At 41.9% G+C, this 72,089-nt stretch overlaps 1 protein-coding gene across 1 annotated transcript; it reads left to right on the top strand.

The window, feature by feature from the left end:
• Window positions 1-63,690: 63,690 nt before the first annotated feature.
• On the top strand, window positions 63,691-67,088 carry TEX37 (testis expressed 37). The gene is made up of 3 exons (XM_049856385.1): window positions 63,691-63,717; window positions 64,463-64,555; window positions 66,666-67,088. Exons 1-3 carry the CDS (start codon window positions 63,691-63,693, stop codon window positions 67,086-67,088), a joined length of 543 nt encoding a protein of 180 aa, XP_049712342.1.
• The last annotated feature ends 5,001 nt before the right edge of the window (window positions 67,089-72,089 follow it).

Here is a 72,089-nt window from a genome sequence, read left to right as displayed (position 1 = left end):
GTGACATGAGGTCCCTCTCCTCTCTGTTTGATTCCACTGTTATACCTCAAAAAAGATTGGCTCAAGATACAGCCTAGTCCTGTAGATTGAGTCCTGCCTTATTAACATAACTGCTTCTAATTCTGCCTCATTAATATCATAGAGTTTAGAATTTACCACACATAGGATAATCACATCAGATCACAAAATGATGGTCAACCACACAATACTGGGAATCACAGCCTAACAAAATTGACACACATTTGGAGGGACACAATTCAATCCATAACATTCCTCCCTTTGCCCCTCCAAAATTCATGTCCTTGCCACATGTAAAACACATTTATCCCACTCGACAGCACTGGGTATCATAGCAAAAGTCTTAAATTCACTGCAAGTCCAAATTGCATCCTGGGGCAAAATTCCTTTTCGTCTATGAAATCTAGAATATAAGTTATCTGCTTCCAAAGTACGATGATGGAACAGGCACAAGCTAGACATTTCCATTACAAATGGGAGAAATTGGCGGGAAAGAAGGGATAACAGACACCACACAAGTCAGCAGAACTCATTACATTAGCTCTCAAGATTTGAAAATAATCCTCTGTTCTTTGAGACCATTTAGGCAATGGCCCTGCCCTCTGGGTGTTAGCCACACTCTCCAGATTCTGGGTGGAGGTGTCTCGACCCTGGGCTTTAGCTTCACCTTCCAGACCCACTGGAATGGCAACTCTGATCTCTCAGAATTGGGTGTCCCCATTCTCTTAGTCCATCTGAGTGGCAACTCCACCACCTTTGCCCTGGCAGGCCCCATTCGTTTTTTTGGCATGGCAGCCCTACCCCCCTCAGCTTTGGGCAGCAGATCTGGCCCCATGCCCCTGGCACACATGAATGGCAGCCCCACACTCCAGAACCAAGTTGGTGAAGATCTGACTCTTTGAAACCTAGAGGGCTGTGACCCCTCCCTTGGAAACCCCAGAGGTTGTGCTCCTACCCTTTGAAAATGAGGCAGCTTTGCTTCCTGTGTTCCTTGTCTCTTCAGCTTCTGCTTCCTGGTTCCTTGGGCTCTCCATCTCTCAGTCCTCTTGGGCAAGCCTGGTGTCTGCCCTGCTCAGGCAAGTGTTCCAAAGCTCTGTAGCCCTACCAATAAGTGCCTGGAGGCACCCCCCTTTGCCAGAAGACCTCATCCAGAAGGCACTCAGCTCTCTTGTTCCATGGGTCGCCAAGCCTTCCTCCACCAGTAAGTGCCACGAGGCAACTCACTCCACCAGGAAGTCTCCTGCACGAAGGCACTCAGCTCTCTTTCTGCATGGGTCAGCTCCCACACTGTCTTGCGCAGTGCTGGTCTACTGGTTCTGCTGCCACCATTTCTCTGCTGCTGCTTCTTGACATCTGCACTGTCTCCAGTGTTACAGCTTTTCTTAGGCTATGTTGTCTAGAGAAGCAAAACCAGTAAAGTGTGTAAATATACACATAGAGATTTATATCAAGGAAATGGCTTGTATGATCGTAGAGGCTGAAAATTGTGGGTCAGGATAGAGGTGTCTTCTGTCATGTAGCCACAGGGGCTAATGAACACAAGATTAGCATGTCAGAGAGCTGGGCTGTTGTTCACAGGCTGCAAAGATTGATGAATCCCAAGAACAGCAGGAAAGACTGTAGGTAAGCTGCTAGCTCAAGTCCTGAGAACCAGAGGAAACTCCCCTTACAACTGATTGACTGATCACATGAGATCACATCATGGAGAATGACCACATCATACATAACAGACGAATTACATCATTACATTACTGCCAAACTACAACTTTACACAACTGCCAAACTGCATAATTGCATAACTGCTAAATCACTGAGAATCATGGCCAAGCCAAATAGACACTCAGTCTTAACCATCACAGTCAACCCCTTGTCAACTTGGCACCTGTACAAATCTCCTTAAACCATACAGAATCTCTAAATACAGACATACTAGCGTGCACCTAACATGATACAACCAAAGTGTGTACAACCAAAAACGCACCAGTCCCATTTACATCTTATAGTTTATAAGAAAAAAAAATATTTGAGGCACACATACAAGGAAGAAATACTCATAAGGATTACAGTCCTTTTTTCTGCAACTGGTCTTGTGGTTATAACTGGTATTTAGAACTATCTTCTTCTACCACCCATTCCTTGCTCCTTTTATCCTCAGCAAGCCCTCAGCTGGTCATGGTTGTTTGTGTGGTGGAGTGACCCAAACCTTCATTCCTGAAGGGTCTGGGCCATTAGTAGACATGTCAGAATTGGGATGCTGTAGTTTTCCTTTGACTTTAATCACAGGGCATGGCAGTACTAAGAGACTCCCTAAGGGATCTCCTATATTCCAGACATAATCTTCTTTACCTCCATTATGCAATACCAATCCAATTTCTCCTTGGTAGTCAGGGTCAATCACACCAATCAATATAATAACTCCCTCCTTCGTCTCTTGATCCAGAGGCATGAAGAGCCCAAAGTGACCAGATGTCATTCTTAACTTCCAGTTCAATGGAATCAGTGATGTATCTCCCGGTGTGAGCATTCCTCCCTTGGAACTAAGGCTTCTAGACCCGAAGAACATAGGGTCACAGGGACAAAAAGCAAAAATTTTATGAGTGGGACACTAGGGGTAATGGTGAGTGGTGCCGCTCCCTTTTCCACCCCTTGATTCCTGGAACTGTGAATCCTGGCTATGGGAGAAACAGCACCATACGTTGAACCCTAGTTTAGAGCATATACAGCCTCCAGGAGAACATAACCCTAACCCTACAAAGTATTGCCACCTAGCTGACACTGTAATTGTGTTTTAAGAAGGCCATTCCATCATTCTCTCAAGCCAGCTGCTTCAGGATGATGGGGAACATGGTAAGACCAGTGAATTCCATGAGACTGGGCCCATTGCTGCACTTTATTTGCGTGAAGTGAGTCCCTTGATTTGAGGCAATGCTGTGTGGGATACCATGATAGTGGATAAGGCATTCTGTGAGTCCACGGGTAGTAGTCTTGCAAGAATCTTTGGATGCAGGGAAGGCAAACCCATATTCAGAGTAAGTTTCTATCCCGGTATTATGGACTGAATTGTGTCCCACAAAAATGTGTGTCAACTTGGCTAGGCCATGATTCACAATATTGTGTGTGATTGTCTATCATTTTGTCATCTGATGTGATTTTTCTTTGTGTTGTGAATCCTATCTCCATGATGTTAATGAAGCAGGATTAGAGGCAGTTATATTAATGAAGCAGGACTCAATGTACAAGATTAGGTTCTGTCTTAAATCAATCTCTTTTGAGATATAAAAAAGAGAAGCTGGAAGAAAGACAAGGGGGAACTCATTACCACCAAACTAGAAGAGCCAGGAGTGTGTGTTCTTTGGTCCCAGGGCTCCTGAGCTGAAAAGTTCCTAGACCAGGGAAAGATTGATGACAAGGACCTTCCTTCAGAGCCCACAGAGAGAGAAAGCCTTCACTTGGAGCTGGTGCCCTGAATTCTGGCTTCTAGCCTTCTAAACTGTGAGAGAATAAATTTCTGTTTGTTAAAGCCATCCCCTGTGGTATTTCTGTTATAGGAGCACTAGATAACCAAGATGGGTGTTGACTGTGGGTCCAAGTAAAATGAAATCCTTGACAACTTCAATATAGTCTCCGTTTATCATGATGTTGTTTATCAGTCCAGTTGTAAGGATTTTTGTTTTCTTTATGTTGAAGTGTAATCAATACTGAAGGCTGTAGTCTTTGGTCTTCATCAGTAAGTGCTTCAAGTCCTCTTCACTTTCAGCAAGGTAGGTTGTGTCACCTGCATATCACAGGTTGTTAATGAGTCTTCCTCCAATCCTGATACCCTATTCTTCTTCATATAGTCCAGCTTCTCAAATTATTTGCTCAGCACACAGATTGAATAAGTATGGTGAAAAGATACAACCCTGACACACCTTTCCTGATTTTAAACCATGCGGTAACCCCTTGTTCTGTTTGAATGACCACCGCTTGGTCTACATATATAGATCCTGCATGAGCACAATTAAGTGTTCTGGAATTCCCATTCTTTGCAATGTTATCTGTAATTTGTTCAGATCCACACAGTTGAATGCCTTTGCATAGTCAATAAGGCACCGTGAGGAATATTTTATAGAAAACAGGCACATGTCAGCATTCCGATGTTTCAGATGTTCAAAACATGATATAAACAGGAAGCCTGGCCTTTCTATTTCAATATCCACAAATCTAAAAAAGTAGTAACTTTTTATTCCTTGCCACAAATATTTTTGAACCCTTGTATGGATTAAAAAAAAAAAGCACTTTTCAGGGAATTTATGAAAATGAAAGCCTGAATAAGGCATGATAATATCCTCTCTGAAAATATTATCTGGTGAAGGTTTTTATATTATTTGTTGTTGCTATTTGTTATGGATTGAATTGCATCCCCCAAAATATGTGTTGTAAATTCTAACCCCAATACCTGAAAAACCCATTGCCATTGAATCAATTCCTACTCATAGCAACCATATAGGTCAGAGTAGAACTGCCCCATAGGGTTTCCAAGGCTTTACGGGAGCAGTCTGCCACATCTTCCTCCTTCGAAGCCGCTTGTGGGTTCAAATCACTGACCTTTCAGTTAGCAGCCAAGTGCCTTAACCACCGCACCCAGGGATGGATTACCCAATAAGCAAAGTAAGCACATGGTTTGGGGCACCAACAAAACAGGGATACCTGTTGTTCAAAGCAAAGATCCACAGATCCCAAGCAGACAGGACACAAGGTAAAGTGAGTGCCACAGTGGAAGGGAACTGTCAGGGCACTAAGTGAAATTGATAGCTAGTCCAGTGCATGAGAATGTGCTGATTGGAAATAAAGTTCACGCAGGATCACGAGGGTGCCCACGGGCAAGGTTAAGCTATGAGGCTCCTACTACTTCAACACCTTTGTTGACATCTGTCTCCTACAGTCCCCTCCCATGTAATTGAAATTCCTTATCTCTGCAGGTCTTTTGGGAATATACTATTTCTTTCTAATAAACAGGAGCGGGCTGTCAAGCCTAACTCTTGTTTTGTTCACCCAATATACAACTGGATCCAACATGAGCAGTTACTGGGCAAGAGCAGATTATACTAATTGAAAATAAGTCTCTGAGCCATTTTGAAAGAACTGTCTTGTACACCCACAACTGCTGATCCAGCAACTCCAGCCAAGAGGGTCAGCAATACTCTTTGCCACGATACAAACATAAGGGTATGCTCTTGTGCACATCCTAGTAAACAACCAATGGGAGCTCCAATTCCAGATGACACAGAAAAGGGAGGGAACTCGAATAAATCAACCTCTGCAATGAATTCAATCAAGTTACTTTCTAACTGTATAGCATTTATGTACAGAATTATGTCCCAAGTTTTGCAAATGATAATACTCATAACGTTAACTTTAAAATATGTTTGGCATACAAGCAGACACAATCTAGCATACATTTAATATAATATTATCATGGGTAATGATTTAATATAATACTCACCTGGCAAACATCTAAAAATACTGGAGATATTAATATTTATCTAACGTGAAAAGTTTTTAATTTATATATCAAGTGAGTTTCATTTTTTACTGTCTATTGCACAGGATACAGTGCTTGATATTACTCTATATATGCTAATAAACAGATATCAGACACCTTCCAAAAAACCTGAAGCCATCGAGTTGATTCCGATTCCAAAAAAAAAAAAAAAAAATCCCAGTGCCGTCGAGTCGATTCCGACTCATAGCGACCCTATGACTCAACGCAACACAAAAGGACAGAGTAGAACTGCCCCATAGGATTTCCAAGAAGCAGCTGGTGGATTCAAACTACTGACCTTTTGGTTAGCAGCCGAGCTGTTAACTACTGCACCACCAGGGCTTCATTAAGAGGATGCAAAATTCAATTTTTTATTTATGGGGCAAAATATGTTTTTGTTTTGCAACGAGTGTGTTTCTAAATTTGTCTTCCAAGTAAACAACAAAGGGCATATATCAGAACATTACATTTATATTTCATCAGACTACGTATCTCCATGTAAGGAAATTGGATAATTCCTTGAGGAAAAAAAATGAACGTTTAGATAATAAAAATCATATAAACGTATTTTATTTTCCATTTTCCTTCAAACTGGCTTTCTTTTAAGGAATTAATATTTGTATGACTCACAAAACAAACTTGCTTGTCGAGAAGTGGTGATATGCTCACATCAATTACGTATGTATCTCCAAATATGGGAGTTGAACAATTTCACAAAGACACAAATTGTACATTTTATAACTTTTGTGTACGATCACAATTATATTTTCCTTTTCCTTTTGGACCGACTGGGTATAACCTCACATTCAGTTCTCTCTCATTGACCCCATACATGCCCGTGGCACTATAATCGCATGACTCATGACGTATCTGGTCCTGTCCTGTGCAAAGCGAACCAAATAGCACCTTTAGATTGAGCATACCTTATATTTGTATCATGCTCTTTGCAATCACTCTTGTCCCTGTTGGGTATCAGCATTCGTCTAATGAACTGTGAAGATGCAGCACCAAAGGACAGAAAGTGAGTGCTGAAGTTTTTAAGTATTATTTCAAGCCAAAAAACACTCGTGGAGCTCTGCGAAGGGCCTGCCAACAAACTTAATACGACAATAAATGAAGTTATCTCCAGCTGCCTTCTAAGTACTATTTCTTTTGACTGTCTTCGATCTGAAGAACAAAATTCCATGTTCCAAATCAAGTTTTTTTACTTACTAATTTCCAAATATAAATTTTTGTGTTAATGTCCAAATTTGAATGTAAATTTTATTTTATAAATGTTATTTTCAATTATTCAAATTTATTTGCTGCTGTAGAACCAAATTTAAAAAGGGACATAATTTTATACCCAAGTAAATAAAACAGCAACAACTAAGTGGAGCACAAAAGCAAAAGCTCGCAGAAAATTAAAAAAAAAAAAAAATTGTGAATCCTAAAGACAATTCCAAAGTTAACTTCCTTTTCAAAACGTAATGAATCAGAAGAGACCTCTTCCATTGAACAGTTGAGTTTAATGGGTGCAAACTGTTGTACAAGTGCTGCTGGTGCCTTATTACTAATAGCAATATGAATACAACAGAATTTGTTCCAATTCTGCAACCATTCTTGCTATAGTAAAAATCTTAATAATGGTGTAGAAAGTGAAACTATTTTAGAGTCTGAAATTGTCACATCTGCAGACCCCATAAATAACAGAAATACAGATTCTGCTTTGTGGAATAATTTTTCTTCTAATGATGTAAACTATTGGATCGAAAGACGGCCAAGTGATTATCAACATCACAGTGGACCATTTGAAAATTTGTGCCCAAAATTTCTGTATAGTAAACAAATAAGGTTCTGTAGCCAGAATATATTTCCAGGGTGCAAAGCTAATGGTGAAAACTATAAGAAGGAGTGGTTACTATACTCTCCATTAATCAGCTCCGTACATTGTTTTGTTTGCAAACCATTGAGTCCTAAATCATTTAATTCTTGATTTGCTGTGGATGGATTTAGCAATTGGCAGAACTCAAATGTGATTGATAAACTTAAAAATAGTTCAATTCACAGAGATTGTATGTTGTCATATTTAAACTGAAGACATGATTTTGGCTTAATTCATGAACTGGAAACAAAATTAATGAAAAACGGCAGTACTGGAAAGCCATTTTGCAATGTGTTATTGCTATCATTGTAACAATCACTGAACTAGGATTATCTTTTCCAGGAAGAAATGACCGTGCTTGAGTCCCCACAGAATGGAAATTTTGGGGTTTTATTTAAACTTGTTGCTCAGTCTGATCCATTTTTAGCAGGTCACATCTCAAAATATGATAACAGGAAAGGGCAACCATTCTATGTGTCTAAAACAATGTGTGAAGACCTAATAACCTTAATAAATGCTAAAGCTCCACCAACTATTTTCAGTGAAATAAATATAGCTTGATATTTCAGTTTGTCTGTAGATTCCACTCTTGGTCTTTCTTATACAGATCAGCTAAGTATCGTTTTAAGATATGTATCTCAAACAGATGGAAAACCTGTCGATAGATTTATCACATTTACTAGCTTAAAAAGTCATACTGGTAAAGAAATTGCAAATCAAGTATTTGGCTATTTACGTGAAGTTCGCAAAATTGATTTTTTTAGTGTAGAGGCTAGTCCTATGAAAATGCTGCCAATATGTCAGGGCATTATAAAGGCATGTGAAGAAAATTTTAGAACGTAATGAATATGCCATTTTCATACCATGTGCTGCACATTCACTTAATCTCGTAGGATGCAGTGCAATAGATTGCTGTCTGGAAGCAATTGGTTTTTTTTTCTACTGTTCAGTCACACTACACATTTTTTGCTGCCTCTATTGACCAATGGGCTGTTCTTAAAACTTATGTAGGCAATGATCGAGTATTAAAATATCTTTCTAATACTCATTGGTAAGCACATACTGTAGCAACAAGTGCAATCCTGGGATTGAACACTCAGATTCTAGGTGCCTTAGAGAATACTGCTGAAGACCAGACACAAAAAGGAGATACCAAAAAAGAAGCTGAAAACACTGCCAACAAAATGCAAACGCTAGAGTACATATTTATGTTGGTTATGTGGAATAATATATTGCAGCATTTTCTTCGGGCGAGTCAAGCTCTCCAAGATTCAGAAGTAAATTTAAAGACATACACAGATGTCTACCAGTCATTAAGGGGGTATTTACATAATTTACTCATAGCTATGAGTCAGAATCGACTTGACGGCACTGGGTTTGGTTTTTGGTTTTGGTTACATAAATTAAAGAGAAGATTTTGAAAACACAACAAAACAAATACTGCCAAATGCTGATTATCAAGCAGTTCACTGTTGCTGAAGCATTAGAAAGAAGCAAGTAAATTACTGAGGTGCTCCAGAAATATCGAGTGCCAGAGATCAATTTCACGTAACCATATACCATCATTGACACACTTGAATCTTGCATGAAAAGGAAAGTGAAAGTGTATGAAGTTCTTTCGAATAGATTTTCCTTCTTAATCAATGTGGATGTACCTGATGAAGTACGAGTGAAGGTGTACAAGGAATTAGTGCAGGATTATCTGGATGACTTGCATACAAACCTTTACAGAGAAGTACAACAATTTCATTCTTACGAGAGAACTAAGACAAATTTTATTCATGTAAGCACGTATTATTCCATAATAGAACATAAAGTACAATGTGTATTTCCCAACGTTCAAATTGCTTTGTGCCTATTCCTAACTTTAATGATCATAAACTGCAGAACAGAGCATTCATTTTTGTCCCTAAAGAGACTCAAAAACCTTCAGCATACAACAATGATTCAAGAAAGACTCGATTCATTATCCTTATTATGCGTCCAAGTAGATATTGTTTGGCAGCTTAGCTGTTACGAAATTGTTGAAGAATTTGTTAGTGCAAAGAATAGAAAGAAATGTTTTTAATTATAACACATTATAGATGAAAGATCTATCTAAAAATATAGTATTCACTGTAATTTTTGTTTTCTGACCATTAATTTTTCTTTTATGACATCTTTCATTTACTTATTTATAATTATAGCGTTTGTTATGAAACAAGCATCAAAATGGAAGTATAAGCCATTTAAAGCAAAATTGTTGAAAGTCAGTTTTTTGTTGTGGGAGATCAACAGAATCTTACATTGCTGAAACAACTAAGCCCACTGACTAAATTTCTTTGTTGTAGGATATGCGGAATATTCTTTTTGTAGAAAATGTGATATATGGTAAAAATCTTAGTACCTTGCACCCACTAAAAATTTTATAATCCAGTTCATCTCATTCTGCTAAAGTGGCATACAGCATTTTTTAGATCAATCGCTAATTATTACAGTCACATTTAAAAAAAGTTACATCATAGATAGATAAGACACACACATATATACATAAATACATGTATGTATATATATAACTCACATATCCCATTCGAATGAGTGAGTAAGCAGAGGAGGGGGCACCACAGATTATCAATGCTTAGAGCCCTCACGTGTGTTAATTCAGCCCTGACTGTGCCATCAGGGTTCCTTCTAACCTCTATACCTGTGGTTATAATCCTGTTTGGAAATCGATTTTCTTTGTTATGTTAACAAGGAAGTATTAATGTAGGGTGTGTCTTAAATCAATCACTTTTGAGATATAAAAGAACAGATTAAAAAGCAAGCAGAGATGGGGAAAGATAGGTGTCATAACACACGAAGATCACCAAGGAGCCAAGGAACAGATGCTGAAAAGAGACAAGGACCTTCCTCCAGAGCCGACAGAGAGAGAAAGCCTTCCCCTATAGCCAATGCCCTGAATTTGGACTTCTAGCCTATTACGAGAAAATAAATTTCTACTCATTAAAGTCACCCACTTGTGGTATATCTGTTATAGCAGCGCTAGATAACTAAGATACTGCTTTAAAAGTTAAAAAGAACTCAGCAATAAAGAGAAATGAAGTCCTGACACAAGCTACAACATGGATGAACCTTGAAAACACCATGCTGAATGAAATAAGTCAGTCATAAAAGGACAAATATCATATGATCCCCTTATATGAAATATCTAGAATAGGCAAGTATATAGAAACCAAAATTTATTAGTGGTCACCTGAGGCAGGTGGAAGGCCTGGTGGTACAGTGGTTAAGAGCTCAGCTGCTAACCATAGCAGCTGCTCCTCGGAAGCCCTGTGGGGCAGATCTACTCCGTCCTATAGGATTGCTGTGAGTGGGAATCAACTCGATAGACGGCAACGGGTTTGCTTTTCTTTGGTGGGGGGGGGGATGAGAGGGAGGGAGGAAAGGGAAGTCATTGATTAGGAGGCCCTGAAGTTCTGTTAAATGTGATGGAAAAATTTGGAAATGGCGATGGTTACACACCATGATGAACACAATTGATGTAACTGAATTGTACACGGGAAGAATGTTGAAATGGCAAATGTCCTCCTACATATATTTTTACCAAAATTAAAAAACAAAACAAAACTGAAAAGGAACGTCTGCCTGCTTTCTGTTAAACCAGGTGCATGTTGAAGGCACGCCCTGTTGCTATCCAAGTGCAGTTCTCAGGGAGCTGGTGGCAGGGGGTTCCCACATCTGTCTACAGCCTCCTGAGGGGGTGGTGGCCTTAAAAAGCTAGAAATAGAACTACCATACGATCCAGCAATCCCACTCCTTGGGATATATCCTAGAGAAATACAAGCCATCATATGAATAGATATATGCACACTCACGTTCATTGCAGTACTGTTCACAATAGCAAAAAGATGGAAGCAACTTAGATGCCCATCAACAAGTGAATGGATAAACCAATTATGGTACATACACACAATGGAATACTACACAATGATAAAGAACAATCAGGGATCCATAAAATATTTCACAACATGGATGAATCTGGAGGGCATTATGCTGAGTGAAATTAGTCAGTCACTAAGGGACAAATATTGTATGAGACCACTATTCTAAGAACTCAAGAAAAGGTTTAAACAAAGAAGAAAACATTATTTGATGGTTACAAGGGTGGGGAGGGAGGGAGAGGGGTATTCACTAACTAGATAGTAGACAGGAATCATCTTAGGTGAAGGGAAGGACAGCACACAATACAGGGGAAGTTAGCACAACTGGACTAAACCAAAAGCTAAGAAGTTTCCTGAACACAACCAAATACTTCGAGGGACAGAGTAGCAGGGGCAAGGGTCTGGGGACCACAATTTCAGGGAAAATCTAGGTCAATTGACATAACGAAGTTTATTAAGAAAATGTTCTGCATTCCACTTTGGAGAGTGGCGTCTGGGGTCTTAAAAGGGCACTAACAGCCATCTAAGATGCAGCAATTGGTCCCAAACCATCTGGAGCAAAGGGGAATGAAGAACATCAAAGACTCAAGGAAAATATTAGCCCAAGAGACAAAAGGGCCACATAAACCAGAGACTCCATCAGCCTGAGACAAGAAGAACTAGATGGTGCCTGGCTACCACCAAAGGCTGCCCTGACAGGGCACACAACAGACAGTCCCTGATGGAGCAGGAGAAAAGTATAGTGCAGAACTCAAATTCACATAAAAAGACCAGACTTAAAGGTTTGACTGAGGCTAGAGGAACCCCAGAAGACATGGCCCCCAGACTCGTTGTTAACCCAGAACTATAAACTCCTGGAGCCAACTCTTCAGACAAAGATTAGACTGGGCTATACAACATAAAATAATTCCCATTGAAGTGTGTACTTCTTAGATCAAGTAGATACATGAGACTAAATGGGCAGCTCCTGTCTAAAGGCAGGATGAGAAGGCACAAAAGGATAGGAGTTGGCTGAATGGACACAGGAAACCTGGAGTGGAAAGGGGGAGTATGCTGTCACATTATAGGGATTGCAACTCAGTCACATAACAATATGTGTATAAATTTGTGTATGAGAAATTAACTTGAGCTATAAACTTTCACTTAAAGCACAATTTAAAAAAATATTTTTTTTCAGCTAACTAAAGAGAGTGCTTACTCACCTGGTAGATTTATATTCTGGTTCAAGCTTCTGGGTTTTACTCTTTCAGACTATTAAGAACAGGATGAAGAAGGCACTGGCCGGCACAGCTCTAGAGAGGTACAAGCAACTTTCAGTGTGAGTACACAAGGGAGAGGGATTAGCTCTGAACATCATGGTTCAATTTCTGGCTGTTACAATTGTTATTTGGCTTCAGGGCAAGCCAGTATATTTCTGGAATTTGCCAAGACCAAAGCACTTTAAAATTATACATTAATTTTTTAATTAAAATAAATTTATTAAAATTAACTGTGCACTGCGTGTTTTAAGAAGCTCTGGTGGCAACCCTGGAAACCCTGGTGGCGTAGTGGTTAAGTGCTATGGCTGCTAACCAAAGGGACAGCAGTTCAGATCCACCAGGCGCTCCTTGGAAACTCTATGGAGCAGTTCTATTCTGTCCTATAGGGTCTCTATGAGTCAGAATTGACTTGGTGGCAATGGGTTTGGTTTTTTTGTTTTTGGTGGCATAGTGGTTAAGAGCTCGGCTACTAACGAAAAGGCCAGCTGTTTGAATCCACCAGCCAGTCCTTGGAAACCCTATAGGGCAGCTCTACTATGTCCTATAGGATAGTTATGAGTCAGAATCAACTCAACAGCAAGGGGTTTGGGTTTCGTTTGGCGTGCTGTAAACAATAAAGAATTAATTCTTTGTCAAATCAAATAAGCGTATAATAATCATAATAGTATTTTTTATTGTCAACCTTTGAGGACTTAATAAAATTCTAACCAGCATGATTTATTTAAATGGGTTATATCAATGAAGACATTTTTGCCATCATCTTTCTGTCAATGTGTATACTGTATTTACCAAGCACTACTTTAAAAAAAAAAAAAAATTTTTTTTTTTTTTTTTTTTTAAAGTACCATCAGCATAGTACAGAACACAGAGGGACACTATTCCCACTGACCTGGCAAGAGAGGTGTGGTAGGTGGGATAATAGCCCCCCAAAGATGTCCATGTCCTAATCCCTGAAACCTGCAAATATGTTACTTTACTTGATAAAAGGTACTTTGCACATGTGCAAAAATTAAGGATCTTGAGATGGGGAGATTATCCTGGATTATCTGAGTGGGCCAGATGTAATTACAAAAGTCCTTATAAGAGGGAGGTGAAAAAGTCAAAGTCAGAAGGAGGTGGGCCAATGGAAGACAAGCTTAGAATGATGTGCTTTCAAGATGGAGCAAAGTGTGGTAAGGCACAGAATGCAGGTGGCCTCTAGAAGACGGAAACAGCAAGTAAACAGATTTCCCCCTGAAACCCCCAGGAGGAGCTTGATCCTGCCAATACTTTTGACCTCCAGAATGGTAAGATAATAAATTTATGTTTTTTTAAGCCACTAAATTTATGGAGGAAAGCCTGGTGGTATAGTGGTTAAGAGCTATGGCTGCTAACCAGAAGGTTGGCAGTTCAAATCCACGAGGCACTCCTTTGAAACTCTGTGGGGCAGTTTTGCTCTGTCCTATAGGGTTGCCGTGCGTCGGAATCGACTCAACAGCCATGGTTTTTTTTTTTTAAGTTTATGGAAATTTGTTACAGCAGCAACAGGAAAGTAATACAAGAGAATAGGGTATAACAGCCATGCTATCGATGCTTGACTAAGCACTGCGCTTTCTGCATATTAAGACATCTAGCTCTCACTGTCACAGCATGAGTGCTTTCTATTATTAATAGCATTTTACAGATGAGGAAACTGAGGCGGAGAGAAGTTAAGAACCAAGGTCCTACAGTTTGCAAGGGCAGAGCAAGGATTTGAAGCGAGGTCCTCTGGTTTCAGAGTGTACATTAAACCACCTCACACTACTGCTTCCCCAATAAAGTGAGAGGTTTCAGGAATGGTCAGCAACAGGAAGAGTTACAAGCCACATGTCACTCCTAAAGGGCATTTTGCTCCATAGCTTTGCCATCATCTTCCACAAAGTATTGTATTAACAACACAAAATTGTCAGCAACTCTCTCACAGTGTGTTTCCGCTCTCTGCATAAGGAGCTAATTTACCCCTAGTTTTTTGTTTTTTTTTTTTTTACCCAGGTAACATAGTGGCCAGTGGTGAAAGAACAAGCACATTAGGCACTGATAAATTAAAAAAAAAAATTATGAGCTATTATTTACAGAAGATACCTACAATTTCACCTGCACTAAGATATTCTTTAGATGTGAAAATTAGCTTTTAACTATCCTTTTAAAATTTATTTAAAACTTGCTTAGTGAGTAATAATCACAATACACTGTTAGAACAAAACACTCAGACAAGCCACTTAGAATATTGGTGACCATTTTAAGGTGAAAAAATACCAAAAGCTTAACAGACAGGTTAAAAAGTAAAGTCGAGAAGATTTTCCAGAAAGTAGAACACAATTATAAAGAGATGTAAAATAGGAAGGAATGAATAGGAAAATTAGAGCATCAAGCCATAAGGTCCAACATAAAAAAGGATGAATTCCAGAAATAGCCAAGAAAATAGAAAGAAAGTATACAGGCTAAGCCAACATGGCACCATAGACAGACTCACCATGCTGACTCTCTGCAGCAAAGATTTGAAAAACTGAGTAAGACAGATACAAACGTCAATCCTAGAACCCTAAGCATCAAATGAAGGGATAAAATACTAGATCAAACACTGAATGGAGAAAAAAACTAATGGAAAACAGAGAACAAAGAGAGATATGAAGTGGAGGTCCCCTGCCAATAATACGGCACAGCGTTGCCATCTTGGAACACAGCCAGCAAGGACCCCAGACAGGGAGTATAGGGAGGCAACTTCATGGAGCTCCCAATGGGAGACAGAGCACCTGGTAACAAGATAAACATGTTTTCCCACCCCTCGCCCTTCTGCCCTGGATGCCACCTTTATCCTTGCAAATACCATCCGCATTCTTAAATGAGATGGAAAAACTAATCAACAACTTTATAATGGATAGGAAATAGGCCCCGGATAAGCAAAGCATTATTGAAGAAAAAGAACAAAGTAGGAGGCCTCACACTACCTGATCTCAGAACCTATTATACAGCAACAGTTGTCAAAACAGCCTGGTACCAGTACAATGACAGTACAGGTACATAGAACAATGAAACAGAATCGAGAACCCGGATGTAAATCCATCCACCTATGGTCAGCTGATCTTTGGCAAAGGACCAAAGTCCTTTAAATGGGGAAAAGATAGTCTTTTTAACAATGTTGCTGACAAATACGGATGTCCATCTGTAAAAAAAAAAAAATGAAACAAGACCCATACCTGATACCTAACACAGAATGGATCAAAGACATAAATATAAAACCTAAAATGATAAAGATCATGGAAAAAAAAAAAAAGGGACAATGCAACGGGTCCTAATACATGGCATAAAATCAATACAAACCATAACTAACAATGCACAAACACCAGATGATAAACTAGATAAGAGAGATCTCCTAAAAATTAAACACTTATGCTCCTCAAAAGACTTCACCGAAAGAGGAAAAAGAGAACCTACAGACTGGGGAAAAAAAAAATTGGCTCTGACATATCTGACAAGGATCTAATCTCCAAAGAATCCAATTAAACAATGGGCAAAGGATAGGAACAGACACTTCACCAAAGAAGGCACTGAGACAGCTAACACACATGAAGAAATGCTCTTGATCATTAACCATTAGAGAATCGCAGAATGAAAACTACAATGAGATACCATCTGTCATGGATTGAATTGTGTTCCCCCAAAATATGTGTCAAGTTGGTTAGGCCATAATTCCCAATACTGTGTGGTTGTCCTCCATTTTATGATTATAATTTTATGTTAAAGACGATTAGGGTGGGATGGTAACACGCTTACTAAGGCCACGGCCCTGATCCTATGTAAAGGGAGTTTCCCTGCAGTGTGGCCTGCACCACCTTTTATCTTACAAGAGATAAAAGGAAAGGTAAGCAAGCAGAGAGTGGGGACCTCATACCACCAAGAAAGAATAACCGGGAGCTGAGTGTATCCTTTGGATCCGGGGCTCCTGTGGGGAGAAGCTCCTAGTCCAGGGGAAGATTGATGAGAAGGACCTTTCTCCAGAGTCCACAGAGAGAGAAAGGCTTCCCCTGGAGCTGGCACCCTGAATTTGGACTTCTAGCCTACTAGACTGTAAGAAAATAAACTTCTCTTTGTTAAAGCCATCCACTTGCGGTATTTCTATTATAACAGCACTAAATGACTAAGACACCATCTCGCCCCAACATTACTTGGACAAATTAAAAAAAAATAAATAAATAACAAATGTTGTAGAGTCTACGGGAGATTGGAACTCTTATGTACTGCTGGTGGGAATGTAAAATGGTACAACCACTATGGAAAATGATACGGCACCTCCTTAAAAAGCTAGAAATAGAAATACCATATGATCCAAGAATACCACTCTTGGGAATATATCCTAGAGAAATAAGAGCTGTCACACGAATAGACATATTCATTGCACTATTGACAATAGCGAATAGATGGAAATAACCTAAGTGCCTACCAAGAGATGAATAGATAAAGAAATTGTGGTACATACACACAATGGAATACAACAGTAAAGAACCATGATGAATCTGTGAAACATCTCATATCATGAATGAATCTGGAGGCATTATGCTGAGTGAAATAAGCCAGTCATAAAAGGACAAGTATTGTATGAGATCACTATTATAAAAACCCAAGAATAGGTTTACATACAGAAAAAAAAAACTATGATGGTTACTAGGGAATGGAGGGGTAGGGAGGGGAAATCATTAACTAGATAATAGACAAGTGTTAACTTTGGGGAAAGGAAAGACAACACACAATATAGGGGAAGTCAGCATACCTTGAACAAGGCAAATCCATAGAAGCTTCCTAGACAAGTCCAAGCACCTTGAAGATCTGAGTTCCTGGGGCTGGTGCTGGGGACCATGGTCTTGGGGGACATTTAGGTGAATTGGCATAACATAGTTCACAAAGAAAATGTTCTGCTCCTGCTTTGGTGAGTAGAGTCTGGGGTCTTAAAAACTTGCAAGTGGCCATCTAAGATGCGTCTGTTGGTCCCAGCACATTCAGAGCAAGGGAGAATGAAGAAAACCAAAGACACAAGGAAAATATCAGCCCAAAGGATTAATGGACCACATGAAGCACAGCCACCACTAGCCTGAGCCCAGAAGAATTAGATGGTGCCTGGCTACCACTACCCACCGCTCTGATAGGGATCACAATAGAGGGTTCCAGACAGTGCAGGAGAAAAATGTAGAACAAAATTGAAATTCACACACACACACACACAAAAAAACAGACTTACTGGTCTGACAGAGAGGAAGTCCTGAGACTATGGGTCTGGACACTCTGCTAACTCAAAACTTCAGGTCACTCCCGAAGTATACCTTACAGCCAAAGATTAAACCCATTGACCCATTGCCATCAAGTTGATTCCGACTCATAGCGACCCTATAGGACAGGGTGGAATGGCCCCATAGGGCTTCCAAGGAGCAGCTGGTGGAGTTGAACTGCCAACCTTTTGGTTAGCAGCCTGAGCTCTTAACCACTTTACCACCAGGGCTCCAAGCCAAAGATTAGACAGGCCTAAAAAACAAACAATAACACAGGTGAGGAAAGTTCTTCTTAGTTCAGTCAAGTATATGAGACCAAATGGGCAACACCTGCCCAAAAGCAAACACAAGAAAGCAGGAAGTGACAGGAAAACTGGACAAATGGACGTGGGGAGTCCAGGATGTAAAGGGAAAGAGGGAGAGTGCTGACAGTTTGGGGGCTTGCAACCAATGTCCCAAAGCAATTTATGTATAAATTTTTGAATAAGAAACTGATTTTTGCTATAAACTTTCACCTAAAACAAAATAATTTTTTTTAAAAAAAGAGGAAAGTATAAAGAATTAAAATAAGAAAACTTCCCAGTTTTGAAGCCTTAGATATCTAAATTATACTAGTCCATTGATAGCTAACACATTGAATGGTAAACAACCACCAAAGTACATCATCATGAAATTCAGCCCTAGGAATGGAGAGAATAGTTTAAAAAGACAACAGAGAGAGCAATTCAAAGGTCACACACCAAGGATTGCATCATCCCCAGTAACAACTCTGGATCCTAGGGGGAGAAATCACAGAAGCATCTTGAAAATTCAGAGGAATAGCCAAAAAGGGGAAACAACCCGAATGTTCATCAGCGGATGAATGGATACATAAAAGTTATATACCCACGCAATGAAATATTATTTGGCAATAAGAAGGAGTAAAGTACTGATGCATGCTACAACATGGATAAACCTTGAAAACATTATGCTGAAAAGTCAGTCACAAAAAACCACATACGGAATGTCCAGAATAGGCAAGTCTATAGACAAGAGGCAGTAGATAAGTGGTTGCTAGAAACTGGGGGCTGGGGAGGATGAGGAGTGATGGCCAGTAGGTAGAATTTCTTTTGGGGGTGATAAAAATGTTCTCACCTGAATTCTCAGGGTTCTTCACTGTTTCAAAATAACACTTCTATTCATTTGACCATTATCATTTCATTGTTTTGGGTGCTAAAAACTCTTGTTTTTGAGAATCACCAGATTAAACAGAAATGTCTTTTGGAATGGATACACTTTATTATCAACTAACGTGTCATTTATCAGGTAATACCTTACTAAGAATTAGCTGCGTGATAGTATGTGAGAATCTCCCCGGCCCAAGCCTATCAATCAGAGATGCACGTAGTTCCTCACCTGTCCTTCAATGGCTGAGGAAGGGTGGTGGAAACAAGTCTTTCCAGAAGATGAAGGAGTGAAATGGGAGGGAAAACACACATCTCTCCCTGCACGGGGGTGGGGGTGATGGAGAGGACAGCATTTCTTTTATTTACTTGGTACAACCATCTACCTATTATTTTGCCTAGCACCAACTGGGTGCAAGCACTCTGCTAGATACAGCAATACAGACTTGAACACGCCATCATATTGTCTCTGGGGGCTCTCAGTTTCTCGAGAAAAGTAGGAGAATGCCTAAGACACGCTTCCTGTTTCTCAGATTTTTGCCCAACTTACCTGTTCCAGTAAGAGCAGATAATCCTACCCCAACTCCATCACTCTAGTGCCATTAATGGAATATTGAGGCAACTTCCCTTGACGTAGTAAGTATGTTGGATGTGAGGGTTACACAGCTGTGACGTGTGCCCCACACAATACCTGGGATGGCAGTCCATCTGTCTGGCTAAGCATGAACCATTCAACAAATATTTACCAAACTTCTTCTGTGAGCCAGTTTCCTGGAACAATACAGAAGTCCTTTCACTTGGACTGGGGTACAGGGGGAGGTGAAGAAAGGGTACCATGGATGGGTAGGCAGGGCAGGCATCTCTGAAGGATGAGGATGAGGCCACCATAAAAGGAGTGGGGGTGTCATGGGTTGAATTGTGTCCTCCAAAAATTTGTGTCAACTTGTTTAAGCCATGATTCCCAGTATTGGTTGTCCTCCATTTTGTGATTGATGTGACTTTCCTAAAAAAAAAAAAAAAACTATGTGTTGTAAATCCTAATCCCTGCCTGTGGTTAATGAGGCAAGATTGGATTATGTTGAAGAGGATCAGGGTGGGATGTAACACCGTTGCTCGGTTCACATCCCTGATCCAATGTAAAGGGAGTTTCCCTGGGGTGTGGCCTGCACCACCTTTTATCCTCCAAAAAAAAAAACCAAACTCACTGCCCTCAAGTCGATTCTGACTCATAGCAGCCCTATAACAACCCTATAGGACAGGGTAGAACTACCCCATAGAGTTTCCAAGGATCACCTGGCGGATTTGAACTGCTGACCTCTCAGTTAACAGCCATAGCACTTAACCACTACACCACCAGGGTTTCCCCTTTTATCTTACAAGAGATAAAAGCAAAAGGGAAGCAAGCAGAGAGTGGGGTCCTCATACCACCAAGAAAGCAGTGCCAGGAGCCGAGTGCGTCCTTTGGATCTGGGGTTCCTGCACTGAGAAGCTCCTAGTCCAAGGAAAGATTGATAAGGACTTTCCTCCAGAGCCGACAGAAAACCATCCCCTGGAGCTGACACCCTGAATTCAGACTTCCAGCCTCCTAGACTGTGAGAGAATAAATTTCTCTTTGTTAAAGCCATCCACTTGTGGTATTTCTGTTATAGCAGCACTAGATGACTAAGACAGGGGTGAGGGTGCGGGGGGAGGAAGACTCTCTAGCCACACTGCACTGAAGAGAGACATTTCAGTCCCACTCCCCAGAGAAGGAATGCAGATTCAAGGGGTTAAGGGGCTCTTCTCCGGTCATGCAGCCTCCAGTTGGTAGAGTGGCCATCCACGTTCCCTCACATCCCCTCCATTAATCATTCTCTGTGTGCCTCCCCAGTGCAGAGGGAGAGGGAGCCCAGTGGAGAAGGGTGGGGACTCCAGACAGGGGTCTCCTTCCTTCTCTGCTGCTCAGGGAAAGATAACCTCCCCAGAGGCTGGAGGCCTATCCTTGAACCAAGAGAAGACGTGAATAAAATGCCTGTGGTGATTTTTGCCACTGCTTCTCTGTCCTTTTGTCATTCTGTGGTGGCTTACGTGTTGCTGTGATGCTGGGAGCTATATCACCAGTATTTCAAATACCAGCAGGGTCACCCATGATGGACATGTTTCAGCGGAGCTTCCAGACTAAGACAGACTAGGAAGAAAGGCCTAGCGATCTATTTCTAAAAGCTCTACAGATCACAGAACATTGTCCAAGACTTCGACTCCCTTACTTTGGACGCATCATCAGGAAGGACCCATCACTGGAGAGGGACGTCATGTTTAGAAAAATGCAGGGCCAGCAAAGGTGACACAAAAGCTACGACAATGGCCTCAAACATACCAACAATCCTGAAGATGGTGCAGGACCGCCGTCTTATACCAGGGTCACCCTGTGTCAGAGCTGACTCAACGGCAGCTGACAACAGCAGCAATGATTCTGGGTATGGGGGAGAGCGTGTAGGAATCTCCCCAACCCAAGCTAGCCAGCCAGGGATGTGTGTAGCTCTTCAGCTGTCCTTTAAAGGTGATGGAAACGAGTCTTTTCAGGTGACCAAGGAGTGAGGGGGCAGGAAAACACATGGCTCTCCCTGCATGGAGGTGATGGAGGATGAGCTCTCGTGCAGTGTCTGCAAACATTAATGCGCATTATTGAAATGCTGGCCTTCCACGAAGTGCCAGGCCCTCAGTCTGTCAGCAGCCAGGTGGGGAGACTGGGGTCCCACCTGAGTCATCCTTCTTCCTCTCGACGCTTCACCAACCAGGCCTCTGGGAACCATAAATAAAGACCACTGGGAATGGTCTTTCTGTCTGACCTTTAACCTGAAATAAAAATAAAGCTTGGAGAATTTAATCCCAACTCAAGGCTCGTTCATGGGCTTCTCCTTCCCTTACCTGTTGACAGGTGCCTGCCAGACCTCACAGTTACCTTTGATTTAGCTGTAATGGCATCTCCACACTTAGAGAAGTCCTGCCCTGTAATCCTTTCCAAAGCTTAAGTCAATTTATACAGTAACTTGAGAGCCATTTCTTGCTTCCAGATGATGTCACTGTCTGTTAACACATACTGGGATGAGAATGAAATTTACACCCAGGGCGGCGGAGCTGCAGATCGCTCTCGAAACGAGAGCTGGGTGAAAACCTCAAATGAACTTTCCAAATTAAAAAGAAGCTCTTTCCCATATACTATTTTATAAACTCCTAAAACATTTTAGTGCTTGTTTTCAGAGAACCAAGAATGGATTTTCTAAATCAAAAATCTGCATCTGAGAAGACCAAGTGTATTAATGGAGATGAGGTGGCAACTTTGAAATTGGGGCAGAAAATCATGGCCGTCACCATCCCAACCTCCAAATGAATTTTAAGTCATGTAATTTTCTCAATGGAATAAATTCTCCCCTAAAATGAGTTTGCATTAATAGAAGTTACCCTCAGCAATTTGCTTGAGGACAGTTCTGGGTAAAACAGGATTATAAATTTCTTTCTTCCCAATTTCTTTGGGATTTTGGAGTGAATAGTGTAATAATTTCTTTGGGTTAAACAATATCTCCTAAATACAGCCAAATAATTATCATTTTGTTATAGGACAGGTGGACTGTGTGGATTACGCCACATACAGAAGTGTGTGTGTGTGTATGTGTGTGTATTTTGCTTTCTTCTAAATGTGGGGAAATGATTCAAATAAAGAATCTTTAGCTATGAATTCTCTGCATATACCGAGTTCCAAAATGTCCACGTTCTCATTCCCTACTGCACCGATTTCTTGTCGCTACAGTCCAAACACTCCTTGGAAACTCTATGGGGCAGTTCTACTCTGTCCTATAGGGTCGCTATGAGTCGGAATCGACTCGACGGCACTGGGTTGGGTTTTTTTTACTGTCACAAATTACCACAGATTTACTGGCTTAAAGAAACATATATTTATTCTCTTACAGCTCTGGCGGGGCTGTGTTCCTTCTGAAGTCTTCGGGAGAGAATTCATTGCCTTGCCTTTCCCAGTTTCTTCAGGCCACCTGCATTCCTTGGCTCCTAGCTTCTTCCTCACATCCCTGCAACCAGCATCATTACATTCGTACTCTGTCTCTGAACCTCCTGCCTCCCATTTTTAAGGCCCTTGTGATTACGTTGGTCTCACCGGATAATCCAGCATAATCCCCCCATCTCAAGATCCTTAACTTAATCACGCCTACACAGTCCACTTTACCAGGTAAGGTAACATAGTCACAGGTTCCAGTGATTAGGATATGGGCATCTTCTGGCGGATATCATTCAGCCTGTCATGCCTATTACCACGAATATTTTCAAGCCTGTGAACTGGAAGTGGGGCTTCCATAAGCAATAGTTGAGAAGCAGAGAAAGAGGTGTTTGCACACCAGGGCAGCTCTCTTCACTGCAGCTCACTCAAGAAAAGAACTTTTCTGTCTGACCTTGGGCCCAACAACTTCTCCCCAGTGGGTCATCCTGAAAAGCCTAGTCATAGAAAATACAGGCGCTGCTCTGTCCATTGCTGTGGGATGGCCAAAAGGGCACTGGACTCCAAGTGACTTAAAGCAAGACTGGTTAACCTCTGCGAGGCGCAGTTTCTTCAGATCTATAAAAGGAGAATAACAACACACGCTCCACGCTGCCCTGAAAGGGTGAATGAGGCTGGTGCTAGGAGCGCTTACAAAGACTGTGTAAATGGGTGTTCCAGTGGGACTCACTTTAGGTTATAAATTATGTAGCCAAAGACTGCTAGAGGTAGAGGAGACATGGAGGAGCCCTGGTGGTGTGGTTGAGCGCTCAGCTGCGAACTGAAAGGTCAGCGGTTGGAAGCCCCCACAGCTGGAAAAAGATGTGGCAGTCCGCTTTCATAAAGAGTACAGCCTTGGAAACTCCATGGGGGCAGTCCTACTCTGTCCTATAGGGTCGCTGTGAGTCAGAATCAACTCTATGGCAACAGGCAATGAGTTAGAGAAGACGTGAGACCCCATCATTCCAAACCCTCAGGACAGATGTGGCATTTGAAGCTCATCTGACTTCCACAGGTCACCCAGCTGGTTATTGACTGAGAATTCAGAAAGCCCGATTTCTAGCTCAGTGTTCTTTCCACTATGACCTAACATAATGATAACATACGTGTTCAGCTTACCCAGTGACCCATTCACTGAGCTTCTCTCCTTAGCTCTGCCCTTGGTTCTCGCTAACCATTGCCACAAACCAGGTGCTCTGCAATGAGTAATGAAGGCCAAAGAGTGGCACCCCCACAGCTTACCATCTCCAGTCTGTGCCTCTCTCCTCCCTGTTTCTCACAACCAGGTATTTATTCAAATCTTCTCTTCCCCTGCTTCTACTTTGACTCCTTTAAACTCTTACTTATTTCCTGTTTTTCACCTTTTTTAGCCTTTCCCTAGTTGTCTCTGCCTTCAAACCCACCAGTGTGCCACTTCATTTGTCACCTGCGGGATGATCAGTTCCCAATAAGCTGCGTTTGCACCACTCCAGTAGCTACATGTCAGACATGATTATTATAATTTGCATTAAAAATTTGTAAGTTACAATTTACATACATTAAATTTACCGCTTTTGGTGTGAATTGAATGTATGTAAATTCTGCAAGTTTGACAAGCACAGACAGAAGTGTGTACACTACAATCAAGATACAAAACAGCTCATTCATGGATCGTGCTTTCGGTGTCACAACTAAGTCACAAAGGTTTTCTCCTATATTGTCTCCTGGCAGTTTTGTAGTTTTAGGTTTTACATGCATGTCTATGATTCATTCAGTTGATTTTTGTATAGGGTGTGAGGTATGGATTGAGATTAGGTTTTTTTTTTTTTTCTTAACATAAGCATGTCCAGTTGTTCCAGCACTATTTGTTGAAAAGTCTCTTGTTTCTTTGTTAAATTTCTTTGCACCTTTATAGGAAATCAGTGGACTATCTATGTGTACATCTACTACTGTATTTTCTATTTTGTTCTCTTCGTCTGTCTTCATTATTGTAGCTTTATAGTAGGTCATGAAATCAAGTCATGCAAGTCCTCTAACTTTGTTATTTTTTAAAAAATTGTTTTGGTTATTTTACTTTCTTTGCTTTTCTGTATCAATTTTAGACTCAGCTTGTTGATTTCTAGAAAAACTCTTTCTAAAATTCTGAGTGGAACTGTGCTAAGACTACAGATCGGTTTAGAGAGAGTGGACACCTTAACGATATTGAGTTTTCCAATCCATGAGCATGGTAAATATCTTCATTCATTTAGGTCTTCTTTGACTTCCTTCATTAGTGTTTTGTGGTTTTCAACATAAAGACAGTGCATGTATTTTATCAAATGTAGACCTCATTGTCTGATATTGTTTTGATGCTATCATACATGGTACTTTTTAAAAGTTCAATTTCTAATTTACAAAAATGTGATTTATTTTTGCATATTGACCTTGCACCCTGCAACCTTGCTAAACTAACGTATTAGTTTAGGGAGTTCTATTGTACATTCTTTTGGATTTTCTATGTAAGCAATAATGTTGTTTACAAAGAGCAACAGTTTTATTTCTTCTTCTCCAATATGTATGCATTTATTTTTTCTTGCCTTACTACACTATCTGGGATCTTCAGTATGATGCTGAATGGGAACAGTGAGAGTGGACATCTTTGCCTTGTTTCCAATCTTGGGATGGCATACAGTTTTCACCACTGAGGAGGATTTTAGCTACAGGCTTTTGATGGATTCTCTTTATCACGTTGAGAAGTGCTTTACATTTCTGGTTGGCTGAGAGTTTTCATCATGAGTCCATTTTCATTTTGTCAGATGCTCTTGATGCATCTGCTGAGATGATCATATGGTTTTTCTTCTTTAGTCTGTTGATATGTGAATTATATTGATTGATTTTCAAATATTATACTTTGCATTCCTGGGATAAACTCTACCTAGTCCCAAAATACATATATGATTTGACTTTCAAAAATTTTGTGTCTATGGTTATGAGGTATCCTTTTCTTACAATGTCTTTGGTTTTGATATAAGGGTGATGTTACCTTATTGAATGTGGTAGGATGTATTCCCTCCTCTTCAATTTTCTGGAAGAATTTGTATAGAATTGGTGTTATTTCTTCCTTAAATGTTTGGTAGAATTCACCAGTGAAGGCATCTAAGCCTGAAGTTTTCTTTGAGGTAAAATTTTTCATTATAAATTAAATTTATTTAATATATGTAGAGTTATTCAAGTTATTTATTTCTTCTTGAGTGCATTTTAGTAGTTTGTATCTTTCAGAGAAGTTGTCCATTTTATCTAAGTTGTCAAATTTACTGACATAAAGTTATTCATAATATTTCCTTATTATCCTTATAATATTTCTAAGCTGTATAGTGATGTCTTCTCTTTCATTCCTGCTCTTTTAAATTTATATCTTTTTTTATTTTTTTCCCTGATCACTCTGGCTAGAGCTATATCAATTTTATTTATTTTTCCAAAGAACCAGTTTTTGGTTTCATTGGTTTTCTGTATTGTTTTCCTGTTTTCTATTTCATCGATTTCTGCTTTGATCTTATTCCCCGCCCCCCTTCTTCTGGTTACTTTGATTTTAATTTGATCTTCTTTTTCTAGTTTCTTAAGGTAGAAGCTGAGGTTATTGATTTAAGATAGTTTGCTCAATAGAATACAGGACACCCAGTTAAAATGTGAATGATAAACACATAATTTTTAGTAGAAGTATGTCCCAAATATTGCATATGACATACTCATATTTTTAAAAATTATTCTTTGTTTATCTGAAATTCAAATTCAGCTGGGTATCCTATATTTTCTTAATCTTGCAACCATAATTTAAGACCTTTCTTCTTTTCTAATATAGGCATTCAACACTATAAATTTCCTTCTAAGCATTACCTGTAATCCACAATTTTTGATGTTACATGTTCTTTTTCATTCAGCTCAAAATACTTTCTGATTTCCCTTTTTATTCTTTCTATGGCAGACAAATTATTTTGTTGTTGTTAGGTGCTGTCGAGTTGTTTCCAACTCATAGCAACACTGTGTGCAACAGAACTAACACTGCCTTATCCTGCACCATCCTCACAGTCTTTGTGGGTCTTCCTCTTTTTCACTGACCCATTACTTTACCAAGTATGATGTCCTTTTCCAGGGACCGGTCCCTCCTGATAACATGTCCAAAGTGTGTGAGATGAAGTCTCACCATTCTCGCTTCTAGGAGCATTCTGGTTGTACTTCTTCCAAGACAGATTTGTTCACTCTTCTGGCAGTCCATAGTATACTCAATATTCTTCACTAATACAATAATTCAAAGGCAACATCATGATAAATGAAGAAAATATTGAAGCTGTCAAGGATTTCGTTTTACATAGATCCACAATCAATGCCCATGGAAGCAGCAGTCAAGAAATCAAAAGATGCATTACATTGAATAAATCTTTTGGAAAAGATCTTTTTAAAGTGTTAAAAGCAAACTAAGAACTAAGGTGCACCTGACCCAAGCTGTGGTGTTTTCAATCGCCTTATACGTGTGTGAAAGCTGGACAATGAATATGGAAGACTGAAGAAGAATTGATACATTTGAATTATGATGTTGGTAAAGAATATTGAACATGCCATGTGCCGCCAAAAGAAAGAATAAATCTGTCTGGGAAGAAGTGCAGCCAGAATGCTCCTGAGAAATGAGGACGGTGAGACTGTCTCACATACTTCAGACATATTATCAGGAGGGACAAATCCCTTGAGAAGGACCTCATACTTGGTAAAGTAGAGGGTCAGTAAAAAACAGGAAGACCCTCAATGAGATGGATTAACACAGTGGCTGCAACAAGTGCTCAGACATAGCAATGACTGTTAGAATGGCGTAGGACCAGGCAACATTTCATTCTGTTGTGCGTGGGGTCACTATGAGTCAGAACCCACCTGAAGGCACTCAACAATGACAGCAATACTAACATGTGTAACTATGGAAAAGTATCCTGTATTTGTCAATCACCTATTTTGAAACATTTTTTTTCTTTTGGTTAGAGACTTAAAGCACAGAGAATCTCTTTTTGTTGGTGCTAGTTCTTCTTCTGGAATGTTCCTTTCTGTCTCTCACCTGTCAAAGCTCATTTAATACCTGCCTAAATATCTCCTTTTCCAAAGTGTGCCTCTCTAGACTTACTATTAAGCTAGAATTGATTTGGCAAATTTGTCATTTGGTAAATTGCTTGTCAGCCCATTGGCCTGCTAGACCTATGACATTATAACTAATCTACCTTGAAAGTCAGATATAAAATGAGGAGGAGAAATTGCATCCTGGACCCATAAAAGGAAAGAAATTGTCAAGTATTGATTCGTTAGTGGTCCCTGGGCGGTACAAGTGGTTTGCAATTGGTGGCACAGTGCTTAAGAACTCTGTTGCTAACCAAAAGGTCAGCAGTTTGAATCCATCAGCTGCTCTTTGGAAACCCTGTGGGGCAGTTCTACGCTGTCCTGTAGGGTCACTATGAGTTGGAATCGACTCGATGGCAACAAGTTTGGTTTTTTTGTTAATAACCTAAAGGTTGACAGGTTGAACCCACCCAGCAATGCCATGGAAGGAAGCCCTGGCGATCTGCTCCCTTAAAGATTACAGCCAAAAAAAAAAAAAACCTTACGAAGCAGTTTTACTCTATAACACGGAGTCATCATGAGTTGGAATTGGCTCCACCGTAACAAGTTTGGTTTTGACGTTAGTTCCCTGGGTGCCAAGGTGGTTGGGAAATCCCATTTACCAGAGCAGGCACTGAGAAGGCACAACCAATATGGGGAGAGAGTGCCACCAAATCCAAAAGCTTTAAAGATTTAAAAAATCCCTGTGCTATTAAGTATATATGTAAATAAGCTTCTATTCTACATTCTACCAGCAAGGAACCATTTAGCCTTTCCTGTACCAAGAGGACTGTATATAGTCACCGCCTAGTCAGGATGCAAGTTAGGCACAGAAGGAGACTATGCAGTGAAATCTGAGGTGATCAGAGGCCACGTTAACTGGACAGTGTGTAAAGAAGGAAGGTGGGCCTTTCAGTCATGGAGGTAAAAAGAGTGTGAAAGCTGGTGAAGGAAAAGAATAGTTTTGTGCAAATGAATGGGAGTGGCAGATGAGGCTGGAAAGGTTAGAGGTTGTGTTGGGACCAGAGCAGGATGGGCCCTTGATATCAGAGGTTTAAAAGTCTTAAGAAGTCAGAGTCTTTCCTGCTGGGTGTGGGGTCCCGTCAAATCATCCAGGGCAATGTATTTGGTGTAACAGGGGTCATACAGAGATACAGAGACACCTTGCTATGTACAGCAATTAAGTCAGCATTTGAATTTTTTTTTTTTTAATGTCTGTTGAGGTTTTTAGGCCATTTCCCCAAAGGTGAGCAGTACACAAATCAAACAGGGTGAGAAGATGGATCACTGAGAGAAGGGGCTTTGTTTATACACAAATACCTTGACAACCCACATTGATGGAAAAGGAGACAGGCCAGAATGTCAGGTGGAATACTCAACGGCTAAATGGGCAGTGCTTCTCTTAACTCTCTCAACTTTATTTGTTCTTTTTCTTTCTGTGCTTCTGCAGCCCTGTGAATGCGTGGTTTTCTGCGTGAATGACACTAATGCAGAGACATTCACTTTGGGCAGATGCCTTTCCATTGCCGAATATAATCCAGGCAGTTTCAAATCCAAATAACACAGGGAGAGAAATAGAGATGTCTGAGTTTTCAAACTGCATCCCTAAAACTGATGCCTCTGTGTAGCATCTCCCAGCTCTTGTTCAAAACTATGCCCAAGTCCTTTTTCAGTCCTCATATAACTCAACAGATCTCAAAATAGTACAGACTTCACACTCAATGTTCACTAAAAAATGACTTCTAATGATGGTTATTTGAATCTATACCTGATGTTAGGACACTCATCATGAAAATGTAAAAGGAGGAAGGAAAGGATGCTGGACAGAATGAAAGCTTGTATGTTTAACTGGTTTGTTTTTTTTTTTTTTTGAGTTTATCAAATAAAATATTATAAACCATGGGCCACATGAACCAGAGACCTACATCATCCTGAGACCAGAAGAACTAGTTGGTGCCCGGCCACAATCGATGACTGCCCTGATAGGGAGCACAACAGAGAACCCCTGAGGGAGCAGGAGATCAGTGGGATGCAGACCCCAAATTCTCATAAAAAGACCATACTTAATGGTCTGACTGAGACTAGAGGAATCCCGGTGGCCATGGTCCCCAGACCTTCTGTTGGCACAGGACAGGAACCATCCCCGAAGACAACTCATCACACATGAAAGGGACTGGACAGAGGGTAGGAGAGAGATGCTAAAGAAGAGTGAGCTAATTATATCAGGTGGACACTTGAGACTGTGCTCCTGTCTGGAGGGGGGATGGGAGGATAGAGAAAGTTGGAAGCTGGCAAAATTGTCACGAAAGGAGAGACCGGAAGGGCTGACTCATTAGGGGGAGAACAAGTTGGAGTAAGGAGTAAGATGTATATAAACTCATACGTGACAGTCTGACTTGATTTGTAAACGTTCAGTTGAAGCTCAATAAAAGTTAATATAAATAAATAAATAAATAAATAAATAAAATATTATAAACCAATAAACCGAACCAGTTGCCATTGAGTTGATTCCCACTCGTGGCAACCCATGTGTGTCGCGGTGGAACTGTGCTTCAGAGTTTTCAATGGCTGATTTCTTGGAAGTAGCTTACCAGGGCTTCCTTCCAAGACACTTCTGGGCAAACTATTATGTGCACATTATAGAAAACCTAGAAAATACTCAGATGTTCAAAGGAGGAGAACTACTCACATAGTTCCACCAACCTAATACAATCATTGTTAACACTTTGGTGATTTCCTTTCAGACATTTTTTTCTAAACACAATTTTAAAATTTTTCTTACACAAGAGGAAAACAACCTTTGTCAAATGTGTCAGGAGGAGCAGCTGGAATCTCTGAGGATTACTCTTTAAAAGCGGAAAAGCCTTGTTGACCAGATGTCATACCACTAGAAACAATTTGCCATCTGGAAGTGTTAAAATAACTCTGAACTTGGGCTTTTATTTACTCAGCCACCATGTATTGAGCCCCTCCTCTGTGGACTGCACAGAGCTAGGCACACGCGACCTAACCACCAAGCCCTCAGGTCACTGAGTGTGAAAACAGAGAAAACGTGCTGAGTCAAAGCTTTTAAGCACTAGAACTTAGGGGTGTTCATTAGTCAAAGCCACCAACTGACAGGGGATTTCAGTGAGGACAGGGGCACTGCCAAGTCTGGAAGATAAATGGAAACCATGGAGAGAAAATAAATATTTTTCTCAATCTACCCTCCCCCACCAAAAAAAAATTGTGGTTATAACAATAATACATGTTATAAGGACTCTCAGCACTACTTAAGGGGAGCAAATTTCCTCCAAAGGAATCCTGTTGGTTCTCGCAAATAGGGAACCAAAGGGAGATGGTGGAACCAGACCTGTCAACTCATTACAGCTACCTTGGACATGGATAATATCACTCTCATTCATTCATCCATTTATTTTCTTATTGGATTACATTTCTCACAATGTGTCATCAATCTCATTCATTCCATTCTGGCTATACCATTTCCAGTACTCTAGTTTCCCTGCCCACTTACTTTCTCATCTTTGCTTTAGAGTAATTTTTGACCATTTGCTTTCATAAAGATGATTTTTTAAAGGAGCTCATTACTCACGGGTGATATTCTTTATTTTATGAGCCAACCTGTTATCTAGCTAAAAGGTGTTCTCAAGTGATAATTTCAGTTTAAGGTTTAAAGAATATCACAGGGCAATGGTTTCGAGGAGTTCTCTAGTCTCAACTGGTCCATTAAGTCTGGACTTTTTCAGAATTTGAGTTCTGTTCAATATTTTTTTTCCCATTCTATCAGGATCCATCTACTGTGGCCCTGATCAGAAATGTCAGTAGTGGAAGCTGGGCACCATCTAATTCTGGCCTCAGAGTGGATCAGGCCATGGTACTCTCATTTATTGATGGCATTTGAAGTTCAAAGACATCAAGAAATCTCTGCAAGCCCACACAGCCCAGTAAATGTTGGAGTCAGAATTCCAACATGTCCTTTCTACTCTTGGAAAAAAGGAACGCCTGGTCTCTTTGAACAAAAGCACTGTGCTAATTGGCAGGGCATGAGAAAATATCAGTGGCACTATCTGGTTCTTAAAAAGCCATATCTACAAATCAAAGAGTAATATCTCCATTAATTAGTCAGCTAGATCCATGAATAAGTAGCTAATCTCTGGAATCAGTGTCACCTTCACATTGTAAAGGCAGAGGTCAATGTATTATTTATTTCACAGTTGCTCAAAGTGAGAAAGAGAAGATTTGAGTCTTAGAGGCAAGACTTTTGTCTACAAGCTGCTGCTTCTACAGTGATACTAGCGACATTTCTGCTGTTTTTAGGGTTTCTGATTTATAAAATTAGGGCAAGAATACTTTTGACTTAGCCACTTTAACAAGGGTGGGGTAAGGATTCCTGGGATAGTGGCTCCCGTTCTCCAGTGGCTTATCTCTGCCTGCTATCACTTCAAAGTTACTGGAACCTCAGGGCCCTGCAGTTAAGGAGGGGGGCAGAAAGATGCACAAAGGGAGCTTTCAAAATTTTTCTGCGTTGCCAAGAGTATGATGTCATGGGTAGGAAAAAAAAAAAAGAAAAGAAGGAAGAAGAATTAAGACTAGAAAAAGATTTGGAAATCATCTCCATCAGCCTTTGTGCTCAGCCTCCCGAGTCAGATAAAATCCCCCCCTTTTTTTTTTGCATACGTGTTTCTGCAGAATCTTCAGTTGGTGGCAATATTCATGGAGGAAGGAACAAAGAAGGAAGTTGTATCGAGAGGTTAAACAAAGTGCTGTGACTTTTCGTTGGTGCTATTATGATTATTATTCTCAGTAATATCAAGATGTTGCCTTTAGATTCTGGTATCAAAAGATGAAAACTTTACTGCGTTGCGGGGGGAAAAAAAATCAGAGGGACCTCCAAAAAACCCACAGCATGCATCAGAACACACAGGTTTTGTGGTGTGTATTACCAGGGAGCCGTTTGAAAGCCATGACTTCGTTTTGAACTTCTTATGGTTTGAGAACGACATTCTGAAGAAAGCCAGGGTAGTTTCATTAGGAATACAGAGGGTAGATTTTCACTGGAGCGGAAGCGGGACGAGAAGTCTGGGGAAAAGCAAACACTTCATACTTCAAGGTGGACTGAAATTTCTCTCTTGCCCTACCCCTCTCCTCCCATGACCCCTAAGATCCGTGATACACCTTCACTGAAGTACAGATCAAAGGCACGGGGTGACTTTTGACACAAACTGAAACAGCCCAGTTGTTTAATTGTCTCTTTATGTGAGAGGCCGCGTCTTCCTTTGCTCCGTCTGTCATTGCAGGTGTGTGGTTGCTTAGTACCGGGCTTTTTTTTTTTTCCTGGAACAGGTTTATGTTACCTAACAGAGCAAAATGTCCAATGGTAGAAAATCTTGGATTTAAGTATTCATTTCGGAATGATTCTTAGGAGAGCATATTGAATATAGATAGGCCCAGCACTTTCAACTTGAAGTCTAATGCTAACTATACGCTTAGTTAAAAAAAAAAAAAAGTTTTAGAGAATGTAATCGATGTCACTGAATTGTACATGTAGAAATTGTTGCATGTGTGTATATTCTGTGTATAGTCTCAATAACAACAAAAATAAAATAAATTATATTTTAGAAAGTTTGAGGATTAAGCTGACAAATATTTCAGTCCAGAAATAAGTAGATTATATGAAAACATTAAAGACATCAACTTAAAAAATTCTCTGCTAGATTTGCTTGAACATCCCCTTTGCGGACTTTAAGTTGAAAGGCAGCCTGTTCAAAGATGAAGTGAACTCTTCCATGTACATTGGGGCCCCTTAAAAATACGAGTCTGAGACCAAGTTGAATTCAAAGGCAGGAAGGCGATGTGGTAGCTGAAAAAGAGTGGACTTTTAAGCCAAACAAACCATGGTCCACTCTCAGCCCTTCCACTTTCTGGCTGTGTGGCCCTGGGCAGGGTACTTAAATTCTCTGGTCCTTAGTTTTCTTATCTGTAAAACTGGAGTTTTCATACATAACAAAGGAGCTCTCCTGGCCTAAACAGTTAAGCCATTGGCTGCTAACTCAAAGGTTGTGGTTTTCAATCCACCCAGTGGCCCTGCAGGAGAAAGGCCGGGTGTCCTCCTTCTGTAAAGGTTGTTGTTGTGTGCTGCTGAGTTGCTTGTGACGTATAGCAACCTGGGGGAGTTCTACGCAGTCCTACAGGGCCGCCATGAGTTGGACTCGACAGTAACTGATTTGGTTTGGTTTTGGTTCAGGCAGCACGTGATCGCTTTTTAAGTCATCTCTGGTGACCAAGATTGTAACAGTGGCATAGTCTCATGACTATAAATGCATGAAGCAATTTTAAATCTAAAATTTCCTGCAAATAGTAACCAGAAGACAAGATGACTATATTATCAACAGTTTATATTTCTCCTAGATGAGCAAGTGGACTGCTTTCCTCGCAAGGGCATAACTTGTCCCCACTGCTTCCTGAAATGGATCTAGCGTTACAGCTCTTCAAGTCATTGATATGCAGCATGTTGTCCAGGAATTCTGCAAATCAGTTCAAGGGCAAGTGTAGGCTTGAAAATTGAAGATCTGCACGTGTTTGTGTTTTGTGAGACTGAAGGTTTGTCATGGTGACATTTGTTTTATGCACAGGATATTAAAAAAAAAAAAAGAAAGGAAACTACTCCGATGATAAGTAAAGGTTGTAGATGACAGAGAATAGGATAATATACCAAGATGTGTGTGTGTGCGTGTGTGTGTGACACAGAGTTATAAAATGCAAATCGGAGGAAGAACATTTGTTTCACCAGGATTTCTCCATCTGCAGATACACAGATTTCGTCTTCTCATGGGGTTGGTGGATGGGCCGCAGGGGCCCTGTGAGCCCTTCGAAGGCACAGGTCTGACTCGCATATAAATATCGACAGTTCTAGAGAAAAGCATTGGTGGTTTTCATCAGATTATCAAAAAAAGAAGGGGGGGGCGAAGAGGCAATAATTGTTTGTTTAAATATTGAACTTTTTAAGTGTTTCAAATGAGTTTTTGTTGCCCATAGGTAGAAAATGTTAAAATTTACCTTTAATAGTCGTCATAAGATAATCAGTCAGCACCCTAATTTTTTTTTTTTTTCCTGGATTTCCAGTTTATTTTGAAAATTGGAAAAGCCTGGCAACTCTGAGCCCCTATTGCCTCAGAAAATTATCAGCTTGAGCAGAATAGGAACTGTATGCTGGGCAGACACCCTCCTGATTGCTTGGTAGCACCCCAATTTTAAATGTAATTCCAGTGAATTTGGGGATCAGAAGAGTCGTGCTTTCAGATCAAATTTTGACTCTTCAGCTAGATACTCTGCTGTTAGTGAAAAAAAGAACAAAAGAACCTAGCCTTGGTTTTGCTCATATATAACATATGCCAACCAAGTATACTTCTCTCAGTGAATGGCGCAGCAGAGTTGTCAAGAGCGCTTTTTGGGCCTAGACAGCTGAGTTAAGTCCTGCCTCTGTCACTTACTAGTTGTGGATTTTGGACAATGACTTGACAGTATTAGGCTGACAGTACCTGGCCCTCACGTGAGAATACTGTGAGGCAGAAACGGAGCAGAGCGTGCAGAGCCTCAGAGCTGGTTCTGGCTTACAATGTAAGCTCAGAGGTGTTCGCTGTGCTCCCTGGAAAGCAGGAGACAGGCCAAACTTCCTGCAGGAAGTCCCCGGAGAAACAGCGGGCATTTTCCTCCTAACATCTCCTGTGAGCTTCGGGACCTATTAGCTGGGCGTTATCAGCCGTTTTTTATTTAAATATAAATGTCCTGCTAGAGAGGGCATGACAATCTGCAGCCCACATTGGATTCTGACCACCTGAGCAAAGCAGGTAGACCAGCACAGGTAGCACCCACGGAGGTGGTTATTGACACAAGTTATCGGAATGCAGTAATTGAACTGAGCCCAACAGTGGCGTGGAGACCACAGAGCAGAGTGGCTCCAGCCCGGGTTTAACAGTCACTGCTCAGTTCGTTAGCTTTGTAACCCAGGGCACGGCATTGAACTCTCTGAGCCTCAATGTCCTCAGCTCTAGGTTGGGGTTGGTGATGGGAGCTCCTGTTAGGGCTGTCATGAGGATGAAGGAGGTAATCCTGGCAGAGTGTTTTTCACAGTGTCTGCGCCTAGTATTAAGTGGTGGGTATTAAGTAACTTAATAAAATAAATAAATAAATAATTTTTTTTTTTTTTTTTTTTATTAAGTAGCATAAGCCACTGTTGCTGTTAGCTCCCATCGAGTCATCTCTGACTCATAGCGACACCGTGTGCAACGAAATGAAACATTGCCTGGTCCTAGGCCATCCTCGGAAACCCTGGTGGCATAGTGGTTAAGTGCTACAGCTGCCAAGCAAAGGGTCGGCGGTTCGAATCCACCAGGAGCTCCTCGGAAACTCTATGGGGCAGTTCTACTCTGCCCTACAGGGTCGCTATGAATCGGAATCGACTCGACAGCACAGGGCTGGGTTTTTTATGCCATCCTCACAATCGTAGGTATGTTTGGCCCATTGTTGCAGCCACTGTGTCAGTTCATCTCATTGAGGGTCTTTCTCTTTTTCGCTGACTCATGCTGTCTTTCTCCAGGGACTGGTCCCTCCTGACAACATGTCCAAAGTAAGCAAGACAAAGTTTTGCCATCCTTGTTTCTAAGGAACATTCTGGCTGTACTTCCTCCAAGACAAAGACCTGAGCTGGATTTGTCTGAATTAGCTCTTGCAGAGTACTGAAGTAGGTGCTAGTCACATTCCTATTTTACAAATGAGGTCAGGCAGCAAAGAGTGACAGAGTCAGATTCGGTTCCAAGGGTCATCACATGCCCACTGCACTCCCAGCTGGGGCCTCCTCAGAGCAAAAGAATCCCGTGTGCCCCCTACCATTGGCCTTGGGAGTCCCAAGTCTGTCTATGCTCAGGGCGGGGTAAAGAGGGTAAGGAGCAAATTCCTCGTCCCAGGAGACTGTCCTCAGATCGCTCAGACCCTGCAAAATGCATATGATGCACATAAAAATAGTGATAACATAAGTTCCTCTAGCACTTTCCATGTGGAGACACACAGAATTACGTACATAAGACATACATGCACACATGTGGTAATTAATCTTCACAATAATAGATTGGTCAATGTTTTGCCATCTAGTTACTTTGGGGCTCTCATATTATTGTGCAGGTCCATGCCTATGGACCGTGAGACAGAAACGAAGAGGAATCTGGCAGCTGCAATGTAACCACTGACAAAGGGCTTCCTGGAAGCAGAGCAAGTGGGAGGAACAGGGAGAGGAGTGATGCTCTCAAACCGCGCTGAAGGTGAAAGGGCCAGAGCAGGCACTTGGAGGAAAAAGATAACCTGTGGCATTCAGGTAATGGCCTTGCAAAACTGCTTAAAGGCCGTTTTAAGGAGTAGCCTCAGAATTGTGGGATGGTAACTCTCCACCCTGTCCACAGCCAGATAGGCCCTACTTCCCCTCTTTGACCCAATTGGCGCCCTCTGGGTTAACTACAGAAGCCCTCTCCTTTGTGATACCTTCCACCCAACAATCCTATCTCTATGGTTATTAGTGGCAATATCAGTGTAAATGCCTTACCTTAGCTGGTGCCAGCTGAAATGGAGCCCTTACTTTGGCCACAAGAGTGGTGGGGCTAGTCATTCCAATAAGATCACAGCTGTCAGAACTGGAGGGAGGGCTCTTGCCCCAGGGGCAGTCAGGGTAGAAACAGCATTCGCCTTCAGCCTTTACATCTTCCCGTCCTCAGAAACAAAAGAGCACACACAATTCTGTAGAAATAGATGCTCTGTGCACCCTCTAATCTAATGAATTATATTCCGAATTTATTTTTTCTAAAAAAACAAATAGAAGTAAACTTGACATTTAAGGTTTCACACAATGTTGCCTTGGAAGTCAACAGAAAAAGGCAAAAAAAAAAAAAAAAAGGCATCTTGCAGCAAACCCTAAATCTTCTTCAAACGCTTATAATTTTGAAGTATGTATACACAGTGTTGTCGCGGATGGATTTTCTTCTGAAGGACATGAAGAACTATGAGCATTCAAAAAACTGCAGAGTGTGTTGAAAGATAGTATAGAGAGTTCTTTGAATTCAAACATCCACTTGGTGTCTAATAGCTTCTCACACTGATTGTGGCCAGTGCATTCTTGGGTGGTTCAACTAGAAAGGAAACTAAGGATCTAATTACGGGACTCCAAAAACAGGCCCCCCGACTGCCTCTGCAGGGAGGGAATAGATCAGGAAGAAGACCCTCCGGCGTGAATGGTCTCTGGGATCTCGGTAGGGTTCCATCCCTTGACCTGGGTAGTGACTACATACATACAGTGCATTAGAATAATTCGTTAAGCTGTATGTGTATGTTTCAAGCATTTTCTTCTTTATGTGAACTTTTTCACAGTGCATAAATCAGATTCTCCCACATTCTTCATCATTTCAGTAATTGAGGGCACCATACACCCAGCTACTAAAGTCTAAGACCTGAGAGTCATTCTATTTTTTATTGTTGTTGTAAAAATATCACACATTTGCCAATTCAATTTTGTACAGGTGTACAACTTAGTGACATCGATTATACCAGTCTCCCATGCAACTATCAGCCCTTACCGATGCAAATTTTCCATCACCATAAACAAAACCTCAGTGATCCGGAAGTAGTAGCTCTCCCTGGAAGTTATCTTTGATCCCTTTCCCTCTCCCTCCCCATCAATTCCATCACAACCCACTCATAGTTCACTGCCAAAGAGTGCTTCTGTCCCTCCAGTCCTTGCCACCTCGCCTGCCACCGCTGTATCCAGTTACCGTCATCTCTCGTGTGCGTAGCTGGTCCCCTACAACTGCTCTTCCTCTTCACACAAAGACAAGCTGAATTGTTTATTTTTTTTTTATTTTTATGTGACTATAGAGCCACGGGAAGATGCGAAAATTGTATAGAGAGGTCTCATGTACCCTTCATCCGGTTTCCCCCAATGGTAACATCTTACATAACTATAGTATAATACTACAACCAGGGAATGAATACTGGCACAATCCACAGGGCTTACTCAGATTTCACCAGTGTAACATGCACTCATTTGTGTGTGTGTATAGTCCTATGTCATTTATCATACATAGGCGTAGATTTGTGTAACTACCACCACAATCAAGATACAGAGCTGTTCCATTACCACAAAGATCTCCCTAGTGCTACCCCTTATTTCACACCCACTCTTCCCCGCCACCACTGTCCCCAACCCCTAGCAAACACTAATTTGATTTCCATCTCTGCGACTTTGTCATTTTGAGAATGTTGTATAAATGGAATCATGCAGTGTGTGACCTTTTGAGGTTGTCATTTTTCCACTCAGCATAATGCGTTGAGATCCTTCCAAGCTGTGTGCATCAAGAGGTCGTTCTTTTTAAATTGCTGAGTAGTAGTCCCTGGTGTGGATGTACAGGAGCCTTTTTAAAACATATTAGAACCTGTCACTTGAGGTTCAAATAGGTCTTCCACACCTGTCGCCTGCAGAACCCTGCTTGGCCTGGCTGCTGCATTTCCTCCTGAAGTCTTTGCTTGTCCCCCTCCCCACCCCCACATGGCTTCTGTGTCTCCTAAAACCCACCCAGCTTGTTTCTCTGTACCGCTCATGTGGGATGACCTTCCCTCAACCCTCCTTGTCCTTCAGGTCTCAGCTTAAACTGCAGGTCCTCCGAGAGGCTTGCCTGTGCTATCCTACATCAGTGACGCCCCTGCTGTCTTCCTCTCTCACAGACGCTGCGTGTTTCCCTCCTTGCAGTGATTGTACACGCACCAATTTTCTCCATGTGTTTACTTGTTTTGTGTCTGTTGCCCTCACCCCTAGCAGAATGGTCAGTGAGTAACAGACACTAACAAAGAAACGCGGTGAATAAAGGAGTTCCTTCATCTCTGAAAGAAGACTCTGGCAGTTAAAGATGTACTTGTTTATACCTGGCCTTATTCCAAAAAGGGACCCAGGGTGACTTGCAAAAAATACAGGCAATGCAACAAAATAAAAAATGATCAGTAGGGAAAAATGGTGTGATGGGAAAATGATGCACACAGGAAACGGTGAAACCAGGGTGAAGACAGTATGCATCTGCAGGAAGGGTGCAGAGCTGGGCTGGGCTTCTGGTGGCCAGTGTGAGTGGACAAGGAGACCATTCCTTCCTCAGCTCTGAGCCAGGCACCGGAACACCTCAGGGGCAGCCCAACAAGGGGCCCTGCTTCCCGGAGGCCACAGCCCAGTGCTGGCAGCTGGATGACAGGTACATAAATAGACAGACAAGGTAATTTCAGGTTTGAAGAAGGATATAAAGAAAATAAAGTTAGACACAGTCACATGATTTTCAGTACCCCTGAAATGAAAAACAAGTCCATTTTTTAAAAAAAGTAATTATTCCTGACTCTGAGAATTAAGAGAAAAATTTACCACGTGCCCTAATATGTTTTTTTTTTTCTAATATGTTTATTTTTATGTTAGTTTATTTTGAAGATCTATAATGGCCATATGCTTGGGACAGTGGAGAATAAGACAAGGCCTCTGCTCTCTAAAGTTTACATGTCATGGGGAAGTGGCCCAAACACTGACGATGCCTCCTCTCCCCTCCCCCTTCCACCTACTTCCCACCATCTGAAGGATGCATTGATCTGCCCAGAGCGACACAGCTGGTTGGGGGCAAGCTGGGCCAAGAAAACCAGTGTCTGCATGGTAGGTCCACTTTCTTTCCATAATATCCACCCCTCTGAGTAATCAGGTGTTGAAATCTCAACTGTAAACTGCACTGCCTGGGCCAGCTGTAGGCCCTGTGTGACCCCACAACCTTTGCTTATCAATTAAATCCAGTTCAGATGAATATCAAAGGCAGCCTCAAATGGGGTGGGGGACAGGGTGGAGAGGATGATTCAGCAAAGAACAGCTTGCCTACTGAGAGGCTGTGTGTGTGAAAATGGGGTGGGAGCTCCTGTATCTGAGTGTTGCCCTAATGCTCCTGGCACCGTTGGGTCCCCGACACCACCACCCCCAGAGGGCTCAGCTGCTCTGTAAAGGCTTATTCTGAGTTCTGAGCCCTCCCCTGCATTCCCTCTGGGCTCCGTGCTCAGCCTTATTCCCCTACATTGTGATTGCCTCTTGGAGAGACTCTTCAATGCCACCTCGCTAGGTCCAGTTCAGGAACCACTGCCACAGAATCATCTGGGTGTTTGTTAAGAATGCAGACTCCCTGGTTCTTCTCCATGTCACTGAATCGAAATCTCTGAGGGTGAGGCCCAGGCACCAAAATTTCTAAAAAATCTCACCATCCAGTTCTTAGGGGCTGTGTCTTGATCTCTGTTTTTTTCTCAGAGACCAGCACTCTGTGGTCTCCTTGTGTCTATTTGTGAATGTATTGATTAATGATAAGTAAACGTGTCTGGGCATATACATGGATTGGATGCCTTTGAGTGTCAGACCTTCTTCAGCTCCAGGTAGAGTTCTGGTCCTATTGTGATTTCCTGTTGCCAAGGAAGGTTTGAAAGTTATCCATAGGCCTGTGAAGAGGGGCACCGGAGGATTTTAAGCAGGATTTCTGCACGCAGGTTTAGGCTTCAGGAAGTTCCCTAGGACAGCGGGATAGAGGGTGGGTTGGAATAGTTGGAGACCAGAGGTTTCTTGAGCATTCCAGATGAGAAAAACTAATGATGAGAACCAAGGAGCATTATGAGGATGGAGACAGGTGAGACTTGTGATGCAGGAATGGGGTAGAAACAACAGAATGTAGTGATGTGGGAGAGAGGGAGCAGGAGGCATGGAAACCACCCTGGGGTCAAGAGATACAAGGAGGAAAGAAGGGGGAGTTATTGCTTAAAGGGTACAGAGTTTCTGTTTGGGGAGATGGAAAAGTTTTGGTAATAGATTGCGGTGAAGGTTACATGACATTGTGAATGTCATTAATGCCACTGAACAGGACACTCAAAAATAGTTAAAAATGGCAAATTTTATGTTATATATATTTTACCACAATAAAGTAAAAAAAAGAAAGAAAGACTCTCAGGCTTGTGACTTAGTTGATTGGATGACTAGGGAAACCTTTTGTAGAGATCAGATGAGTCTGGTTTGAGTCCACCTTGAGTCTGGAAAAACCAGAAAAAACAAACCCCGTGCTGTCGAGTTGATCCCGACTCATAGCGACCCTATGGGACAGAGTAGAACTGTCCCATAGAGTTTCCAAGCAGCGCCCAGTGGATTCGAACTACCAACCCTTTGGTTAGTAGCCGTAGCATTTAACCACTACATCACCAGAGTTTCTGAGTCTGGAAAAGTTACATAATTTTTTTGAAGCCTCAGTCACCTCATCTGTAAAATAGGGCTTATTGAAGGTGCCCTTAATAAGGTTAAATGTCCAAGGTAGCATCCAAAAAATGTATAGCTATGACTGTTGTTGCAATGACTACTACTGTTACAACAAGTGTGATACCAGGAATGACTGGGGTTTTGAGGGAGGAATGGTGGGCTTAGTTTGGATATGCTGAATTTGAGATATCCATGGGGCATCCTGATAGACATTTCCAGAAGGACTGGGCGGGGAGCTGAGACAGCAATAGTAGATTGACCTGCATTTGGGATTTCGCAGAGCGGTTGTAACAGATGAGCACTGTGGTAAGTGAGTTTGAGGGTAAGAGAGGGATTGAAGTGATGGGCCGTGGGGTTGACGCTGGGAAGCAGAGTTAGAAAACCTAAGGAGACCGGGAAAATGAAGCAGACAGAGGACTGTAGTGAGATTGTTGAAAAGTGCAGTGCTTTCAAAAGAGTGAGAAAGCTTGAAGGGATTGAGGCTGTGGTTGGTGGGTGTGTGGTAATGGTGTTCAAAGATTAATGGTGATGCGAGATGACAGATGTAGCCTTGAAGTTATGTACAGGGGAGGGGAATTTTACTGGCATCTAGGAGGTGATGGAGCTCTGGGGCTAGGCTATGGGATGAGCCTTGTGGTGGCCTGGAATCATGCCTGAACTGGATGGAGAGCGGTGGCAAGGAAAATTTTGTGCTAAAGTCTGTTAGAAATCAGGAGGTGGGACAATATCTGAAACATGTTGATGTTTTGAGGGGTAGAGCCAGGTGCCCCCCGCCTCAATGAGCAGGGCTTTTCCACAAGAGTGGATAAGCAAGATTTCAGAAGCATTTTTCTGCAGCTGAAAGAAGACCTTCCATGTCTTGGACATTCTGGTATGCGAAGCCTAAAAGAATGAAAGGATGTCACTCAAGGGGCCTGGGGCTCTGCTTAGGGTGACATGAAAGTGCTTGACAGCATCTCTGAAGGCTCTGCCTGCTCTGCCCTTCTGTGATTTGAGCATAGGGACCAAGACAAATAGGATTATGCCACCATTTGCTGATGACGAAGGTAGATGGAAGTTGAGAGTATGAGTGAAAGGACAGGCGATTTAAGGTGCCACCGAGGTGCCTGTTTGCAGCTGGCTGTGCTGGAACAGCTGGGCTCAGAGCTGAGCTGAGGCTGCCAAGCCTTGTTTAATGTTATTGCACAGGACAACAGGGTATGTTCTTTTGGCAAGGCCCCTGATCTATAGGGATTAGTGGGTTGAATAATGTCCCCCAAAAATTCATGTCAACCTGCAATCTTAGAATGTGACCTTATTTGGAAATATGGACTTCGTAGATGTAATTAAGGTAAAGATCTTGATGAGGTCAAATTGGATTAGGGTGGGCCCACAATCCAATGAAAGCGTCCTTATACGAGAGAAAAAGACACGCAGGGGCACAGAGGGAAGACAGTCACATGGCGGCAGAGACTGGAGTCTTGCTGGCACAAGCAAAGGAGCACCTGGGGTCACTAGCAGTTGGAAAGGCGAGGAAGGACTCCAGCCGTAGAGCCTTCACTGAGAGCATAGCCCTGTCAACACCTTGATTTTGTACTTCTAGCCTTCAGAACTGTGAGTGAATACATTTCTGTTGTTTTAAGCAACCAAGTGTGTGGTCATTTATTATGTCAGCACAGGAAACTAACGTGAAGACTTTCCACTGAAGGGAGTCTAACTGCTCAGGCCATCACACAATGCACAGGTAGCCAGTTACAGAAGGAGGGATAAAGTCTTGATAGAGTCTCAGAGAGAGTGAGTGTCCAGATTAGGTGAAGGGCAGAGTATTACAACAGACATCATGCACCCATCCATTAATAGTCAAAGCAGGCAGCCTCATTTTGCAAAACTTATTGGAGGCAAGAAAAGTTTTTTATGGCAATCAGATGATTCAGACTCATTCCTTAAAGTGAACTGGAAGATTTTTTTTGCTTTTCAACACCTTCTTTTTCTTTTTCTTCTGTAGTCTGTGTGTGTGTGTGTGTGTGTGTGCACGCACGCTTTAGGTGAAAGCTTATAGTTCAAGTTAATTTCTCACACAAAAATTCATACACATACTGTTATGCGACATTAATTGCAATTCCTATAATGTGACAGCACACTCCCCGTGTCAACCCTGGGTTTCTTGTGTCCATTCAACCAGTTCCTGTCACTTTCCACCTTCTTATCCTGCCTCCAGACAGGCGTTGTGCATTTGGTCTTGAGTATCTGCTTGAACTAAGAAGCACACTCTTCACAAGTATTATTTTATGTTTTATACTCCAGTCTAATCTTTGTCTGAAGAGTGGGCTTTTAGTGGTTTTAGCTCTGGGTTAACAGAGCATCCAGGGGCCATGGCTTCTGGGGTTCCTCCAATCTTAGTCAGAGGATTAAGTCTGGTCTTTTTATGTAAATTTGAGTTCTGCTCCAGGCCTTCCTCCCACTCTGTCAGGGACTCTCTGTTGTGTTCTCTGTCCGGGAGGTCACTGATGGTAGCCAGGCACCATCTAGCTCTTCTGGTCTCAGACTGATGGAGTCTCTAGTTTATGTGGCCCTTTTGTCTCTTGGGTTAATATTTTCCTTATGTCTTTGGTGTTCTTCATTCTCCTTTGCTCGAAGTGGGATGGGACCAACTGATGCATCTTAGATGGCTGCTTGCAAGCTTTTAAGACCCCAGACGCCACTCACCAAAGTGGGAACCAGAACATTTTCTTAATAAACTTTGTTATGCCAATTGGCCTGTATGTCCCCTGAAACCATGGTCCCCAGACCCTCACCCTTGCTACTCTGTCCCTCAAAGGGTTTGGTTATATTCAGGAAACTTCTTAGCTTTTGGTTTAGTCCAGTTGGGCAGACCTCCGTTGTATTGTGTGTTGTCCTTCCTTTCACCAAAGATGATCCTTGTAATTTATTTTTATAATACACACAGCAGAACATATACCTATTCAACAATTTCTACATGTACAATTCAGTGACATTGATTACATTCTTCGAGTTGTGCAACCCTTCTCACCCTCTTTTTCTGAGGTGTTCCTCCCCCATTAGCATAAACTCATTGACCCTAAGTATCTTGTCTAATCTTTTGAGCTGCTGTTGTCACTTTGATCCAATATAGAAAGATCTTAAAACAGCATAATGCTCAAGGCAGGCCTATTTTACTAGTTTAAGCTAAGACGACTTTAGGGGATTTTTGTTGTTGTTTTTCTTTAGATGAAGGTTTACAGAACAAACTAGCTCCTCATTAAACAATTAATACATATATTGTTTTGTGACATTGGTCACCAACCCCATGACATGTCAACACTCTCCCTTCTTGACCTTGGGTTCCCTAATACTAGCTTTCCTGTCCCCTCCTGCCTTATAGTCCTTGGGCTGGTATGCCCCTTTAGTCTCATTTTGTTTTATGGGCCTATATAATCTTTGGCTGAAGGGCGAACCTCAGGAGTAACTACATTACCAAGCTAAAAGGGTGTCTGGGGGCCACGCTCTCAGGGTTTCTCCAGTCTCTGTCAGGCCAGTAAGTCTGGTCTATTTTTGCAAGCTAGAATTTTCTTCTACATTTTTTTCTAGCTCTCTCTGGGACCCTCTATTGAGATCCCTGTCGCAGCAGTCAGTGGTGGTAGCCAGGCACCATCTGGTTGTGCTGGACTCAGTCTGGCCGATGCTGTGGTAGGTGTGGTCCCTTAGTCACAAGTGAAAAGCTAATAAACTACAATCTCCATGAGGGTAGGGCCATATCGTTTGTTCACTAATATATCCTCAATGCCTGGCATATAGCACGTGCTCAATAAACATTTGTAGGGAGATAGGAAAGAAAGGGAGAAGGGAGGGAGGGAGGGAGGGAGGAGAAAGGGAAGAAAAGACAAAAGCTTCCAGGTGTTGTTACACATTGGAGGTTCGTTGGTTTTAACCAATGAAACAGTTACATTAAAGATTTTGGTAGCAAGAGTAGGGAAAAACAAAAATCTGCCTGTGTGCACTACCTGTCACAGATGAATACAAGTAGGGAGGAAATCTCTGGGAACTGAATACCAGTTCTTGTGTGTATCTCTGAGATATATAATGAATGTTTTTGCTAATTAACTGACTCACTAAATGGCACATATTACACAATTTGTCTTGAAGTTTTATTATTTCTTTTCCTGATACTTTTGTTAATATTGTTTTTGGTGTTTTATTATGTCTGGTAAATAAAGGAGCCCACTTAAATCAAGTTTCATTTATTTCTAGTTATTTTCTACACCAGAATAGCGAATTAGATGGATGGTCATTTGACTGTTTGCAAAAACACTGCACACAAAGGTATAGTCAGACATAATGAGATCATGAAAGACTCGCCCATGGGCAAAATATCACCAAGGTCTTCCTCAGTTGTCCCCAAACTTCAAGGTGCAAATGAACCCCCTTAAGGCTTGTTTTAAGTGCTGACTCACCCCTCACTCCAGCCTTCCCAACAAAATCTGATTTGGAAGATACAGAATGCGGCCTTGAGATTTTGTATCCTTAGCAATCATACTTGGAGGTCCAAGGACCACACTTTAAGATCCACCAACTTATCCTGAAAGTGTTTGTGACCAAAAAAAAAATGAGTCTTTTTCCCAACCTCCCGAGGCTAGGTTTGTCTTATGAGGTATGAGGTGGCTGACCTCAAACTGACTGACCCATCTGTCAACACGAGGCCTTCAAGAAGATGCTCCTCTCTGCACTTCATTCCAATGTGATGGCAAGAAGGGAGATCCTCTCCCAGATTACCACTCCAGTGCCAGGGCAGGCAGGGGGAGGACGGGGTGTTACTTACTGATCACCTTGCCCTTTCAACATCTAAATGGCCTGACCCAGCACTGACCCTGGACTCATGCCCCAAAAAGCATTTGAAAGAATTTAGGAAAGTTGACACAAGTACAAGGAGACAAAGTAAGTACTGCTAATATGCTGCCGTAACTGTTAGCCAAAGCGCAATCTTTTAGGGACAGTGTTCTTCTAATTCTTTTGGGCATAAAATCCTCACCACCACCATCATCAACCAGATCATTTTCACCATCAACAAGTAATCATCAGTAGTTTTTTTTTTTTTAGTTATTATGGGAAAGAGACCTTGTGGGTGGCTATTTTCTGTTCCATTTCTAGGTCTTTGGGCAAAAGGATTTTATCGAGCCATTCCCAAACTTATCGAAATTATTCTTTAGCATCTCCACAGAAATAATTTCTCCTTCTCATCGATCATATTTTTCTTTTAAGCAAAATCTCTCCGTAGTTTTGAACCATGTCTCCTTATTCTGACGAACAATTGAAATGTTTTAAGATAAACGGTGAACAGTGTCATGCATGTAAGTAATCACTTGTATTAAATTTTTAAAAATTACATCCCACGACACAACAGAGTTCTCGGTGGGGCAGGAGAAAAGTGCAGAGCAGAACGCAAATTCATGTAAAAAGACCAGACTTACTGGTCTGGCAGAGACTGGAGGAACCCCAGAAACTACGGCCCTGATGCCCTGTTAGCCTAGAACTGAAACCATTCCCAAAGCCCATTCTTCTGACAAAGATTAGACAGGACTCTGAAACATAAAATAATACTCATGAAGAGCGTGCTTCTTAGTTCAATCAGATACACGAGACCAAATGGGTGGCTCCTGTCCGGAGGCTTATGAGAAGGCAGGAACAGACAAGAACTGGTTGAATGGAAATAGGGAACCTGGGGTGGAAAGGGGGAGTGTGCTGTCACATTGTGGGGATTGCAACTAATGTCACAAAAACAATATGTGTGTAAATTTTAGTATGAGAAATTAACCTGAGCTGTAAATGTTCACCAAAAACACACTTAAAAGAAAAAAATCACACAATACTCTCTCTTCACAACCCTATTCCCTGGAAGGAACCACTGTTGATGGTTTGAGGTATATCCCTTCAAAAGATTTTTCTTTAATGTATTTACAAAACCTTTGTGTGCTTTGATTTACATTAACTGGGGCCAAAGTTGAAAAAAAAAATTTTATTCTACAGTTTATCACGGACATCCTTCCATTCCAGCTCATTCAGGTTTGCTTTTGGCTACTAACCAAAAGCTTGGCAGTTTGAATCCACCCAGTGGCACTGAGGAAGAAAGGCCTGGGGGTCTGCTTCCATAAGATTACAGTCAAGAAAACCCTATAGAGCACAGTTTTACTCTGACATGTGTAGGGTTGCCATGAGTTGAAATCCACTCAACAGCAACAGGTTTAATTTTTTTTTTTAAGTATTTAATAGTGTGGACACACCCACATTTATTTAATCAACTGATGTAGATTTAGGTTGTTGCAGGGTTTTGCTATTTCAAGCAGTGCCACGGTGAACAGTGTCCTATCTATCTGCATGCATGTAAGTGACCACGTGTAGGACGGACATGTGGAAGTGCAATCACTAGGTCAAGGGGCCCAGCCATTCTGAGAGGTGCCTGAGCGGTTCTGAGAGGTACCTCCAGCGGCCTTTGAGAAGGTTATGGAGGTTTCTACCCCCACCAACACTGTATTAGCCAGTGCCTGTTTCCTTTTGCCAGGACTGGAAACGATATTTAAAACATATTGGGCACTCTGATAAGTGGAAAATTGCATCCTATGTTAATTCACATTCCTCTGATTTCCACTGAAATGTTTATCAGTCGTTGGTATTTTTTACTCTGTGAAATGCCTAATCCTTTGCTAAACATATGAGAAGAGCAAATAATTTTAAAGCAGAGGTTAGTTTTTCACTTAATATTTGATCTTTACAATGAAAAGCTACATTTAAGGAGCCCTGGGGGTACAGTGGTTAAGCGTTTGACTGTTAGCCAAAAGGTTGGTGGTTCCAAGCCCTCAGCTGCTGTGCCGGAGAAAGATGTGGCAATCCGCTCCCCTAAAGACTTACAGCCTTGGAAACCCTGTGCGGCAGTTCTAGTCTCTCCTTTAGGGTTGCTATGAGTCAGAATCCACTCCAAGGCAATGGGTTTTCCCAGGGAACTGGAAGCAGACGGTCACAGGACTGCCCTTCAAGGAATCCCCGCACCCAGAGACCCAGGTTCAGCGTTTCCGGAATCTGAAACAGAAAAGGACAGATCCTGTGCTTGAGGCTAGCCAGCACCAGTGTGGGGACAGACCTTTCTGAACCACAAACGAGCCTTAATTTTTAGAGTTGTCCACTTGAAAGCTAATGACCCGGTGTGAGAGTCCACAGGGGAAGCGAGAAGAGCTATGGGGGACACCCAGCGCCCCCACCCCTAGTTAAGACATGGCACTTCCGCAGGACCCCATAAGCCGCTGGCTTCCTCTGACCTGCCCTGCTGTGCAGCAGGGGGTGCTTCTGAATTAACTGCTGGGATTTGTTTTCTGTTTGTTTGTTCTTCACCTGAAGGGTTTTCTGTTTCTGCTAGGGGCCCTTCCCAGTAAGGCACCCTGTTTGGGAAAGGCGGTGTTTGCTAAACCCTCTGGAGGCTCCCGGCTCCTGGAGTGGGATCAATATCCCCGCTGCTTGGGGAGGAGGCTTTGTAGTGTCGACTCGCTGTTTGTGTTTCAGACTCTGAGGGAAGGCTTGCTCCTAATTAAAGGCGTAAATGCTTTAATCCCTGGCCTGAGGGCTTCCCATAGCGCATTAGCCGTATTAGGAAGGAAATGGATTGTAATCCCTTTAATATAAGCCTGGAGGAACTCAAGGGCTTCTCGTTTGGGAGAAGCATTTCCTCCTGCGATTTAACAATATTAACATGCTGAATTTGCATAGACAGAAACTTGGGGCCCAGCTTTCCCTCTCGGGGGGCGATGAAGTCTCTCTCAGACGGGCTGTATTTAGGGGCGCTCAAGCTCTGGTTACCAGCAAATGAATGAAGGTTACAACAATTAGGCTCCTACAACATACCAGACCAGGTGAGGAATAATTAATTGTACGTGATTTTTCCCTTCATTTTCACACCCAACCCTGTGAATATGTTTTGGGCGAACTATTTTATTAACCAGAAAATGAAGATAAAGAGATGAATTTCATCACTGGAGGAAAAAGGAATGATGGTTGTTGGGAGCCTTTGGTGTGGGCCATACTTCACAGGCGCTGTTTTAATGAATGCTGTCCACACGCACTATCTACGTCTATACGTGACGTGACTATAGCTGTCCATCATCCGTACGTGTGTACCTATGTGCTTTTTAATAGGTTTGCGTCCACATAACTAGGCTTCTAGAAATACACTTATACTGGTACTCCAATGTTTATTAGTTTATCTTGCTCTATACAATTTGGACCCAAAACCTATACATGATTTAGGCTTTAAAAAAAACAGGATTTGGTTTCTGGTTTCTCTCTTATCCCTTACAAAGTGACAACACAAACAGCAGACAGCAAGAACCATGAGAAACTTACCTGTGTTTTGTATTTCAGAAAAATGACATATATCACACTATAAAAACTTAAAAATTGGTACGACGTGACCTTTTGCCATGTGTCAGTGCAAGCTTACAAAAAAAGGTTCAATAACCAAGCTATGGTCTAGAATGGAGGCAGTCTATGCGCACACAACACAGGATTTTAATTCCCAGCGTACAATCGAGGAAACTGAGGCTCTGATGTGTGAAGACGCTTGCCCAGGCTGCACAGCCCACCAGTGACTGAGCTGAGAGCCCAGCCTTGCTCCTGTAGATTATTGAATCAACCTTGCTGCATCAACATGGAAGCCAAGAGATTCTACAGAAACTCCATCACAGTGAAGGTGGCAAAAAAAAAAGGGAGGTCAATCCTAAGTGCATGGATTCTGTGGCTTCATCACCCCTCTGGCCTCCTTCCTCCTCCTGCTGCCCACGAGCGTCCCTTAAGGGAGGAAGCCGGATGCCCTTTGGTGCCAGCATAGCCTTATAGCAGAGGGCTCAGAGCTGCTGGAGGTTACAGTACAGACTGATGCCCAAACATCTGAAGCTTGTACTAAAACCCAGCCTGGAGTGAGCATCTTTCTGAAATGCGCTAGATGCCCTCGACTTTGGAATCTGCAGGGAGGCAAGCAGAGCAGATACAGGCCTGAAAAGGTGGCCCAAAGCAAGCAATTAGGATCCAGGAGTGTGACAGGCCTGTGTTCAAAGCTTGGCTCCTGACTGTGGGCAAGTTACTTAACCTCCCTGAGCCTCAGTTTCCTCCTCTGTATAATGGGGTGATAATACTTACCTTATTTGCTTGTTAGGATGATGAGCATTCTTGTAAAGTGGAGATTTGGGCTAGCACAGGGCTGCTTAACATATACAGGACCGTAGTGTTTCAGTGGTAAAATTCTCCTCTTCCATTCTGGAGACCCAGGTTGATTCCCAGCAATGTACCTCATGCACGGCCACCACCTGCCTGTCAGTGGAGGCTTGTAGGTTGCTCTGATGCCTAAATAGGTTTCAGCGGAACTTCCAGACTAAGATGGACTCGGAAGAAAGGCCTGGAGATCTCCTTCAGAAAATCAGTCAGTGAAAGCCCTATGGGTCACAACAGCCTGATCTGCAACCAGTCATGGAGATGGCGTAGGACCAGGCAGCGTTTCACCCTGTTGTGCATAGGTCATCATGAGTCAGAGGACTGGCTCGATGGCAACCAATAACAACTCAAAATACGATCCAGAGCAGGGCTGATTCTCATATTGTTACTGACTGCAGTGACAAAAAATACCAAAAATCCATTGCCAAGAAATCGATTCCAACTCAGAGCAACCCTGTAGGACAGAGTAGAACTGCCCCATAGAGTTTCCAGGGAGTGTCTGGTGGATTCAAACTGCCAACATTTTGGTTAGCAGCTGTAGCTCTTAACTACTATGCCACCAGGGTTTCCATGGTGACAAAAATGCAGATATTTAGAATGCTTAGAAACTTTTATAAGGAACCTTGGTGGTACAACAGTTAAGCTCTCAGCTGCTAACTGGAAGGTTGGTGGTTCAAACCTACCAGCTGCTCTGCTGAAGAAAAAAACCAAGCAAACTGCTCCCGTAAAGATTACAGCCTAGGAAACCCTGTGGGGCAGTTCTGCTCTGTCCTGTAGGGTTGCTGTGAGTCAGAATCGACTCAATGGCATACAGTAACTGAAACTTTCATAACTAGTTAACAGAGTAATTTTATGTCTGTTGAATCTAGTAATAAAAAATTGGAGTTTGTATTTTGTATGTCTTTGTTTTTGTATTTTGTTTTCTAATAATGTGTTTTTATTTTACAAAAGTATTGGTCAGTAATGAATTTGACTATTAAAAAAAAATTGGTTCCTCACCATAGATGGACCCCTGGTGGTGTACTGGTTAAGAGCTCAGCTGCTAACCAAAAGGTTGGCAGTTCAAATCCACAAGCCACTCCTTGGAAGCCCTATGAGGCAGTTCTACTCTGTACAATACGGTCCCTATGAGTCGGAACCAACTCAATGGCACCTAACAAAAACAACAACACTGTCATGGATTGAATTATGTCCCCCCAAGAATGTGTGTATCAACTTGGTTAGGCCGTGATTCCCAGTATTGTATGGTTGTCCTCCATTTTGTGTTTGTAATTTTATGTTGAGAGGAATGGGGTGGGATTATAACACCACCCTCACTCAGGTCACCTCCCTGATCCAAGATAAAGGGAGTTTTCCCTAGGGTGTGACCTGCACCAACTTTTATCTCTCAAGAGATAAAAGGAAAGGGAAGCAAGCAGAGCCTTGGGGACCTCATACCACCAAGAAAGCAGCACCAGGAGCAGAGCATGTCCTTTGGACACTGGGTCCCTGTGCCTGAGAAACTCCATGACCAGGGGAAGATTGAGGACAAAGACCTTCCTCCAGAGCTGACAGAGAAAGCCTCCCTCTGGAACCGATGCCCTGAATTTGGACTTGTAACCTACTACACTGTAAGAAAATAAATTTCACTTTGCTAAAATCATCCACTTGTGATATTTCTGTTATGGCAGCACTAGATTACTAAGACAAACATCATAGATAGTCCAAGAAGCACTGGATTGAATGACTTCTAAGGTTCTTTCCATCTCTAAAGGCCTGCAATGCTATTTCCATCTCTGCCTCCAACTTGCTGAGTGATGATCTTATAAAACAGTCTTCATGCTTTTGTCTGTTTTCTCATCTGTAAAGCAGACCCAATAATAAAAAACATTTTTTTTTCTTTTACCGTCAAAGACCCGGAGAGAAAGAGGGTTGTTCTTGCTCCATGCGCTTTCTCCAAGCCAGAATCCTTGATTCAGTAAAACATCACATTGAGTTAAGTGAACATCTTGGCTAACAGAGCTCTCAAGTCCAGTCCTGGTTTTGCTGCCAAGTGCTGTGTAACCTAGAGCAAGTCTCTTCCCCTCTCTGATCTTTGGTCTCCTTAGCGAAAAGTAAGGACATTGGAGATGACTGCGATATCTGAAGATTCCAGCATTCATTTTCCAAGAGCTGCAGGTGGGTTTGCTCTGTAAGTGAAACAACGTGCTGGCTCTGTGCCTGGCACACAGTGGGTGCTTAATGAACAGCTGTGGACCGTCAGAAGAACGAACGAACGTATGTGATTGGGAAGAAACACTTTCCATTGTGAAAAAAAAAAAAAATAAAACCACCAATTCAAATCAGAGTCCTATGTGCTTCCTAAAAGTTGTAGAGGTTGGGTTAAGGCATGTGTTCAAGCATCCTGCACGAGATCAAGGTGGAGGGTGAAACCCAGGATTTGGGTGGTCCCTGCACTTTGAGCAATGAGGTGGATCTTAAGTACCTGGCATCTGCCATTCTGATACAGGGAAAATGGGTGCAGCTGATCTTTGTGTTCCAGGCCCAGGAAAAGAAGTAATGGATGCCTAACAGAAAAGCCGTCATCAGCCTGGAAAGACTCAGTTCTCAGACCTCGCCCCGCACAGGTAACAACTCACTCCAAGAAAGGCTATCCCTCACGTGCACTTAATGAGATCTGGGCATGACATTCTGGGAGGGCCTTACGTTTAGGCTTTTAATGAGATTATACATACAATTGTTTGTATTTTTGTGTTTGTGGGTGTGTGTTAGGGTGCTGGTTTATTTCAAGTAAATATTAAAAGCACACCGTATTTTAACTCTGCTTTGGTCGTTCTTCAATTTTTAATATATTTCAAAATTTTCAAAATATGAATGTGACCCAGGCTTCTCTTACTCTCTTCAAAGGTTGTTGTGTTGAACAGTTTACAATTTATGAAGCTTTCAAGTGAGATAGGCAACCAGACAGGGACTACTTTTCCTATTTTCCTGATGAAAGAGTTGAGGTCCAAACGGAGCGAGACAGAGTAGCCATAATCTTTAATGGTTTTATGTGGCAGAGTCTGAACCAAAGTTAGGCCCCTGAACAGCTTGATAATTGCTTTTTTCTAGATACAACACTGAGATCTTCTCCTCGATTAACCCAAGCGAGGATACGTGGCAGTTGACTGAATATCTTCAATCATGAGTTATGATCATAAATATAGTTAGAAAAAGACCATTTGTCCTTGTTGTACCAGTATGATCAGAACAGCTTCTCAATCGTAAAGAGGCCAGTCTGATGAAGGAACACTTGTGCATAATGGCTAACTTTTTAGACAGTTTTATCTGAGACTTTGTCATGAAACTTCTTGGAATACCAGAACAAGGATAGATTCCTAGACTGGTAATCTATATATTATAATCTGTTTACCACTTGGACAATCCCAGCTGTATATTCCATAATGAAACCAAGGAATACTCTCATTTCAGGTACTCATGGAGCCTGAGGCTAACTTCTGCCGTGCCTTAAAATACCCAAACGCTCTTAAAATCTTGCTAGAAGCCATCTAACATACAACTATTGGCCTGTACTCATCGGGAGCTAAAGAGAAAGAAAGAAACAAAAGACTCAAAGAAGAAGCTAGTCTACAGAACCAACAGTCTACACGAAGAACGACATCACCTACCTTGACATCAGAAAGAATTAGATGGTGCCCGGCTACCACTACGGACCTTTCCAACCAGGGACCCAGTGGGTAGTCTCAGAGAGAATGGGAGAAAAATGTAAAACAAAATGCAAATTCCTAAAAAAAAAAAAAAAGGCCAGACGTAACGGACTGGTAGAGACAAGATGAACCTCTGAGACTATCTCTCTGAGATACTCTTTAATTCGGAACTCAAACCACTCCCAGAGGTCACCTTTCAGCCAAATGACAGATTGGCTCATAAAACAAATAGTATCACCCATGAGTACTGGGCTCCTCAAAGTAACTGTCTGGATAAAACCAAATGACAAACATTTACCCTAGACCAAAAATGAGAAGGCAAGGAGGGACATGGAAGCTAGATTAATGGAAAGAGAACAACCAAAATGGAAATAATGAGAATGCTGATATACCGTGAAGAATGTAACCAATGTCACTGAACAATATGTGAAGAAATTGTTAATGAGAACCTAATTTCCTGTGTAAACTTTCACCAAAGACACACTAAAATACATATATTTTTAAAAGTACCCAAATGAATGATATATAGGAGGGGAGAAGAATAAGAGGAAAGTGGAAGAAAACAATAGTTAGCAAATTGGAACTGGGTAGTCTGAGACAGTGGGGTCACATTACCACAAAGATTAAGGCAAAGTCAAGATGATAACTTGGGGATATTGTAAACAGGTTTGTGTTTCAAGAAGCAAGTTACCTGGACACCCTTGTCAACTTAATTTCAATGATTCTAGAAAATGTACCTTTTACCAAAAAGTAGTCAAAGCTGAGAAAGCATTTTTAGAAACATAGAAACCAAAGAATGGTGGAGTTTATGTTTCTTGTATAGATATTATCTTAATAGGCTTTGTACTGATTAGAATGCTTTTGGTTACAAATAACAACTGAAACCCAATTGGCTTATGATAAAAAAAAAAAGAGAGAGAGAGAATTTATTGCCTTTCAGGGTGGTGCTGTTTAAGGGTAGGCTGGCTTCAGGCTGGGCTCTATTCCAGGGCTCAAACAAGGCGACCAGAACCCAGGTCTTCTCTGTTTCTCAGCACTGCATCCTTGGTGTTGGCTCAATTCTCAGGCAGACTTTTTACTCCTGATCCCAAGGTGGCTACCAGCAGCAATACAGGGGCTACATGTGTCCTCTTCAAATCAACCTGAAAGTTTGCTCTCCTGAGGATTTATCCACAGTCCCAGAATTAAGACTTATTGGCTGTGATTGGTTCAACCCTACCTTTGACAAGTGAATGGCACCTGCTGAATGGCTCCAGCCTGTCAAAGCCTATCCCTGAAGCTAAGGTTAGGTGAGCTCTCCAGGTCACATGGCTGAGAAATTCAGTATAACCTTAGGAAGGGGAAGGGGAAGAGGGTTGCCGAGAAAACATAAATGCCAACTGCAATTTTAAGTGAAACTGCACTTTCTGCCAGAGCCCAGATAAGGGGTACTGTTTGTAGAGCCAAGAACTGCTAAGAAAAGACATCTTGGTCAGAATTAGATAAAGAACATGTGTCCTTTTGAGTATGTCTGGCTTGGAGCAGGTCTCTGTGGCCACAGCACAGCAAACAGTCACTTTCAGGCAAAAGTGGATAAGAGGTCGTTTCTCATTCTGAGGGCAAGGAAAGGCTGGCGGTCTCAGTAGTGATCACTTTATCCATATGTCAGTGGCCTGGCAAATTTCAAGACAAGATTATGGCAACATTTTCTGAGCATCTATTATGTGCCTGGTGCTTGTGTGAAAATGCCAATGCCCTTGGAAGGCACTTGGTGGATTTTTCATTTTTAATAATAGTAACAGCCTGCCTGGTGCACAGTATAGGTTGCCCCATCCTTGGGTGAAGCTAACCATCTGTCTGTACCCATGCATCTGAAGAAACTTATAAAACATCACACACAGTTGAGTGTTGCTATAAATCCATCATCACTAACCTGAGCTGCACACTCCAAACTTCCCAACAACCTGGTAAGCTCTCTCTTCCACTCTGCACAGTGACTACCTCCTACCTTCTCTGGTCTCCTCTGTGGTAGTCAGGATTCTAAAGATGGCCCCTGAGATGCCTGCCCCCTAGTTATTCAATCAAACACTACTCTAGGTACTACTGTGAAGGGACTTTGCAGATGTAATTAAAGTTACTATCAGCTTAATATAGTTAGAATTACCTGGACTGTTCCTGTGGGATATTCTGATGTAACCACAGGAGCCCTTAAAAGCACCAGAGGAAGACAGAGCAACACAGTGAAAAAGGGAGGAGAGGAGAGATGAGGCAGAAGGCGAGATCAGAGAGATCCAAGCTTGAGAAGGACTCCATCTACTGTTGCTGGCTTTGAAGATGGAGGATGGGGCCAGGAGTCAGGGGATGCAGGTGACCTCTAGAGGCTGAGAATGACATCCAGCTGACAGCCGACAAGGAAACTTCAGTCCTTCAACCTAATGGAACTGAATTCGACCAACAACCTGAATGAACCTCCTGAAAGGAACAAAGCTCAGCCAACACTTTGATTTTGAGTTTGTGAGACCTGAAGTGAGAACCAGGCTACGTTCCCACCAGCAACGGATAAGGGCTCCAACTTGTCCACATCTTCACCAACTGTTGTTATTTTCTTTTGTTTTTTTAATGATAGCCATCCCAGTAGGTGTGAAGTGGTATCTCATTGTGATTTCGATGTGTATTTCCCTAATGACTAATGATGTTGAGCATCATTTCATTTGGTTGTTAACTATTTGCATAACTTCTTTGGTGAAATGTCTATTCAAAACCTTTGCTGATTTTTTTAAAAATAATTTTTATTGTGCTTTAAGTGAAAGTTTACAAATCAAGTCAGTCTCTCACATATAAACTTATATACACTTTACTACATACTCCCACTTACTCTCCCCCTAATGAGTCAGCCTGCTCCCTCCTTCCAGTCTCTCCTTTCATGACCATTTTGCCAGTTTCTAATCCTCTCTACCCTCCCATCTCCCCTCTAGACAGGAGATGCCAACATAGTCTCAAGTGTCCACCTGATACAAGTAGCTCACCCCTCATCAGCATCTCTCTCCGGCCCATTGTCCAGTCCAATCCATGTCTGATGAGTTGGCTTTGGGAATGGTTCCTGTCCTGGGCCAACAGAAGGTCTGGGGACCATGACTGCCAGGATTCTTCTAGTCTTAGTCAGACCATTAAGTCTGGTCTTTTTATGAGAATTTGGGGTCTGCAGCCCACTGTTCTGCTCCCTCAGGGGTTCTCTGTTGCACTCCCTGTCAGGGCAGTCATCAGTTGTGGTGGGGCACCATCTAATTCTTCTGGTCTCAGGATGATGTAAGTCTCTAGTTCATGTGGCCCTTTCTGTCTCTTGGGCTCACAGTTGTCGTGTGACCTTGGTGTTCTTCATTCTCCTTTGATCCAGGTGGTTTGAGACCAATTGATGCATCTTAGATGGCCGCTTGTTAGCATTTAAGACCCAGACGCCACACTTTGAAGTGGGATGCAGACTATTTTCTTAATAGAATTTATTTCGCCAATTGACTTAGATGTCCCCTGAAGCCACAGTCCCCATACCCCTACCCTTGCTCCTCTGACCTTCGAAGCATTCAGTTTATTCAGGAAACTTCTTCGCTTTTTTTTTTAGCTGATTTTTTAGTTGGGTTGCTTTGTTGTCATCGAGCTGTAAGAGTTCTTTATATATTCTGGATATTAAACCCTTATCAGATATATGGTTCCAAAATATTTTCTCCTCTTCTATAGATTGTCTCTTCACTTTCTTGGTAAAGTCCTTTGACCAGTTGTGCCAGCACTATTTATTGAAGAGATTATTCTTTCCCCATTGAGTGGACTTTTCACCTTTGTCAAAAGTCAACTCACATATGGGTGTATTTCTGGATTTTCAATTCTATTTCATTGGTCTATATGTTTATCCTTATACCAGTACCACACAATTACTGTAGCTTTGTAGTACGTTTTGAATCATGAAGTGTGAATCTTTCTACCTTGTTCTTCTTTTCCAAAATTATTTTGGTTATTTGGAGCCCCTTGCAATTCCATATAAATTTGAGGGTGAGAACTGGCTTTTCCATTTATTCAAAGAAGGTTGTTGGGATTATGATAGGGATTATGTTGAATCTGTAGATTGCTTTAGGTAGTATTGACATCTTAAAATATTAAGTCTTCCGATCCGTGAACATGGCATGCATTTCCATTTATTTAAGTCTTCTTTAACTTTTTTCAACAATTTTAAAAATAATTTTCAGTGTATAAGTCTTTCACCTCCCTGGTTAAATTTATTCCTGAGTGTTTTATTCTTTTTGATGTTATTGTATATAGAATTATTTCTTAATTTTCTTTTTGGTTTGCTCATTACTGGTGCATAGAAATATAACTAATTTTTGAGTGTTGACTTTATATCCTGCAACTTGGCTGAATTTATTAGCTCTAACATATTTTTTGGTGAATTCTTTAGGGTCTTCTACATATCAGATCATGTCATCTGTAAGAAGAGTTTTACTTCTTCCTTTTGGATTACTTTTATTTCTTTTTCTTGTCTAATTGCTCTACCTAGAACTTCCAGTACTATGATGAATAGAAGTGATGAAAGTGGGCATCCTTGTCTTGTTCCTGATCTTAGAGAAAAAGCTTTCACTCTTTCATCATTGAGTGTGATGTTAGGTATGAGCTTTTCATACAGGCCTTTATCATGTTGAGGAATTTTCCTTCTATTCCTAGATGATGAGTGTTTTTATCATGAAATGGAGTTAGTTTTTTATTGTTCTTTTTTAAGGATAACAACCAGATTTTTTGGTAAATTAATACAAGATAGAATGCATGGCCAAATTTGACTGGATGGGCTAGATTATCAAAGATCTTGATATAACGACAAGGCTTATTTTCATTTTCTTAGAAGAAGTCATATTTCAAAACTTTAACATGTTTTTTAAACTTTGCATTTTGATTCCTTTGAAACTGATGAAAATAATGTGCATAAGTATGCACAATCCAGGTTTCTTTTCCATGTATTTTAAGAATTTCATGTACCACACAGCCTTTAATTTTGTTTTTATGAATATTCCAAAAATTTGAGGCCATTTACTGCCCTTGAATAATGAAGAACTTACTTTGAGCATCCAGATACAAGTCAAGCAAGTATGAAAAGTACAAATTGTACTTCTTAATGGTGTGAAAAAATATCTATAAAGCTATTTAAAATGGACTAAAATTAGAGACCCAGATATCTGGCTCACTTCTGTCATTTACAAATGAGTAATTTTTAGGGAATTTCTATTTACATAAAACAATACTTTCCAAAATTTTGCTTATTCTGTTGCCATTGCATCGATTCTGACTCATAGCGACCCTATAGGACAGAGTGGAACTCCCCCATAGGGTTTGCAAGGAGTGCCTGGTGAATTCAAACAGCCAACCTTTTGGTTAGCTGACATAGCTCTTAACCACTAAGCCACCGGGGTTTCCCAAAATTCTGCTTAGAATTCCTAATTAAAAACTATCAGCAGAGGTCTCTGCATTATAAGAAGAGATCTTATCCTTTCAAAATAAAATATTACACAACCTATATGTGAACAACAGGAATAATACTGTGGAGATGTAGATGTCATACTTCTTTTGAGACCTTCAAATGTTAATTATCCTAAAATTTTTCATTTAAAATAAAATATATAACTCTAAGCCCAAATTATTTTTAATAATATTTTATTGCATTTTTGATGGACAGGTACACAGCAAAGCAGGTTCCCATTCAACAATTTCTATACTTATTGTTCAGTGATATTGGTTACATTCTTCACCTTGTTTCAACACTCTCAATATTTCCATTCTAGTTGTTCTGTTCTCATTGACCTAGTCTCACAGCCCTCCAAACTTCTTATCCATGCTTTAAAGCATTTGTTGACCATTTGGTCTCATATAGTTTTTTTTTTTTTTGAAGAGCATAGTACCCAAGGATGATATTTTTATTACTTTATGAGCTAACCTACTATTTAGCTAAAAGGTGACTTGAAGAGATAGTTTTGGTTCAAAGCTTCAAGATGATCTCAAGGGGATTGTCTCAGGGATTCCTCCTGTCTCAGTGGGTCCATCAAGTCTGGATTTTTTGGAAAATTTGAAGTTCCATTCCACATTTTTCTGCCTTTCTATCAGTACCCATCTATTGTGGTCCTGATTAGAGCATTTGGCAGATGGGCACCATCTAGTTCTTCTAGTCTCAGGGTAGAAGATACCATGGTTCACATAGAGTCTTGAGTTCCTGTGATGGTTAAGGTTATGTGTCAATTTGGCTAGGCCACGATTCTCAGTGGTTTGGTAGATATGATGTAATCACCATCCCTGATGTGATCTGTTGTGAGCAGCCAAACAGTTGAAAGAGGAGTTTCCTTGGGACTGTGGCCTTCATCCAATGTATATGGATGTTCTGGCAAAGTTTGCCATCTCTGGATCCTGTATCTGACTTGTCATCCTCTGACCTCTGCTGTCTGACCTGTGATTTGGGTTCTTCAGCCCCTGCAACCACATGAGTCAGGAGAAACCTTCATCATGACGTCTGACCCACAGATTTGGGACTTGACAGGCTCCACAACTATATGAACAATTTCCTTGAAATCTCTCTGTCTCTGTCTCTCTCTCTATATGTATATATATATTTGTTGTTGTTAGGTGCTGTCGAGTAGGTTCTGACTCATAGTGACCCTATGTACAAAAGAACCACTGTCCAGTCCTCTGCCATCCTCACAATCATTGACGTAGCATGTATTGTTTTCTTCATTCTATTAATGTGTGTATTACGTTGCCCAATTTTTGTATGTTGAGCCACCTTCACATTCCTGGGATAAATTGGACTCATGGAGACCCCATATTTTGCTGAATAGAACTGTGTCCCATACGGTAACACAAAATAAGTGCTCAGTACATATTGGTGAGTGATTAAGGAAAGCTTCACGGAGGAGGTGGCCCTTAAGAAAGATGGAATTTTGACAAGTGGAGAAGGGATGAACCAGCCTTTAGGCAACAAAGACATGGAGAGGATACAGCATGAGGTGGTTTCAGTCACATGGTCTGACATCATAATCCACAAGGAATTCTGTTTAACTCTCCTGCAAATAGACTGATTCTGAAGAATGTTAGAAAGCACCTACCTTCCAGGTACCTGCCAATGCTGCCAGAGCTCATGTTGGCTCAGGTGTTGTGAAAGGGTGAGCCAGGGACAGGGAAACAGTCATGCAGGTAGGCCAGCTCTGTGGAGGGCGGGCCAGCACTCATGTCACAATGACCAAGGGCATCATGTACATCTCAGACAGGTGTGGTGGCATGGCAGAGGCCTCGCCATGTGACAGTGGCACGTAGAGCTGAAAGGACAGCAGCACTGTCATCCCTTGGTGAAAGAAGGGTAAGGCCCATCTACATGGCAGCTTGTCCATAGCCCAAGGAGAGTAGACAAAAAAACAAGGGGGTGCAGGGGCCTGGTTGAGGTCTGGCAAACCCCTGCAGGGCCACATCCTGCTGAACAGATTCTGGGCAGTTTCCTAGGAAGGAAATGCAATCCAACCAAGAACCTGGGGCTCTATGCACACCAGATGGGGTCCGCAGCTCAGAGAGTACACTGGTGCCTGGGCAGTAAATCTCCTCCTAGGGCCTCAGGGATGGAGGTAGGGGAGAGGGGCAGTGTTGAGCCTGTTGTTGTTGTTGTTAGCTGCCGTCAGCCCCCGATGTATGGCAACCCTGTGCACAACTGGTGGTAGGACTACAACTGTTACTGTTCAAGTGGGGAATGCAGAGCCCTTCACCTCTCCCACCCTGAATACCCTGTTCCCACTAAAAAATAACTTCTGTGCTTCTGAACCAGGACGCTTCTGACTCCTAGGCTTTAGCCTCACTTCCTCTAGGCAGCTCAGAGCCCTGGCTCAGTGGGTCCTGTGTGTTGGGACCAGCGCATACTGGCTCCTGAAGACCCATTCTGTGCACATCTTCACAACACTTTCTCAGGGACATTATGTTGATAGTTGAAATAAGCCATGGTGGGAGCATTTACACCACAGAAATTGGCGAGCACTACAAACCAGGGTTTATTTTCCCTGAAAGCTGGTTGTTAAACATTTACCAGCATACCACTGGCCTTGCTATCAGATTGGCCTCTGCTCGATAGGTAAATCTGATGCCCTAAGCAGCATCAGAACCTATTACAGCCCCTGAGTGAGTGACTTGCAGGGTGCAAGCCTGGGGAAAGGAGGGAGGAATGGGCTAGGAGGACAGGGCAGCATACTGTGGGTTCTTCTCCTTTCCTGTGGCAGAAATGGGGCTAACCACCTTGTCCGTGTCTAGGTCCTCTGCCATGGCAGGTGTGGTGTACCCTAGACAGGTGAGTGCTGTGGAGGTGTATCCTCGTTGACCATCTCAGGGTCAGACAGCCTCAGCAAGCAGCCACAGGGGAGGGCAGGCTCTTTGGGGCTCCATCAGGCCATTATCATGCAATGATTGTTATTATCATTATTTTTGCAATAAGCAGAGAGGGCTAAATGTTTACAATTTTCCAAGGCTTCATTTATTTCTTCAGCATGATTTATTAGGCAACTATGGTGTGCCAGACACTCTGCTGGGCTTTGGGACTGCAGAGTTACCTAAGATAAGGATCTGCTCTATCGTACCTCATTAAATCAATTGCAATATCCTATGACCAGTGCGGTAGCAGAGAATGTAAAATGTGCTATGAAAGCTCCGAGGGAGACAGTTGCATGCTTAGGAGGGAGAGAATAAAGGGTGATTGGCCTGATCTGGAGAAGTGACGTGTCATTGTGGTCTTAGAGTGCACAGGAGTCAGTAAGGAGCGCAAGCAGCACGTCCAGCAGGAGAGATCACGTGCCGGGCATGCTGGAAGGGTGGAAAGCTGAGCACAGTGCTCAGGAGGGAGTCGCTCAGGAGGGGGGCGTTCAGGAGGGGGCTCCCAGGGGGAGGAGGTGGTAGAAGTGAGTGGAGGCCAGATCATGAAGGGCTCTGAATGCCAGGCCCAAAGACCATCATTGATCTTGCAATGAAATGCCACGAAATGGCTTTAGCGGTAAATAACAAGACAAGCTCTCTGCTATGTATTCTCACCTGTCTTTTAGGCCCCTGTGGATGCAGATATGTACCAAAGCTCCTACATGATCGACTATAAGCCCTATGGGGAGCACAAATACTCCAGGGTCACACCGCAAGAGGTAGGAAGGCCATCAGCCTTCTCGTCCATTCTATCCCCACTGAAACCCTATTTATGTTCTTCTTATTATGAGTGTGGGTATTGGAGACACTTATTTAGAACAATATTCAATGTCATAAAACCTGATTTAGAGTTATTTTACATACATGTGTGTGTGTGAGTGTGTGTGTGTGCAGGTGCGTGTATGTTTTAAAAGGTACATCAAATATGTCGTGCATATAAAAGATTATAAGTAATATATATTTACAGTTTAAATAACATTGATAAAGCAAGCACCAACGTACCTATTATCAGCCAGCTTTCAAAATACCACATTAACAGTATCTTAGAGCCTACTGCTTGTAACTTCCTGATCATACCCCCAGTACTTCCAGAGGGAGCTATTGTCCCGAGTTGGGGGTTAATCGTTCCCTTGCTATTTATAGCCTTAGCATGTATGCGTGTGTCTTACTTACCTAGTGCTGCTGTAACAGAAATACCACAAGTGGGTAGCTTTAACAAACAGAAATCTGTTTTCTCACAGTTTTAGGAGCCTAGAAGTCCAAATTCAGGATGTCAGCTCTAGGGGAAGGCTTTCTCCCTGTTGCCCTAGAGGAAGATCCTTGTCTCTTTGATCTTCTGCTTCTGGATGATCTTCATGTGGCTTGGCATGTCCCTTCCCCCATCCCTCCTTGCTAGGTTGACCTTTTAATCTCTTTTATATCTCAAAAGATACTGGCTCAAAATGTACCCCACACCAATCCTGCCTTACTAACATGACAAAGACAACCCATTCCCAAATGGGATTATAGCCACAGGCATAGAGGTTAGGGTTTACCACACATATTTTGGGCGGGCACAATTCAATGCATACAGCGTGTATCCCTTAAAACAAATTGTTTAGTTTTACTTTTGTTGGACTTTCTTGGAAATGGGATCATACTATTTATATGCTTCAGTGACTTTCAGATTTTGCTGAACATTATGGCACATTCATTCTTCTGTTGTGTGGTATTACATTGCATGTATATGCCTCAATATATTCAGTCCTTCTCCTGTTGATGGACATTTGTTTTATTTGCTTTTCTTCCTACTCCCCCTCCCCCAAAGGCTGTAATGAACATGAGGTACATCCTAGCGTGCAAGAGTTATCCATCTCAGGGATGGAGTGGAATCACTTGTCATAGCGTATTAGGTAACACTTATTTTCCAAAGTGGTTGCACCAATTTACATTATCACCTGCACTAGGTGGGCACCCCTGTCACTCTGCAATTTTGACATTACTTGGTATTATCAGACTTTCTAATAGTCAATTTAGTGGGTTTGAAATAATATCTTCTTGTGGTCATAATTTTCAATTTACTGATAAGAGCTTGAGCATATTTTTAGGTTTATGGAGATGTGTTATTCTGTGAAATGACCGTTCATGTCTTTTGCCCATTTTTCTTTTGCGTTGTCTTTTCCTTATTTGTGGAATTTCTTTTAATATTCTGACCATCTCTCATTTGTCAGTTATATATGTGGGCAAAACTCTTCTCTGGTTTGTGGTTTGTCTTTTCTCTCTGTCTTTTGGCGAATAGAAATTCTTATTTTCAATATAATCAGATTTATCAGTTTTTCATCAAACAGTATCATTACCGTTTGCTCATTTTTAGTCTTGGTTAAGAGATACTTTTCTATTCTATAGAAAATCCTTTTCTATCCTGAGGCATCCCCACTGAAGATAAGAAATCTACACAAAAAATGATGGCACAATTTCCAAGACACGTTATCTGATGAAAGCTGAGTGCAGAATTATAACATGCACCATTCATGTGCAAGTAGGGGTGGGGAGGATTACACATATGTGTTTATATGCCCATAAAATATTTGTACAGACACACAAAACACCTACAGCAGTGGTTGCCCCTGGAGATGGGAACTGAGAGAGGAGGAGGGTGGGAAAGAGAATTACTTTACACTATAAACACTTTTGTATTGTATCAAATACAAAATTGTATATATTACCATTTAAAAATTAATTCAAATTAAAAAAAAATTCAAGTGTGCCCTGTCTTAGGTAGTTCCGAGGAGAACTGCATTGTCTTTGTCCTCTCTCAGCCCTCTGTTCATGCCTGATTTGGTTCCACAGCAGGTGAAGCTGGATACTCAACTCCGGGCCAAAGAGTTTTACAGGGCCATCCCCAACCCCAACCCCAAGCTGGTGGATGGATACCCTGCCTTCAAAAGACCCCACATGACCGCCAAAGACCTAGGGCAACCTGGCTTCTTCCCACCAGCGGATGGCGTGGCCACAGCGGAGGACCAAGACAAGTTCACCAGTACCCGCCATTCCACGTACCCGGCTTCCCAAGCTCTGTACCTGGCCCAGGGTGATCCCAAACAGGTTCACCAGAGTGCTGACTTCCCGTGCCTCCTGGAGCCCGAGCGCCAACCTGCTGCAGAGGAGGACAAAGGCTACCTCCTACTGCCTGGCTGCGCCTGTCCCCATCACCAGATGCCCAAGCTGCCTGTCTTGTACCGGTGGGGACCCTTGATGCCATTTTACCAGTAGGAAGGTGAGCACGCCCTTCAAGGGATCTGTGGGAATCCCACACCTACTGCCCTGCCCTTTGAGACCAGAGAGAGGAACTGAAAATAAAACGCTGGAAGGATGCTATAGCACCTAGCCCTGGGGCTGTTCTTGTCCTTCTTTCCTCCCTGGATTCCCTGGGACACAGCTTCCCACTGCAGAGGAGGGAGAGAGGGAGGAAAAAACCTTCCATGTGGAAGGCTGACATTTGTGTGATGTTTCACCGTCGTTAAGAGTCCTCTGTGAAGATTCTTATTGTGTTAGGGGCTCACTTACAGAGTGGGAGTCCTTTGTGAAGATTCTTACTGTTAGGGGTTCACTCACAGAGTGGCAGTCATCTGTGAAGGTTCTTACTGTATTAGGGGCTCACTCACAGAGTGGGAGTCCTCTGTGAAGATTCTTATTGTATTAGGTGCTCACTCACAGCGGAAGTCCTCTGTGAGGGTTCGTACTGTGTTAAGGGATCACTTACAGAGTGGGAGTTCCCTGTGGAGATCCTTTCTGTTAGGGGTTCACTTACAGAGTGAGAGTCCTCTACGAAGGTTCTTACTATTAGGGACTTACTCATAGAGTGGGAATCCTCTGTGGAGATTCTTACTGTGTTAGGGGTTCACTCACAGAGTGGGAGTCCTCTGTGAAGATTCTTACCTTGTTAGGGGTTCACTCACAGAGTGGGGGTAATCCTGTTTCCCAGAATTATCTGAATGTTCAGTGAGATTGTAAAACCTGACGTGCCGTTTGATAGCTTTTCCCCTCAATACTCCTATTTCAATTTACCCACCACCCCACCCCATGTAGGAATCTATGGTAACAGTTTAGAGGACATAGTTTCTTCTCTGTTTCAGTTGCATTAACTACAAATATTGCCACTCACCTTTAAAACTTAATAAATGACATTTCATACTTTTCTTCTTGCTCCTTGGAGCATATGTAAAAGTATACATGGATATGTATGTGTCAGGAAACAGGCCAAGCTGCTGTCACAAAGAGAACCAAAATACAGTGGCCTGAACAACATCCTAGTTTAGCTCTTCCTCATCTAACAGCTCAGAGGTCTGGGAAGGTGGGGCATCTTCGCTGTGGCTCCCATCTCTGGGTCCAAGGTGGCTGATTCAGTTGTTGACATTTTTTAATCAGCAGAAAGCAGGAAACAACCGGGGAGCACACAGGATTCCTGTTAGGGGCACAATGCAGAAGCGATATTCTTTACCTCCAGCCCTATCCTCTTGGCCAGATTTTAGCCACACGTCCACACCAAACTACAAGGAAAGCTAGGAAATACAATTGCTATCCTGGGTAGCCACATGCCCAGCTAAAAACGAGGGGTTAGTATAGAAGGAAGAGAGGTGGATTTGATGGCTGACTAGCCATCTTTGCCTCAATACATGACAAGGCTTTGCCTTTGGGATAACAGTATACACCTCTCCTTCTCCTGGGAGCAATCTTGTTAAGATGCAGACGCTGCCTCAATTGGTCTGGGTTGGGACCAACATTCTACGTTTCCAGCAAGCTCCCAGGTGATGCTGATGCTGCTGAGCTGAGGACCACACTTGGACAGTGAGGCTATACACAGTGTTCTGCATCTCTACTTCCTCCCCATGGGCCATTACTTACAGACTGAATTATTTTTAACGGCTGCCTGATATTCCATTGAATTGATGTATTTTGATTTAGTCAGCCATTCCTAGTGCTTTCCCAATTTTCCCCTGTAAATAACGCTGCAGTCACTATCCATGAACATATATCCTTACATACTGACGCTTTTATTTCCATAAGACAGAATCTTACAAATGGGATTGCTGGGTCAAACAGTATGGTGTGTGTCTAGTGTTAATAGGCACTATTAGAATTACTTCCTGAGGGTAGAATTGTCCCCATCCCATCTGCAGTGTGTGGCAGTGGCTCTTCTCCTGTCCCATCACCCAGCAAATGGATATGATAAATCTTTTTAATTTTTGCTAATTTGAGAGATAGCAATGATATCTCATCATGGTTTTAATTTACAACTATTCGGCTACTAATGAGGTTTAGAAATCCCTGGGTGGTGCGAACTAACCAACCAAAAATTTGGTGGTTTGAACACACCCACAGGTGTTTTGGATGAAAGCCCTGGTTATCTGCTTCCAAGAGATCACAGCGATTGAAAACCCTATGGAGCAGTTCCACTCTGCAACACATGGGGTCACCATGAATCAGAATCGACTTGATGGCAACTGGTTTTGGTAATGAGGTTTAAAATCCTTTTTTTTTTCCTCTGATCAACAAACATTTATTAAATTTAATTTTCATTAATATGCACAGTACCCAACAACCACTTAGAGAAGTGATGTAGCCAAGATCAAATAAAAAATCTAAGGCAAAAAGTATATATATTTAAAATATGCCCAATAATATGAAAGTTAAATAATTTTGTGATTCATAATATTGATCTATCACTTTTAATAAGCACTAAGTATTTCTTGGAAGAAGTACAGCTGGAAGGCCCCTTGGCAGTGAGGATGGTGAGATTTCATCTCACATACTTTTTTTTCTTTAATTGTACTTTAGATGAAGGTTTACAGAGCAAATTAGTTTCTCATTAAACAATTAATACACATATTGTTTTGTGGCATTGACTACCAACCCCACAACATGTCATCACTCTCCCCTTCTCAACCTTAGGTTACTTATTACCAGCTTTCCTGGCCTCTCCTGCCTGCCTGCTCGTCCTTGCCCCTGAGCTGATGTGCCCATTTAGTCTCATTTTGTTTTATGAGTCTGTCATATCTTTGGTGAAGGGTGAACCTCAGGAGCGACTTCATTACTGAGCTAAGAGGGTGTCCGGGGGCCACACTCTCAGGGTCTCTTCAGTCTCTGTCAGGCCAGTAAGTCTGGTCTTTTTTTTGTGTGTGCGTTAGAATTTTGTTCTACATTTTTCTCCAGCTCTCTCCAGGATCCTCTATTGTGATCCCTGTCAGAGCAGTCGGTGGTGGCACCATCTAGTTTTGCTGGACTCAGTCTGGTGGAGGCTGTGGTAGTTGTGGTCCATTAGTCCTTTGGACTAATCTTTCCTTTGTGTCTTTGGTTTTCTTCATTCTCCCTTACTCCTGACAGGGTGGGACCAGTGGAGTATCTCAGATGGCCACTCACAAGCTTTTAAGGCCCCAGACACTACTCATCAAAGTAGGAGATAGAACGTTTTCTTTATAGGCTATGTTTTGCCAATTGAGCTAGATGCTCTCCAAGATCATGGTCCCTACAGCCCTCAGCCCAGTAATTCAGTCCCTCAGGGAGTTTGAATGTATCTATGAATCTTCCACGACCTTGCGTTGGTCAAGTTGTGCTGACTTCCCTAGTATTGTGTACTGTCTTACCCTTCACGAAAGTCAGTACTTATCTATTGTCTAGTTAGTGTTTTTTCCTTTCAACCCCTCCGCTCCCTAGTACCATCAAAGATTGTTTCTGTTTGTAAACCTTTTCATGAGTTTTTGTAATACTGGTCTCATATGGTATTTGTCCTTTTGTGATTGACTTATTTCATTCAGCATAATACCCTCCAGATTCAGCAATGCTGTGAGATGTTTTCGAAGGTTCATCACTGTTCTTTATTGTTGCATAGTATTCCCTTGTGTGTATGTACTGTCTTTTGTTTATCCGTTCACTTGTTAATGGGCACTTAGTTTGTTTCCATCTTTTTCCTATTGTGAATTATGCTGCGATAAACCTGGATGTGCATATGTCTATTCACGTGATGGCCCTTAATTCTCTAGGATATATTCCAAGGAGTGGGATTGCTGGATCGCATGGTATTTCTAGCTTTTGTGTGTGTGTGTGCTTTAGGTGAAAGGTTACAGCTCAAGTTAGTTTCTCATACAAAAATTTAGACACATATTGTTATGGGACCCTAGTTGCCATCCCTACAATATGATCACACATTCCTCCTTTCCACCCCAGATTTCCCATGCCCATTCAACCAGCTCCTATCCCTTTCTGCCTTCTCATCTGGCCTCCAGACAGGAACTGCTCACTGAGTCTTATGTATCTACTAGAACTAAGAAGCACACTCTTCACAAGTATCATTTTATGTCTTATAGTCCAGTCTAACCTTTGTCTGAAGAGTTGGCTTCAGGAATGGTTTTAGTTCTGGGTTAATGGAGAGTCTGGGGGGCCATGTCTTTTGGGGTTCCTCCAGTCTCACTCAGACCATTAAGTCTGGTCTTTTTACTAGAATTTGAGTTCTACTCCACACTTTTCTCCTGCTCTGTCAGGAACTCTGTGCTGTGTTCCCTGTCGGGGCAGTTATTTGTGGTAGCCAGGCACCATCTAGTTCTTCTGGTCTGGCTGATGGAGTCTCTGGTTTATGTGGCCCTTTTTTCTCTTGGGCTAATATCTTCCTTGTGTCTTTGGTGTTCATTCGCCTTTGCTTCAGGTGGGTTGGGAACAATTAAGGCACCTTAGATGGCTGCTCACCAGCTTTTAAGACCCCAGACACCACTCACCAAAGTGAGATGCAGAACAGTTTCTTAATAAACTTTTTTATGACAATTGACCTAGATGTCCCCTGAAACCATGGTGACCAGACCCTGGCCCCTGCACTCTGTCCCTCTAAGTGTTTGGTTGTATTCAGGAAACTTCTTAGCTTTTGGTTTAGTCCAGTTGTGTTGACTTTCCCTGTATTGTCTGTTGTCCTTCCCTTCACCTAAGATAATTCTTATCTACTATCTAGTTAGCGAATTGCCCTCTCCCTCCTTCCCCACCCTCGTAACCATCAAAGTATGTTTTCTTCTTCGTTTTTAAACCTTTTTTTGGGTTCTTATAATAGTGGTCTCATACAATATTTGTCCTTTTGCAACTGACTAATTTCACTCAGTGTAATGCCTTCCAGATTCATCCATGTTGTATGATGTTTCTCAGATTCCTCATGATTCTTCATTGTTGCGTAGTATTCCATTGTGCGAATATACCGTAGTTTGTTTATCCAGTCATCTGTTGATGGGGGTCTAG

This window comes from Elephas maximus, chromosome 17 (assembly GCF_024166365.1).
Source record: "Elephas maximus indicus isolate mEleMax1 chromosome 17, mEleMax1 primary haplotype, whole genome shotgun sequence".
Taxonomy (NCBI): Eukaryota; Metazoa; Chordata; class Mammalia; order Proboscidea; family Elephantidae; genus Elephas; species Elephas maximus.
This window is presented reverse-complemented; position numbering and strand designations above follow the sequence as displayed.

Excerpts from the sequence above, each read along its gene's own strand:
- TEX37 (XM_049856385.1), top strand. The coding sequence starts at position 63,691 with ATGGCAGGTGTGGTGTACCCTAGACAG. Across the intron at positions 63,718-64,462 it reads GTGTGGTGTACCCTAGACAG|GCCCCTGTGGATGCAGATAT; the intron begins GTGAGTGCTGTG and ends CCTGTCTTTTAG. Across the intron at positions 64,556-66,665 it reads CCAGGGTCACACCGCAAGAG|CAGGTGAAGCTGGATACTCA; the intron begins GTAGGAAGGCCA and ends TTGGTTCCACAG.